The sequence below is a fragment of the Aristolochia californica genome, unplaced genomic scaffold, assembly GCF_029961685.1.
Source record: "Aristolochia californica isolate CCGP_79_NKW_82.1479 unplaced genomic scaffold, dmAriCali1.0.hap1 SCAF_2, whole genome shotgun sequence".
In the NCBI taxonomy this organism is placed as follows: domain Eukaryota; kingdom Viridiplantae; phylum Streptophyta; class Magnoliopsida; order Piperales; family Aristolochiaceae; genus Aristolochia; species Aristolochia californica.
The window spans coordinates 6,871,571-6,943,659 of NW_027181881.1; the positions used below are offsets into that span (position 1 = coordinate 6,871,571).

The 72,089-nt window shown below is 35.6% G+C and overlaps 1 protein-coding gene across 1 annotated transcript; it reads right to left on the reverse strand.

Moving 5' to 3' along the window:
- Nucleotides 1-10,784: 10,784 nt before the first annotated feature.
- On the reverse strand, nucleotides 10,785-13,836 carry LOC137955576 (phenylacetaldehyde reductase-like). Its single transcript, XM_068802583.1, has 6 exons — nucleotides 13,642-13,836; nucleotides 12,867-13,036; nucleotides 12,236-12,427; nucleotides 11,676-11,838; nucleotides 11,359-11,545; nucleotides 10,785-11,048 (listed from the first exon to the last, which is right to left on the reverse strand). The coding sequence occupies exons 1-6, from the start codon at nucleotides 13,757-13,759 to the stop codon at nucleotides 10,904-10,906; spliced, it is 975 nt and encodes a 324-aa protein (XP_068658684.1). The 5' UTR covers nucleotides 13,760-13,836; the 3' UTR covers nucleotides 10,785-10,903.
- Nucleotides 13,837-72,089: the final 58,253 nt, after the last annotated feature.

Sequence of the window (72,089 nt, forward strand, 5' to 3'; positions counted from 1 at the left end):
CAGGTTCGAGCCAACTTACAACAGGCTCAAGCGCTCATGAAGAATACTTATGACAAGGGCCACCGTGACCAATCTTATGCTCCAGGAGACTATGTGTAGTTGTGTCTTCATAAGTATCGCCAGTTGTCCCTTAATGAGTCCCAACGGAACAAACTCTCACCCAAGTACTATGGCCCATTCTAGGTCTTGGAGGGCATCAACAGCATGGCTTACCATTTCCAGCTACCCCCCCCCCCCCCCCCCCCTCCCACACACACACACACACACACCCCCTATGCCCAAATTCATGATGTCTTCCATTTATCACTGCTAAAGCCACTCAAGGGTGACTCGCCGATGTTGCACACTCCTCTGTTGGCCCTTCATGTTGGTCGCGTCTTGCCCACTCCAACTCACGTCTTCTAGGCTCGCCGTGTCAATGATCTTTGGGAAATCTTAGTTCAGTGGGCGGAGACGGATCCGTTGGAAGCCTCGTGGGAACCATTGGAAGAATTTCAGGCCCTCTACCCCAACTTTGAGCTTGAAGACAAACTCTTTCTCCAGGAGGGGAGTGATGTTATGGACTCCATAGCATCTAGAATCATTGCTAGATGTAGAACTTAACTGGTGTCATTTTCAAGTTACATTATGGGCTGGGTCAAATGTAATTTTCAGTTATGTGTGTGGGGCTTGTCATTGTTAGGGAAGTTAGAGTCAGGTTTTGGGAAGTATAAAAGTCATTGCTTGAGTAGTGTATGCTTTGGGGAAGAGTAAGCGTCATGGTGTGAAATGTATGGACGTCATGGGAAAGAGAATAGCTTGGGAAATGTATGGACGTCATGGGGAGTGAAGGGCTTGGAAAGTATATCGTCATGGCCCTTCTTGTTATAGGAAGGAAGGAAGTTAGAATGTAATTAAGCTTTGATCAATTAAATTATAGCAAGGTCGGATTCTCCCTTTCCCTAACGAGCTCCAGGGAGAGCTTCCCTTCACAAGCTCAGTTATTCCTCCTTTCGTTAATTCAGTATTCCAACTATTGGTCGATCAAAGAACTCCAAGTCTCCTTCAACGTCGCACGTCAATCTGGAAGGTAGGAGTGATTGTCAGGTGACTCGATCTATGGCGAGGGAACCTAACAAAATAACATAGATGTAGTAATAAGCCCTTAAACCAGGGATAAGTGAGATATTTTCCTGATATAGCAACTTAGATAGTGACACAAAACAAAGGGCATAAATTCGGATTTTTCAATACAACAGAATACCAGCATGACCTTTGATTCTTCCAATACGAATATATCTTTAAATATAGATCAGATTGACATAAAATTTTCTCCTTCTGAAACTATACTTAAATAAATTTCATCCAAGTAGAATCTCTCTTCATAAAATATAATTATCAGGAGATAAATATTCTGATGGATTTATGTCTCTGTCATCTGGCCGAACTAAGCACTATTTCTCTTTTTTTTCCAACATGACCATTGACTTTTCCAAAATCAATTTATACTTATTAAAAACTCAAATCGAGAATTAGTTGAATAACTCATAAAATAGACTTAAATATATTTATTTTTATATTTAATTCTCCATATAAAGTCTAGTTCTTGATAGCATAAAATACCTCAAAAGTTGAAGCTTTTTGCTGCTGCTCGAACCTTTTTTGCAATCTGACCTCCGCTCATTCAAATATCTATATCTCTTTGTAGATAACTCCGATTGGAAAAAATAGTTTTTCCTTGGAAAGTAGACTCAAATTTATTTCCTTCAACATATAATTTTCAATATTAAAATTTTATTATAGAGGTAAAAAATGCAAAGCAAACTAATGGGTCTAAGGACTGAAAAAAAGTAACTACGAACCTAGACTTAGGGTTTAGGGTTTAGAGTTTAGAGAAAAGGATCTCATTATCTCTTTGGGTTGACCAAGTCAACTCAAAGAACTAGCTCTGATACCATGTTGAATTTATGGCAAAGAGAAAATTTTTATTGACTTTATTAACATATTATAATCAAAGAACATGAATCTCTATTTATAATAGAGGAAGGTAGTTGGGTCCAATTACAATAAAACTACCTTAGTCCCAGTTACACCCAAACTCTAACACTTAACGATTAGACCTAGCATAATTAAATAACTCAATATAGATAAAAGACAAACATAACTCAAACTTGAACTCTTCTAGGACGAGACCATAAGATAAAGATGTCTTTGTGAGTCCTTCTTGATCTTCCAACTTATGTGATAAGGATGCCAACTTGTGGTAATTATGGTGGGTCCTACTTCTTATGTGCTTGGTCCCATCTTGTGGGCCTTCCTTAGTCGTGTGGCCCATCTTATAATACTCTTAGATATGTGGGCCTTCCTTGGTCGTGTGGGCTTGGGCCTATCTTCCAATAGTTCTTCACCTTTCTTGAATATTTTGGGCATATAAAAATTTTCACAACATGTGGAATAAAATACCTATTTCTTTTTTTTCTCTCCCTCAAGCTAGATAAAGAATCCTAGCTTGGACAAAGCACAATATGGGAGAAGAAAATCACTCCTAGCCATGTGACAAAGCTCCATAGACTAGTCAAAATGATCATAGTTTGAAACACAGTCCCCTCAATTTCTAGGGTGAAAAAAAGACCTAATTTTAGGCCACAACAAATGGACTGACTTTTTAAAGGTAGTTCAAATACGAATCACCTCTTGAGAGAAGAATAAAAGACTTAACTCGAGCTGGATATTGGGCAAACTACCAAACTTTTTAGATAGTGGGTCTAGGCATTGCATTGATGTGATAAAAACAAAAGAAGATAAATTCAAGAAGTACCACGAAAAATAATTTTAACCAAAGGAGGTGACTATACAACACTCATACTTCCAAAAAAATCCAGAATGTGACCTTGTTTTTTTTTTTTATAGAAAAAAATATTAATAATGCCCTAAAAATATTTATAGTTGTGGAGAGATACTTACAATGTCAATAATTCCCTTCAGACTATACCCCTTAAGAGAAAAAAGACATGAAATGACATGCACCTTCTTGTATAATTACAAAGTCATGCCACGTCTTATTGAATAGTTATTGTATTTATGACAATGTCTCCCTACACATGTGCATATCTTTTAACGCAAACAAGAGGAAGAATATTGAGGTAGAGAAGAGAAATAGGTTATGTCTAGGAAGAAGTCATTCCCTCCTCCACGTGAATCTCTTTTATTGATAATCGTCACTTGGGGTTACATTATAAAAGACAATAATACCATTAATAAATAAGAAATAAAAAAACAACCAAAAAATAACAACTAAATGTCAACTAAATACTTTACTTTCTTACACTTCCCTCATGCTAAAGAATAGATATCAAATAAGAATCTTCCAGTTGCGCAAACGATTTTATATGAAGATATGATTCCTCTCATTACTGTATCTGTAACAAAGTAACAATCAACTTCAATATGTTTGGTGTGGTCTTGAAATATTGGATTGTTGGCTATGTGGATGGCTGCTTGATTGTCACATGCCATGGGCATAAGATCTGTGCTATTGAATCCAAATTATGCAAGAATGGATTTAACCGACATCATTTCAAATGTTGTGTGAGTCATTGCTTAGTACTCAACTTCAACACTTGAATGAGCAATAATTGTCACAATTTTTGAAAGTTGTTGCTTTGTTTCTAGGTTTTTTGGAGAGTGCACTTTGTAGAATTAGGAGTTTCTTAGCCTAGTCATTTCCTATGTTATCTAGCCTAGTATTTACCTTCTTTATTTAGTCTAACAATATCCTTGTTTATATATGTTTCCTAGTTTCACGACAATTATATTATTTTGTCTATAAACCAAGAAGTGCATGGCTAATGGAGGATTCTTGAAATCTTGTCTTTTCTTCCCTTAGCTAGGTACTTCTTGGGGAAGAGAGACAGATGAATGAAATCTGAAAATTACATGAGAAGAGAGTCTTTTCAGATTTCGTCTACCTCTCTCTCTTCTCCAGGAGAAGTAGATGTCCAGGGGAAGAAAAGGCTTAGGGTTTTAATAATTCTTCCCCTAGCCATGCACTTCTCCTTTTATAGATAAAATAAAACTTCTATAATGAAACTAGGAAGCATAACCAAACAAGGATACTGCTAGACTAAATAAACTACGAAACAAAAGATTAAATAAACTACGAAACTACAAAGGTGGATAAAATAGGAAACAACTAGGCTAAGAAGGAACACTCTTTTAATGGAGAAGGGAGTGGTCTCCTTTGAAATTGGGTTTAAATAAATAAAGTTAGAGTAAATTAATATAATATGTATTACATATTGTAAGCCTCTGACAACTTATTGCTTGAGTTTTTTTCTCTTTTACTCATCCCTCTAGAAGATTAAAATAGAGTAAATTAATATAATGTGTTTTATATATTATAAGGCTTTGACTACTTAATGCTTGAGTTTTTTCTCTTTTATTCATCCCTCTGGAAGATTAAAATGGCTCCATGCTTTGACCACCTAAGTAGAAAATGTAAAATTGAAAAGCACTAAAGAAAATTGGCTACTACCATTAAGCCAAGCCACCATATGATTAGAAAATTATTATATAAGTCATATTGGTACTTTAAAGAATTAAATGAAATTGAAGACATTGGTAACATAGGGTGTTATGTAAGAACACCATCATTGCTTGGATTTTGAAGTAAGTAACACAATTCATGTTTTAGAAAGGCCTAGTTGGAGCAAATCGACGGACCCCTTTATCGCCTTGGCAATGAGGCAAGTGCCTCAATATTGAGGAGGGTTTTTTACATATGTCTTAAATTTATTAGTTAATTTGAACATTACAAGAATTTAAAATCTATCTAGTATATGTCTTAAAAATAATTAAATATTAAAAAAGGTCTAATAATCCCCTCAATAATATGAAGAGAAAGAGAAGATTTACAAGTGACATCACCAACTTAGATTATGTATATATAAAAGTGAAAAAGATCTTAAATAGGAGAGAGCAGTGAGGAAGAAGACTAATCACTCACTTGAGAGTGACAAGTGAAAAAGAAGTAAAACTATTTTAATGAAGATAACATAGGTCATGTCACGTGGACCTTGATGTTATCTTTGTCTATTCTTTCTTGCTTAAAAAAATTAAAATATTCTAATTGGAGATAAAAAGATGAAAACCATAAGACAATAGTGGTCACATCAGGTCATTCTATGTTTGCTTATCTCTAGAATAAGACTGGACAAATAACAAAAGAATTAAAGAGGGGGGAAAATTGCAAGATAGATGATTTAATAAAAGGATGTTAAAGATCTTTTAAGAGAAAGCTGGAAACATATGTAACACAACTAGCCAATCAATTGTTTAAACACTAACACAAATACTAACTCTCAATTGGATAAAATTTGATAAACCAAAATTAAGGCAGAGAAACCAAACATTCATGACTCAATTATATCTTGGTTACTAAATCAGTTGGGGGGGGGGGGGGGGGGGGGGGAATTTGTGTATTTCAAATTAAAAAACCATGTAAGGCTTGTAAATAAAGAGTCATGCAAAATCACATTTTCAATGAGGAATAAACATGCACACACCATAAGACAAAGAGAATTCTTGTTATCGATGTTCCCATATTGGTATTCACTGCCCAAGAACCCTTGCTTGGGAAATTCCACCATTTTTAAGCTCTCGTAACTAGAATTTACATAAAGATATTTCGGCTCTCTTTAAGTCACGTGTAGGTCAATACAAGTTTTTTACATTAACAATCTCCCCAAGAGATTGGGTAGATTCTAACTCCAATTGGCCCATTCTATCTAGATGAACCTTTCACTAATTGAAATCAAAGAAAGGAAAAACTTGCACTATTTCATTGGAGAGCTCCTTCTCCTTGAGAGATCCAAGATTCCACTTCTTTAGCAGCACAATGTGGAGTGAGGGAACTTGTCTAGTATGCAATGAAAGGAAATAAATGTAAAGAGTACTAAATTATTCAATGCTAAGGCTCACTCTTTCACTCTAAAGTACTTTTAAGAAGTTTTTCAAGTTTGAGGATAAAAGCTCAAAGGTTTTACTAATAAATGCTCATTAACTTCTCACTGCATGGTTTGATGGGGTATTTATAACTTCCCCAAGCCAAACTATCCGTTTTGTTCCCATTTGCAAAAATCAGACTATTGATTGGTCGATCACTGTAAGTGATTGATTGATCAATCTATCATAACGACTCTTTTTGTGTCAAGATGTGAATTAATGATCCACGAACTGATCGATCATTGTCAAGGGATGATAAATCAATCATAATTCCCTCTAGGTGCAATGCAAGTATGAACGATCAGTCAACTTCCTCTGATCGATCATGCTTTATATCCCTAACTGGCAGGATTGTGTTTGATTGATCAATCATGTGAGATGATCAAACATTCCATGTGAAATTCACTTGCCTGGACAGTAGTGATCGATCAATCTAGATGGGATGATCGATCAATCGACTAAGGTTGATCGATCATGCTTTAGAACCTTGTCCTTCACACTCCTAGATGATCAATCATTGGCAAAGGTCAATTGATCATTCCAGTGCCAATTCAACTAAGTTGACTTTAAAAGCATGAGAATAATTGTCTAAGTGCTCTAACATGTTCTAAGGGATGCATATAATGTTCCTAAACATGGTTATATGCAACGTGGTTATATAGAATCTATATCCTAAAGCTCCATAAACACCATTTTACTTAAATAAGGGAATTAGGAAAAATTGCTTACATTTGTTTTTAACATATAACTTTTACACTTAAACTTTAGTCTTCTTGTTGCCTTCTTCCTTGTGGATGCTTCTTCAAGAGACGTCCTTCAATGTTGTTTGAGGTCTTGAGTAGGCTTGGTCGTTCTGCTTTAGACCTAGAGATGCATTGACTCTTGAAGGTAAAGTATCTTAAATACTTAATTTTGAAAATTATTAGATCTATTAAGTTTTGTTATCATCAAAAGTAATAAGGAAGTCAACTTATGGTCAACAAAAAGTAGTGGAGAATATAATGGTAGAACTATAAAAATAACTTAATAAACCAATTTGACCAAATATGACCTCAAATAAATTTTCTTGTGGGTGAACATAATTTTTGGAGATGATACGCAAATATGACCTCAAAGGCAGAAGATACACAACCAAGTAACAAAAACACCAAAAAATTGAAAACAACTTCCAAGCTGCATACTTGAATGTGCACATCATTGAGTGATTAAGTCTAACTAAAACTCTTTGATTATAAGAGAAATTTTTCTAAAAACCTAAGACTCTAAGAGAAAATAAACTCAATTTACATTAATGCATGGAGAGGTAATAGGAGAGAAAATAGGAAACAAAGAGATTTTTGGTATAACTAACCTTTGATACTTCTTATATCAATATCTCCAAAAATATAGCTCATGATCACAAAAAGTTTATTGCTCAAAAACCTAGACTCAAATATCTTTAGTTTGATACCCAATTTGACATAAAAGCTTTGTTCTTGAACCTGTTATAATCGCTTGGTTTGCTTTATTCTATAGCATGATCCATGCAACTCCAATGAGAATATCTCCATAAACATATCAGATTGACATGACAGTTGCTCCTTCTAAAATTAGACTTTGATGCCTTCCAATCAAGTATATTATTTCTGAATTAAATATACTTCTTTTGAGAAAAATAATATGATAAATTTCAAACTCTACAATTTTGTCGAAATAAATACTTTTCCTTCTTTGGTCAGCTGACCATTGACTTTTCAGATATTGATATAATCCTCTAAAAAACTAAGATTTAGAATTGTTTTAAAGTGTATGAAAATATACTTAAAGATATTTTGTTTAACATATAATTCTCCATATAAATTATCATTCTTGATAGCATCAAATGCCTCGAAATATGAAGCTTTCTATTGTTGCGTCAAATATTGATTTCTCTTTGAAAAAAAATTCTGATTACCTAAATTCATTTTGAATTAGAAAGTAGAGTCAATATCTTTTCATAAATATATAATTTTTAATGTGAAATTATGTGTATGAAGGTGTGAATCACAAGGAAACAATGGGCACTAGGACAAGAAAAGAAGAGAAATATAGATTATGAACCTAAGTTACTAGAGATGACAAATAAATAAAGGATCACATATATCTTTGTGGGATGATCAAGTCAACTCATAGAACCCGCTCTCATCCATATTGAATATTTGAAAAATAAAAATACTTCACTGACTTATTGTAATTTGAGTACAATGAACCTCTATTTATAATAGAGAAAATAACTAAAATCAAATTAGGATTAAACTACTTTTGTCCTAGTTACACCCAAAATCTAATACTTGAAGATAAGTCCTAGCATAATTAATTAATTGAACAGAATAAAAGACTAGAATTACTAAAAGAACTTTAAGTAAGATTTTTCAGTGAAACCACCTTCTGTGAGATTTATCTTTGACTCCACATATTAATTTTAGCCCTATGAGACTTCTTGTTGGGAGAGTCATGTAAAACTCTTCCATACTTGCTCTTCAACAATAAGGAAGCACTTTTATAGTAATAAATAGATAAAAGGTGATCAATTTGACTCAAAAATGAGATAAAAAAAATCAATTCCTTTATGAACATGATGATTGAGGAAACTTGAAAAACTAAAATTTTTTTTTTTGAGATGGAACATAATAATGGACACTTTTTTAAAATAGACTTATCCTATAAGACAACTAGTTTTAAACGAACTTGACAAATTTAGAAAGAAAATATTCAAGAAAGAAATCATGGAATAAGGGAGATTTAGGATACTGATATTTGAAATTTAGAATGAGGAAAAAAGACTTTCTAATTCAAAAATAAATTAGACTTTATTAACAAGGAAACTGAACTCATATAAGGAAGAACTTCTTTTAAGAAAATTAAAGAACAGAAAAACTGAAGGAAGGAAAGGTACTCAAGTTGGTAAAATATTGGCTAGAGTTTGAAAACAAATAGGAAACTTAACCAAGATTAGTAACACAAAAATGAAGCAAAAAAATGGGCTTAAATTTGGTTTTTCGCATGTAACATATACTAGTATGACTTTTGATTCTTCCAATATAGATATCTCTTTCTAAAATAGTCGGATTGAGAAATTATTTATTCGGATAAAAAGTAGACTCACAAAGAGTTCTTCTAAGATAGAATTATCTATGTACTTTCACAGTCATGTTGGTATAAACTGTCCAAAAAGTTGAGGCTTTTTGTTGCTACTCAAACATTTTTGGTTCCTGACCTTTGCTACCTCATATGTTAATTATTATTTAAGAAAACTCTGATAGTAAAAATAAAAATTTGAGTTGGAAAGTAGACTCAAATATATTTCTGATAGTATATAATTCGCTATATGAAAATAATGGTAAGAGAGTGCAAAATACAATAAAAGAGAGTAATTGGGAAAGAAGAAAACTAAAGAGAAAAATGAGAAACTCCTCTTTTTTTTTTTCCTTTTTTTCTTCTTCTTTCTCCCTTGCTTCTCCATCTTCTTCTCCTTTTCAAGTCAGACTTTTGCCTGCTCTGATACCATATTTTTTTTAGGGCCTTCATATAACTACAAGACATCTCAAAGGAAGGAGAGAAGAGAAGAAGGAGAGGAGAAGAGAAGAAAACTAAGTCTTGGGAGATGAGAGATGGGGTGGGGGGAATGAGGTTCAAGAGGCTAGAGCTTGATGCTCTACCTTATTCACATTGGGTTATATTTATAGTTGTAGAGAGATATTTACAATGTCAATAATGCCTTTTAGACTATACCCCTTAAGAGAAAAAAAGACATGAAATGACATACACCATCTTATATAATTATAAATTTATACCACCTCTTATTGAATAGTTATCTTTTTACGATAATGCTGCTCTACACACGTGGATATCTTTTAACACGGACAAGAGGGAGAAGATTGAGGTAGAGAAGAGAAACAGGCTATGTCCAGGAAGGAGTCATTCCCTCCACGTGAATCTCTTTTATTGCCTTGGCAGCCTCAATATTGAGGTGGGTTTTTTACTTAAGACTTAAATTTATTAGTTAATTTGAACATTACAAAAATTTTAAATCTATCTAGTATATGTCTTAAAAAGAATTAAATATTAAAAAGGTCTAATAATCCTCTCAATAATCTGAAGAGAGAGAGAGAGAGAGAGGATTTACAAGTGACATCACCAACTTAGATTATGAATATATATAAAAGAGAAAAAAAAATCTTAAATAGGAGAGAGAAAATGAGGAAGAAGACTAATCACTCACTTGAGAGTGACAAGGGAAAACGAAGTAAAACTATTTTAATGAAAATAAGATAGGTCATGTCACGTGGACCTCGATGTTATCTTTGTCTATTCTTTCTTGATTAAAAAAATTAAAATATTCTAATAGGAGAGAAAAAATGAAAACCATAAGACAATAGTGGTCACATCAGGTCATTCTATGTTTGCTTTTCTCTAGAATAAGACTGGTCAAATAAAAAAAAGTGAACGTCGAAGTGTTGATCTAAAGACGAGTGAGAATATCGTGGTTGCCAAATCAGTGTTAATTTTTTTAATGCAAGTAAGAATGTCCAGGTCAAAACTGTGAAGAAGATAACACCTACTATGAAGTTTCCTAGCTACCACAAAAAGGTATTCGCAGTTTGGAAGATGTATGAAACCCGAGAATCAAGATAGTAAGCCACATGCTGTCTGCTGTCTGCTGCCCATATTTGATATCTTTGTGTTTATTTTTCTCGCTTTAAAGTTGTTTCTTTTGCTTTAGTCTCTGAAGAAAAGCAATGAAGACGTAACTAAAGAGTAAGAGCTACCTCCATAGAGTGGCACAACACAGAAACATACTAAACACACCATAGCAAGTTGCATGTTCTGTCTACATGTGACATATTCAAACGTAGTTCGTCTTCAGCCATTCATCTTGACAAGGAAACTGACCTAATCTGAATCAGAAATTGACAAAGTTTTTCTCCTTCAAGCTTTCAACCGTCTCCTTGAGGCCCACCTCCAGAGGGATGAACTCGATGCCCAAGGCTTTTGCTCTCTCCTTTGAAATCTGGTATGTCGGCTCATAAGGATTGTCATCAACAGATCTGCCAACAAATTATGTGGAAGGGGAATGAATATGTATGAATTTCGGAATCCAATCATCTGAAGCATATGGAAACTTTGCACAAAGCTTGGTCTCGTTGTCCTAAAACAAGACCTAGATGCAAGAGCTCATACTATAAAATAACATTTTAAACAATCTAAACACCTAGTCAAAATATAAGCGGCACCCCACTGTAAGCTATTATCATCTGTTGTATTTTCAATCTCTTAACTGTGTACAATAACTCAATGACTCCTTGTAGAAACTTCAACAATTGAAACCACGATAAACAAAATGAAGTAAAATCTTACTTTTCAGGGAGTGGCAGATTGGGGTAAAGCTTTTGTAAAATGTCTACAACATCCGAGTAATGAGCAACTCTTTCAGTTAAGCAATATCTTCCACTTGCTGAAGAAACCTCGTATGCCAGAATATGTGCCAATGCAACATCTCTCACATGAACCCAGCCCACTGTTTGATTAGGAAATGTAGTAGATCCTAAAGAAAGTACAGTGAGTAATTTACTTAGCAGAACAGACTTAAGTTTGTAGTAGATCCTAAAGGAAGCACAGTGAGTAATTTACTTAGCAGAAAAGGCTAAGTTAACCGTAAAAAGAGTAAAATATACCACTTATTAATTTCAAAATCTCCCCAGCACTTGTGTTGAGGGTTGGTGGCAGGAGAGGACCAATCGCCATTCCTGGATTCACTGTCACCATGTCAAGCCCCTTCTCCTTAGCAAACTTCCAAGCAGCCTCCTCTGCTAATGTCTTAGCGAGTAAATACCAGGCCTAGAGATAAAAATAACATTTTGGAAGAAAGAAAAGAAACATATTTAGGAGCTTATTGAACCAACTTCAAATTGATAAAATATGAGTCAAGCATCTAAAACCCAGGGCGAGGAGACTTGCCAGAGGCTACAATAACACTACATTTTTAAGCATCTGATTGGGCAATCATTGTATAGAAACTATTAGAGTGGAATAAGAAAATGGCATATTAGTGATAAATATTCAATCAATGGCATAACTGGAACCTCACCAGATGTTTTCACTATAACCCAAATTCCAAGTATTAACAGATCACAGCAGGGATGTGCTTGCAGAAGTTGAACAGTAGTTTGAACAATTCTGCAAGTAAATATGTTAATCTAGCAAACAAGATAGCAAAACAATCTTAAATTGTTACCTTCATTGATCTACATAACTCTGGATCACTGAACCAAGTCTCATCAACCACTACATCTGGAGTTAGTGGCCTCCCTGTGAATTGAACTGCTGCAAGGGAGGATGTCACTACCACCCTTTTAACTGAAGAAGCTTTTGCACAGGAAGCAAGAACATTGAGAGTTCCTTTAACTGCAGGTGCAATTAATTCAGCCTGACAAGGAAAAGAAAAAAAATCCAACAATTGGTCAATATGCGGATTGCCAGACACAAATTGAAAAGTTATTTTCAAAGCATATACACGAATAACAGAGGGAAATGTGATTTGCATATTTTAACCTATAAACAAGTATTCACAATCAAAACTTGATAGTTAATCAGAAGAAATCAGGTTTGGAAACAATGAAGGCTAGACCTCCTACTATAAGACCTTTGATTTCGCCTGTTTGATCTACTTCAAAACTACCACATGGGTAAACCCCATTCAGAATGTCTCTTAGTCCATTGGTAGAGTGTAGACTATAAATCCCTATCCATGACAATCTAAGCGCCGTCTTATTTGAGTAAAACAGACCCAAGAAAAGCCATTGCCAATGCTTCAGAAATTTGCAAGGTTCTGAAAAATCATATCGATTTTTGTCTGTAGTATCAACCTCAGGATCTGTGGCGGCAAAAAAGAAGGGAGATGCTGTGTGGAATACTCCCTCGCAGCCATCAACAGCTGCATCAAATGCTCCCTCCTCCAATAAGTCTGCCTTCAACAGATGTAGCCTTTCAGGAGCTCCTTCCAGAGTACGCAAGTGAAGCGTCTTCTTTGGATTGTCTGCAGTAACGAGAATACAGGTAACGAATAAAAAACGGAAAAAGTGACATCAAGCAAGTAAATCCAGATCTGAATCAAAATATCATTCTTTAACTTTCTCATGAAAAAAATATAAACAAATCCTAGCAAGTTGGATCTTTGCTTTTCCATATCTTTTGCCCTTTTATACCTCGTTTCTCTGTGCACTTTTTCTAAATTAATTTTCCAAATAAAGGCATAATTCGACATTTATCAACATGAACAGATCCTCTTTTCTCTGCGCCTGTCACACTTAAAGCCGATTCGCATAGAAAAGCCTTCATGCATCAGCTACATCGATCATAGTTCAGCGGCTTAAAGGTAAAGATATCACTGACAAGTGTACTAATGGTAGTCTTGCTCGCAAGTGACATTTCGCATAACGATCTTGAATATGATCTCTCCCTCCGGTGCTCTAAAGAAAAAGAGGATGTCATGTATATAGATGTCCAATATTGAACGTATAATCACGGTTCTATTGCAGTAGCACAAAAAATACTAACACCATTTGATATTTTCAGTTCACATGAAGTTGAGTTTAGCCGAAAAAAAGCGACAAACGGAAAAAGTCGGATAGAAGTTTTCACCGGGATTGCGGACGGTGGCCTTCACTGTGTAACCCCGCCCAAGAAGAAGCTTCACCAGCCAAGAAGCGATGAAACCAGATCCTCCAGTGACGCAGACGACTTTGCCGAGTCCACTCATCGCGGTTTCCTTCACTCTCTATTCTCAGGCTGATCAAAGGGAGGAATCGTGGACAGGGGACTGAAAAAGATCTTCCTTCACACTCTTTTATCGTAGTCGAGCGTTCCAACGACGAATGGTACAGAAATAGAAGAAAACTGATGCGACACTGCCGCGGCCCCGCCACGACTCATGATTAGGCTTCTTTTGTCGAGGCGTCGCAATAAATCCGCGTGTCACGAAACTATTTATCTAAGTCAAACGTTTTCCATTTTTATGGGGACAAGAGGCTGCTCTCTCTCTTAAAGTCTACTTCTGTTCGATCTTCTTTGATAACCAACCTTTCATTTTGATATTTTTAATTATTCTTTAATTATTTTCTTTATATATCATACATATTGTTTAAAGAAATTATTTATTTTTAACAACAATTCTTGGTGCAATCACGATGATATTATCGATAGAAGAAAAACAACATAAAAATATGATCAATACTTTAATCAACTCAGATTTTTAATTTTAGTAAATTTAAATTTGAAAATATATGAGTTACAAAGACTTATGATGTTGTTCTCTTATATTTCAAATTTATTTTAATAAATGTTAAGTTATTTGAGAGAAAAAATAGGTTGCATAAAAAAATATTTGTGATTTTGACATGTAACTGACAATTTTTTGAAAGATTTTTTATAGATAGGTTGAATTTTTAACAATAATATGACATATATATATATATTACTGTTATATGTTGAAATTTTTAAAGAATTGTTCACCAAATTTATTTATTGTTTATGGATAAATTTTGAAAAAGAGATTCAACCCTTAATATAACAAGATTAGAGAGAATACGATAATCTAAGCAAGACATCAAATCCATCAAAGAGAGCATGTGAGGTTGTCGATAAGGGTGGCATCGAGCTGAGCCGAGCCTAGCCTCGAACCTAAAATTGTTATCGAACTCGAGCCCAATAATTTTAACCGAGTTCGAGCCGAGCTCAAGCTTCAATATTCATTTAAAACTTTTCAAAAAATACATGTCTTGAGTTTGAGTTTCAACATACATTTAAAATTTTTCAAAAATCACATATCAAATAAATTATATATTAAATTATGTATACATTTTACATAAAATTGGGTATACATTTTACATAAATTGGGCATGACCTCTACATAAAATTGAGAATGGTCAATTAAATTGAAAGGGTATTCTAGATAAGTATTATTCACTTAAAAATCCATATTAATAACTGAATCTCAATTAATAGGATCAAGTTTATCTCCTTTACCTACTGCTCCCTACTTTCATCTGGTTTTGACCTTTCGGCCCTCACAAGTCTCAAAGACTTGAAATATACTAAGTTGTGAACACAAGAAACTTTCAAACTGAGAACAAGATTTAAGTACAATGATTTAAGAACATGGCTCAATTGTACAAGAAACTATTAACAAAATATTTCTCATGCATAAAAATATCTTTTTTATAAAATAGTTTATATTTATTTTCCTCATTTTTTACATTTATTATATTTTTAATTCATTTTAAAATTTTAAATATATATTTTAATTTTTTCCTTCATTCTTCTCCTCTTCTTGCTATTTTTTTCCTTTTCCTTTTGTCCTTCAACTCTTATTTATTTTTCTTTTCCTTTTTCCCTCTCCTCCTTTTTTTCATTTTCCTTTTTTTCCTTATTCTTCCATTTTTCCTTTTTTTCTTCCCTTTTTTTATTTATATTTTTATAAAATATTTTATATTTATTTTACTCATTTTCACTTTAATTATAATTTTAATTCATTTATATTTTTTAAATATATATTTTAATTTTTAATATTTGCCTTCTTGCTTCTCCTCTTACTGCTATTTGTTTCCTTTTTTCCTTTTGTCTTCCAACTCTTATTTATTTTTATTTTCCTTTTTCTTTCTCCAATTTTTTTGAATTTTCCTATTTTCCTTTTTTTACTTCCCTTATTTTTTATTTATATTTTTCTAAAAATAGATTATATTTATTTCCTCATTTTTCACACTAATTATAATTTTAATTAATTTTAAAATTTTAAATATATATTTTTTATTTTTTATTTTTTCCTTTAATCTTCTCCTCCATTTTTTTAATTTTCCATTTTTCATTTTTTTCTTCCCTTATTTTTTCTTCATATTTTTATAAAATAGTTTATATTTATTTCCTCTTTTCACATTAATTATAATTTTAATTCATATATTTTTATTTTTATTTTTTTCCTTCACTCTTCTCCTCCATTTATCATTTTTCTTTTTTCCTTTTTTCCCTGATTTTTTTATATTTTTATGAAAAAGCTTATATTTATTTCCTCATTTTTCACATTAATTATAATTTTAATTCATTTTAAATTTTAAATATATATTTTAATTTTTAATTTTTTCCTTCACTCTTCTCCTCCATTTTTCTCATTTTCCTTTTTCCTTTTTTCTTCCCTTATTTTTTTATATTTTTATAAAATAATTTATATTTATTTCCTCATTTTTCACATTAATTATAATTTTAATTCATTTAAAATTTTAAATATATATTTTTATTTTTAATTTTTTCCTTCACTCTTCTCCTCAATGTTTTTCATTTTACTTTTTTTCTACTCTTATTTTTTTATTTATATTTTTATAAAATAGTTTATATTTATTTCCTCATTTTCACATTAATTATATTTTTATTCATTTTATTTTTTAAATAAATAAATTTATATATATATTTATTTATTTATGTTATTTATTTTTTTCCTTCACTCTTCTCCATTTTTTTTTATTCTTCCATTTTTTCTTTTTTTTCTGCCCTCTTTTGTTCTTTGTTGCCTTTATTTTTCTTTACTTTATTCATTCTTTTATTCACTAAGGTTTATTAGTCCTACAGAGGTAAATAAAACGGGGAGAATGGCTTGAGAGGAAGCTTATAAAATCCTAGCTAGAGGGAACCCAAAACGTTTTCCATTGGATGGGGTGAGTCAGTGATGAGTTATTAATCTGTGAGTCGAAACTCGAAGACATCCTGTCTTGAGTCTTGTTAAGTAAACGAGTTGGTTCGCGAGCTTTTGAATCGAGCCATGGTTTGTTCGAGTTCGACTCGATAACTTAAACGAGCCTCGTCTGGATCTCGAACTCGGTTCAAGATCCAAAAAAATCGAATCGAATCGAATCGAATCGAGCTGGAACCGAGCCGAACTCGAGTGGCTCGCTAACCGGCTCGGTTTGAAGCCACCCCTAGTTGTCGATATTGTAAACTTTTTTCATAAATCTTGGGATATGAAAATGAACTATTGATTATCATCCAAATGATAGATGTGAAGTTGGGCCCAAGGCCCATCTCAAAATGACAAACCAAGTTAGGAAAACATTTTTTCAACTAATAAACCTAAGATTTTTGTACTCACTAATCCATGTGAGACTATTCTTTAACAATAGAAGTCTATTTGAGGAATGTAAAAGAAGTCATTTCAACCTAGGGACATTGAGTCCCCCCAAACCATGTCTATTGAGAATGAAGATTAGTTAGTGTAGCATAATAGAAGATGTTATTTTTTGTTGATATTATTTTAATTTTAGAATCGAAAACACATGAGTGAGGTGAAGATGCATTCATTGTTGATTGATTCAAATTTAGAAAAAAAAGAAGAGAAATTCTCCTGCTCTAAGGGCATGAGATTCTTGTCATAGTAAAGAGTGACAATGACAAGGATTGTCATTCAAAGGGCAAAATGAGTTTGATGATTAAATAAGTCACGGTATGTTTTTTGAACTATTACAATTTTAGCTAATCATAGTCAAGATATTGCTCATGTTATTTTACATAATACTCCAAAAATCTCAAATTAGTTACACAAAATGTTCAAAAGGTAATTCGTTGTAACAACTAATGTCTTTATTGATAATTTTGAAATGTATTATTTTAATATTAGTTTATGTGTATTGAGATATGTCAAATAAAGAATAGCTAATAGCTACTCTATGTTTATTGAGTTTTTCTTGGCACAGTACATTTTTTAACACCATTACTATGAAACTTTAAAAAAGGCATTAAGTAGTTGTTTCCTAAACATAGATTAATCATACCAAGACTATAAGGACAAGTATATGACAAGGCTTTTAATATGCATGGAGAGTTAAATGGGCCTAAAAAGATGTGTATATTATATTTATTAATGTTTTAAACATCAACTTTATTTAGCTATAGTTGTTGTTGTTGTTAAGACCAATATCAAATTGTTTTATTCTTTAACTTGCTTGCTATCATATTTAGCATTGTTGTCGCATCATATATAAGCAACGTGACATCTTTCTGAAAAGGAAGCTCTAAAAATAACACTAGTGTTGAATTTTGGATCCCTTTGCCAATATTCTGAGCAAGAGAAAGAAGAAAGAAAAGGAAGAAAAGGGAAGAAGAGCTCTCGAGTAGAGAGAAGACAAAAGAAAAGAGAAAAAGAGGTATGCACTAAGCAAAGAGAGAGGGAGAGATTAACTCAAGAAGGAGACGTGTAACTTGATTAGTTCCGAATTACAACACCTCTATTTATGGTAGATGAAGAGGTAGAGTCCTTGTACAATTAGCCTTTCAATCTCCTAATTACATTCCAACTCTAACTCTCTAAGATATGTCTATTCAAAACAATCTACTAGAGGAGTAATATGAGTTGAACTAGAACTCTTTCTTCAATCACGTGAATATAAGGGAGGAGGCCAACTTGTGGTCTTATCCTTGTGGGTCCCTCATGATCTTCCAACTCATCTTGATAAGGTTGCCAACTCGTGGGATATTTGTGGGTCCCACTTGATCTACAAGACTTCTAACTCATTTCAACTTGTGCTTCTTAACTTCTTAACTCGTGCTAGCTTGGGTGAGGATTCTTCTTGGTGTCCCATGTCCTTATGGTGGGTCCCACCACCTCAAGCACCATGGTGGGTCCCACATTGTAACACACCCCTTCAAGCTGGGGATGAGAAGACATCATAAATGTCCAGCTTGCTGCATATGATAGACATAATCTTGTGAGTGACAGACTTGGTGAGAATATCTGCAACTTGACTTTGTGATGATATATGCTTTAGAGATAAGAAACCTGCTTGGAACTTTTCTCATATAAAATGGCAATCAATTTCAATATGCTTTATTCTTTCATAGAAGACTGGATTCGATGTAATGTGCGTTATTGCTTGATTATCATAGTATGATCTATCAAAGCTTCTTTGTAGAATCCCAATTCAATGAGAAGAGATCTTATCCATAGGAGTCACTAACAGTGTGTACCATGGCTTTGTATTCTGCTTCTGCACTAGATCGTTCTGCTACATTTGGCTTCTTGCTTTTCCATGTAACCAAATTTCCTCCAACCATCGTACACAATCCTGAAGTAAATTTTCTGTCATCCGGGCATCCGGCCCAGTCTGCATTTGAGAATCCTTCGATGTTGAAGTGACCATGGTTTTTATAGAGAAACCCTCTTCTTGGAGCTCCTTTCAGATATCGTAGTATCCTTTCAAGTGCTTGCTAATGACTAAGTTGTGGCTTGTGCATGTATTGACTTACCACACTTACTACATATGAAATATCCGGCCTTATTACACAAAGGTAAATAAGTCTTCCCACTAGTCTTTGATATTTCCCAATATCTACATCTTCTCCAGTGCCTCCACATAATTTTGTATTTGAGTCCATAGGAGTGTCTACTGGTTTGCATCCCATCATTCCTATCTCCTCTAGTAGATCAAGGGCATACTTCCTTTGGAATAGCACAATCCCATGTCTGGATTGTAATACTTTAATACCCAAAAAATATTTGAGTAGTCCAAGATCCTTCATTTTGAATTCAGCACATATTTTTTCCTTTGTTTTCTGGATGCCCTCGGAATCACCACCAGTTAAAATGATATCATCAACATATACAGCCAGAATCACCTTATCTCTCGATGTATGTTCAATAAATACTGAGTGATCTTCAGAGCATATGTAAAAGCACGCCCGTATGAGAGCTTGACTAAATTCCTCAAACCATGCCCGAAGGGACTGCTTTAGACCATATAAAGATTTTTTTAGGCGGCATACTGACTCCCCCTCAATCATATACCTAAATGGTGGTTGCATCTAAATTTCTTCTTTAATATCACCATTAAGAAATGCATTTACTGAGTTCATTTTTGCCACTAGAGAGAAGGTTTCTTCATAATCAATTCCATAACACCGAGTATAACCTTTGGCAACCAGTCGAGCCTTCAATCGTGCAATTGATCCATCCAGATTATGTTTGACAGTATAAACCCATTTGCAACCAACATGTTTTTTATCTATTGGAAGAGGAACCAGTGACCATGTATGATTGTCATTAAGTGCCTTCATTTCTTCATCCATTGTTGCCTTCCACCCTGGATATTGTAGAGCCTCCTGATAGGATTATGAAACAGATATGGAGGAAATAGAAGAAAGAAACTAACAACATAAAGGTGAGAGGCGATGATGAGACATAAAATTTGAAATGGGATGAGAAGTAGAAGGTCTAGTGCATGATCTAGGTTCTTTCCTTATAGCAATAGGACGAGTATCATATTGAGGGCCAAAAATAACTGGTGATAAAGGACTTACCTCTGTTGGATCTATTAAATAGGTAGGTGTGGTGTCGGCCACTTGCTCTGGGGGTTGAATAATCTCTGTATCACGAGGCACAACCGGTCGAGGAGAACCTGGTACTGAGGACAACCCAGGAGGAGCACTATCAGAATAAAATGAGGAGTCTTCAAAAAATGTTTCATCCCTGGACACAAATAAGCGTTGAAGAGCGGGACTATAACAAACATAACCCTTTTGTGTGCGAGAGTATCCCAAAAAGATACACTTGATAGATTTAGGATCAAGTTTGCTGTGTCTAGGAAATGAATTATGAACAAACCATTGACATCCAAAGACTTTCAAAGGTAGTGAAAATGGATCATCATTTGGTAATAATCGAGAGTAAAGAGATTTAATACCAAGAATGGAAGATGGTAGACGATTTATAAAAAAAAAGCAGTAAGGATTGCATGAGGCTAATAAAAGTATGGAACTTTCATGGCATATAATAAACCCCAAGCTACCTCAAGAATATGACGATTTTTCCATTCAGCTACACCATTTTGTTGGGGAGTGTAGATGCATGATGTTTGATGGATAATGCCATTTTCTTGACAAAAAGAGTCAAGGTCTTTGGATACATATTCTTTTGCATTATCAAACAGGAGAATTTTTATTTTTTGACCAAATTGTGTGAGTACCATAGCATGAAATGACTTAAAAATAAATGGTATCTCATAACACTCCTTAAATATAAACAACCAAGTTGTGCGAGTGAAATAATCAATAAATGTAATAAAATATTTTGCTTGAGAAATGTTGGAGACACTCAAGGGCCCCCAAACATCAGTATGAATTAAAGAAAATGGAGTAACACTTTTGACTTCTGGACGAGGAGAGTATGTATTCCTTTGATGTTTAATCAATTGACAAACCTCACAATGAAATTTTGACCTTACTTTAAGAGAAGGAAATGTATAATGAAGAGACTATGCAAATGGATGTCCCAACCAATTGTGCCATAACTGTGTCTCATTTTCAGTAGTGGAAACCATATTCATTTTTGGCATGTCCAAGTAGTAAAGCCCCCCTTGTTCATGGCCTCCACTAATCACCTACTTCGTTATAAGACCCTGAAAGACACATGAAGTGGGTGAGAAGGTAATAGAGCAATTAAAATATTTTATCAGTTGACTAATAGATAGTAGATTCAAAGGGAAAGTAGGAACGAAAAGAATATCAGTGAGCGGAAGTGATGGTGTGATAGAAGTGGAACCTTTCCCTTGGACTTTGGTTTGAGAACCGTCACCTATGGTAACAAACTTGTGTGAAAGACTCGGAGATAGAGAATGTAATAAATTTTTGTTACCTGTAAGATGCTCGGAGACTCCTGAGTCAACTATCCAGGATAAAGATAAGGCAGAGAGCATACCTGAAGCGGTAGTGGCAGAAGTAGTTGCGGAGAAACTAGGAGAAGAACCCAACATTGTCTTCATTTTCTGAAATAACTCATACTCTTCATCAGTAAAAATTTTCTATGCTGCTGATTTTTTTTGCTGTTCTTCTTTTGTATCACTTACAAAGGCTTGATTAGCCCTTGTCAATTCTAACTGTCCATTGGCTTTATAACATATTTCTTTATAATGGCCATATTGTCAATAGTAAGTGCATGCCTTGGAATCCTTGTAATAACATTGATCTATAGTGTGGCCAATTTTTTTACAATGAGTACATTCTTTCCTATCTGCTCTGCCAGCACCAGTTCTTCCACCTCCTCTTCTGCCTGCTCTATAACCTCTGCCTCGGTCGCGGTCAGATGATGATCCTCTATGATCGGAATACATAGCGGATGATACTTCAGTAGTGAAGGAAGAAGTATCTGGAATACGGAGTAGTGTTGTACATATATCATCAAACTTGGGGACAACAGAAGCACTCAGAAGTTGACTCTTGCCAATCTCAAGATGGGGTTTAACATTTCAAGGCAAATAGCAGTAATTAAGGCTTCCTTCTGTTTGTCTTGGATAGAAATATCTGTGGTTGAAGGCTGAGCTAACTTCCACTCTTGAAGAAAGCCTCTAAAGCAGGCCAAGTACTCATGGATGTTTTCTCCTTGTTTAGTATTCAACATTCTTTAGAGAATGTAATATGGTCTATGTAGAGTATTCGGGCAAGAGTACAGCTTAGCACATGTCTCCCAAATTTGTTTAGCAGTGTCAAGATGAATGACATTATTGGAGACATGTTCTTCCATGCTATTGATTAGCCAACTAATCACCAAAGTATCAATTTTCATCCATTTTTTATAAAAAATATCATCTTCATCAATAGGTGGTACTTGGGTGGTGAGGTGACCAAGTAGGTCTTTTTTTATAAGGAACCTCCGAATTGATGTGGACCAACTCATAAAATTTGATACCCCATGTAAGGGTATGGTGGTAATTCTCAGTATATCACTTTTGATATTCATATTCTCTTCAGCCATGATAGGCCATTCTTAAAAAAATTCAAATAATAACACCAAATAGTACTCTTCAAGCAACTCGATGTATGGGAAATTTTAGCATTGATGCTAAATTATTATTCTGATTTTTTTCTCTAATACCACTCATAAGAGAATCAATAACAATCTTCTATATCAGGGGACTCTTGTTCCCATTAAAAAAATTCCAACAATCTGATCATGGACTGGTCTCGGTAAGCAAAATTTCCAAATCGACAAAACTGTTTTGATAGCTTCTTCTAGATAGAGAGGCATGCATATCCATAATATAATAAGATGAAAGCATTCAAATCATCCTTAAATCATCTTCTAAATTCGGAAACCAGTAACATGAAGAGAAAAAAAATTAAACACTTATCTGACGTATTGTGTTCTTCCTTCACAAAAAAACCTTCTTTGAGTGGTTTTATCATCACTTCTTTAGAGCATTCCTTTGACGAGGGATCCTAAATTTAATGCTCTGATACCATGTTGAATTTAGGATCCCTTTTCCAATATTCCAAGCAAGAGAAAGAAGAAAGAAAAGGAAGAAAAGGGTAGAAGAGCTCTCAGGTAGAGAGAAGAAAAAAGAAAAGAGAAAAAGAGGTATGCGCCAAGCAAAGAGAGGGAGAGATTAACTCAAGAAAGAGATGTGTAACTTGATTAATTCCGAATTATAACACCTCTATTTATAGTAGAGGAAGAGGTAGATTCCTTATACAATTAGCCTTTCAATCTCCTAATTACATTCCAACTCTAACTCTCTAAGATAAGTCTAATCAAAACAATCTACTAGAAGACTAATATGAGTTGAACTAGAACTTTTGCTTCAATCACGTGAATATAAGGGAGGAGGCCAGCTCGTGACCTTATCCTTGTTCGTCCCTCATGATCTTCCAGCTCATCTTGATAAGGTTGCCAGCTCGTGGGATATTTGTGGGTCCCACTTGATCTTCAAAACTTCTAACTCATTTCAGCTTGTGCTTCTTAACTCCTTAAACTTATGCTAGCTGGGTCAGGACTCTTCTTGGTGTTCCACGTCCTCATGGTGGGTCCCACCAGCTCGAGCACCATGGTGGGTCCCACATTGTAACAACTAGCACTATGTAGTGAAACTAACAGTGGGAGTGGTTTAACTTATAAAATAGGTTTGAAAAGACATAGTGAGATTCTTTGAGGATCCTATTATAGTGCACCGATTCATTTAATTTCTTTGTTTGAATATGTGGTTAATGTGACAAATATTGTTATAGAAGTTGCTGAAATTCAGATTAATGAGTTGAAACATTGACGTTAATAGAAACAATATAAACATATGATTTCGTCTTTAATTTTCATTTAATAAAAATAATCATAGGAATCACAATTGCAAAGAAAATATGAGATATTAACAATGTTATGAGATTAGTTAGTATTTTAAAGCAACAAGTACAACAACCAAAGTATGATGTACATATTCTCATAGGTTGGTGGTTTCTTCATTTTGTGCAACATGTTAATATAACCATTCTTAACATGGGTGTCATATTCAAACCTTGAGGTCATTCAAGATGAATTCCACAAGCTATAAATCTACATCATAATCGTCAAAAGTTAAATTATTTAGTTTTAGGTATGCAACTCCAAGAGCTTTTATGGATTTACAATGATCTATGTATTTTGTTTCATGTTTGAATGTAGAATGAACATCTGCAACTTACAACGAAGAAATTTTGATCAAACTTGATCAACATTATCCAAATGTATTTTCTTTTGTACAATTAATAGTACTTGACAAACACTTATATCATTAGAAACTTATATCATCAACGTACACTGTATTTTACTTAATTAAGTAGAATCACCCAACTTGCTAACAAGATAGTTGAGATGGAAAAAAAATATAGTCTATTTATTAATATTGATATTACCAGTTCCTACAACTACTACGGAGAGAACATTTTCTATAATGAAAATTATGAAAATTTAATGACATAATAGAATGAAAGATCAATGTATTAATGGCAATTTGGTGATACACATGAAAAAAGTTGTGTTTGATGAGGTAGTAATAAGGTAGTAGAGTAACAATTACAAATATGAAAAGTCATTGAGGTAAACTCATTTATGAAAAGTATTAAGTTTATGAACAATGTATCTTTTTTTTTAAATCCTTTTATTATATAATTAATCTGAAATTTTGGAACAAGAAGTATTTTTATTAATCATTTTTATTTCACGACTTCCTCCCTTTCCCTACCCAATTTTTTTGGCTCTACCACAATAAGTATAAGTGTGTAATTTTATAAATACACCACTTAAATACTTTCAGATGCAAGTATGGGAGTAAAAAAAATGTTGCAAAATTTGCAAAGATGTGATTTAGGTATGGGTTTGTGAGCAAGAATAGGGTTAAAAATCCTATCCTTTTATTGAGTATTCATGAGGTTCGGGTTCTCAAGGTGGGTTTGCTAACCCGACCTCCATTGTTGCCATTCCTACGTAACGTAGAAATTAATAAAATTGCGTGCCTCCAAGATTCAAGAAATTTTAGAAAAAATAATATAATTTATTAAACATTTAGTAAAGAGGACTTGTATATTTATCTCATTAGATAAGTGTTATGTCCATTGTTATGCACTATTTTTAAAAGGTAAAATTTTAAATAAGATATCCTTAGATAGCATATTCAGATAGGTCCTTTTCATGTCAATAGGTCATTATAACCTTTTGATTAAATAAATTTAATAGATATTATTTCTTGGTATAATAATTTTGATTTTAAAGTTTTATATTTCAAAAATAGTAATATAATCAATATCACATGTGTATTTGGTAGGTATCTTATTAAATAGTGATGGTTAACAAGAGGGGGGCCCTTCCCCTTGTCGCTCCTCGCTCTGATACATCTCACTAACAAAAAGAGAAAGATGGGTGAGTGGAAGACTCCTTCCACTTTGTCACGCCAAGAGGGTTAGTTTTTCCCCTTCATGCTATCATGAAAATAAAGGAAAGGCAATATTGCCCCTTTTTGTACCACCCCTTATGCCTTCATTTCCCTTTTGTTTGTGTTGATGAGTAGATATGGGAGAGTCTTACATGACTTTTGCAATAAAAAGTCTCATAGAGCCACAATTCATATAGTTGAATCTTACATGACTCTGATGGAAAGAATTCTCATAGAAGCGTCTAAGTTAAAAGGTGTTTTTTTCTATTTGAATCTTCTATTCATATTCTATTGTTTAATTACTCTAGAACTTATCTTTAAGTGTTGAACTTAGGTGTAATTGGGACATAGGTATATTAATTGTAATCTGATTCTACTTGTTTTCTCTATTATAAATAGAGCTTTATTGTACTTAGGTATAATCAAGTCAATGAATTATTCTCTTTTCTAGAAATTCAATACAATATCGGAGTAGGTACTTTGAGTTGACTCAGTCAATCCAAGACAATATAGCACTTACTCAAGTGTGATCCTTAAGTTTAGTTTCATTGTTTACTCGTTTAGTGTAGTCCTATATGTGTTTCAATTAGATTTTCAAATTCTTTTGTTCCCCTAAACTTCTACGTTGTTGTAAACTAGTTATTTTTCACTAGCTTCTTCTTGTTTCTCATAACCTATTGTTGCTTTATCCTTTACCTGCAGTCCTTCCTAGATGGTCACAAGATGTTGTGCTTTATCTGTCTATTCAATTCCGTCTACTTATCAAAGTTGTTCCATCAATGTTCACCAAATCTCCCTTTAAGGCCCAAAATCTCTTTAGCAAGCAACTTGATTTGCACACAAGGCACTCCTATTGTTTTAAAATATCCCAAGAAAGTAGTCGATTCAAGCTTGGCACATGCGAATCAGTAGCCAGTGAAAAAAATCCCTAAACACTTCTTTTATAACTGTATTTCCGGTTCATAGCCAAATGGAAATTCTTGTGCTATTGATGCTAGAGGAAGTTGCAGGTCTAGTTTATCATTGATTGTGGTCTCTCCATTTCCCCCCATCTTTGTTTACTTTATTTGTGGTGAAGTAGTAGTAGCTAGGATGGGACTAACTGGCTGGAGGCCAAGTTCTTGAAATAAAGAAGTGATAAAAGGCATAAGTGAAATTGAACAGAAACTTGAGTTCTATCAAAGGTTAAAGAGATCATTGCACCTTTAGCTATCAAACTGAATTCTTGATGAAGAAGGACTCTATCCAGCAACCTCTCTGATTTTTTGAATGAGTCCTAGTTGGAGGAGAATATTTGAGTTGTCTTTCTTGTAGGAGAAAAACTAATGAACATATGAAGAGAACCATCTGGTTCTTTGAAGCCTATATCTAAATTGACAATTTTGTCTGCATTCAGAAGAAGGATCTTGCCCTGCTTTGATGGATTTTCTATAGATGGCATTGTCGAACCAACAACAAGTCGAAAGGTTTAAGCTCATGATTTTTGGTGATGGAGGAACAAGGGAAATGACCTTTGCAGGCATCTCATTGGAGTGTTTGAGAAGAGGTATGAACCTACCATTGGCATTGAGGTTCATCCTTTGGACTTATTCACGGATTGTGTTAAGTTTAGTTTTCATTGTTGGGATACAACTAGACAAGATAAGTTTTCATGGGCAGTGTGCCAATATAATGTTTGATGTTTGTTAGATTTAGGATCCCATGATAGGTATTCAGCCAAGAGGGTGAGAGAGAAAAGAAAAATGAAGAAGAGAAGAAGAAAAGGAGAGGATGAAGGAAGAGAAGAGAGAGATGGCAAAGGAGAAGAAGAGAGAGAGAGAGAGAGAGAGAGAGGGAGGGTTTGAGAGAATTGTGTAAGGATGAATTTGAGAAAGAAGAGGATAGACTTAATGATCTACTCCTCGCCTTGAGTCTCTATTTATAGTATATGAAGGAAGGTTATAATGACTACATTGCCCTTAGGGCTACAAGCTCTCAAATGGAAAAGATATAAGTAGACATACATTATCTTCTCTATTTACACCCTTGTGCCATCCATATGATAAGGACACTAATTTACACCCTTTGCAATCTTTTTGATGTAAATAAGGTATTTACCTTAAAGCCCCTTAGAGATGTCTTCCAACACTCCCCCTCATGTTGGGGAGAGAAAACGTCGTAGATACCAAGCTTGTTGTATATAGTGGTCTGTATCTTGGATGTGGCCTGCTTCATGAGTATATCTTTTGCTTGTCCTCTAGATGAAACACATTCGGGAAAAACGAAGCCAGTATGAAGTGGAAATCTACCTCAATATGTTTTTTTTCTCTCGTGGAGGACTAGATATGAAGTAATATGGATGGCTTCCAAGTTTTCATGAGTTCCATAAGGGTCTTTTTTCTGGAACCCTAATTTAGTGAGGAGAGATTTGATCCATAGAAGATCACTGACTACATGGGCCATAGCCTTGTATTCTATTTCAGCACTAGATCTAGCAATTACACTATGTTTTTACTCCATCTAACTAAGTTCCCTCCAACTAAAGAGCAATACCCAGAGGTGGACTTCTTGTCATCAGGTGATACAACCCAATCAGTATCTGCAAATCCTTCAATGTTGAGGTGACCTTGACATTTATATAGAAGTCCCTTACTGGGAGCTCCTTTTATGTATTAGAGGATTCTCTCTAGAGTTGTCCAGTGAATAAGTTGTGGTTTATGCATGTACTAACTAAGCACACTTATGGCAAATGCTAAATCTGGATTGTTTACTGTATGATAGATGAGTTTGCAAGAAGTCTCTGATATTTTCCTACATCCACATATTTGTCGGAGCTTGAACACAACAAGGTGTTAGAATCCATAGGAGTATCTGCTGGTCGACATCCCATCATCCATGTATCTTCTAGCAGATCAAAAACATATTTCCTCTGAGATAAGATAATTCCATATTTTGATTGGAAGATCTCAATACTCAAAAAATATATTAGAAGTTCAAGGTCTTTTGTTTTAATTTCCTTGCATATATTCGCTTTGACTTCTTGTATTCCTTTTACATCGTTGCCAGTTAAGACAATATCATCTACATAAATTGCCAATAATACACTTCCCTTTGAGGTGTTCTTGAAAAATACAAAATGATCAACTGAGTATCTATGGAATCCAAACAAAAACATAGCTTTGCTAAATTTGTCAAACGAAGCCCGAGGAGATTGTTTTAAGCCATATAGTCATTTCTTCACTCTCTATACCAACTCCCCCTCAACCACAAAACCAGGTAGTTGATGTATATAGGTCTTCTCCTTGATATCACCATTTAAAAAGGCATATTTTGCATGCGAAGAAAAATTTACAAGAAGTGATAATAGGATTCATACAGAACGTAACTTGGCCACCAGGGAGAGGGAGAACGTTTCCTCATAAACATGTGAATCCAAAATTTTTTAAGGGAAGAGCGACAGGGTCTTCATTAGGAAATAAAAATGAATAAGGGAATTTATGTTTAAGCACTGAGGAAGGCAACCAATTAATAAGGAAGCATGCAGTAAGTATGGCGTGAGGCAAGTAAAAATATGGCACATTCATAGAATATAGTAGGTTACATGCTACCTCTAGGAGATGTCTATTTTTTCTTTTGGCTACACCATTTTGTTGAGGGGGTGTAAGAACATGATCCAAAATGGTCAATGATCCAAAATGAAGAGGAGTAAGTGGCTGAGAGCATACATGAAGTGGTAGTCGCAACAATAGTGGAAGAAGATGCAAGAATTTATAATCTTCATCAGCTATAGTTGTCTTGCTTTTGTGTGACTCAGGTTTGTTTGCATTTTTATCAGTAAGAATCAAGGTCTTGTTGGCAGTGGCTCAGTCTGGTTTTTCATGCAGCTTCCAATAGGTTTTCCTAAATGATTTTATCCTCCACAATGAGTGTGGACACAATTATCAGACCTCGAAGAACCAAAGGTAGTCCTACCACCTCTTGCTCGACCTCCTATGTAATTTCTACCACACCCTCTAGTCTTAGAAGGTGTACCCATGTTACCTGAGTACATAGTGGAGGATACACTAGTGTGAGTCATGGAAGAATGGTCTCGTATTCGAAGTAAGGTGGCTCTTATGTCATCAAAAGATGGAAGATCCAAGGAGCTAAGAAGTTAAGTCTTAGCCACCTCACGGTATGGTTTGATATTTTCTAAAAAGATAGTAGTTGCTAAGGCTTCCCACTACTTTTCTTGAACTGATATATCAGTGAACTAGGGCTAAGCAATTTTCCATTCTTCAATCAGTGCCCGAAACCCTGCCAAGAACTCATGTAGGTTGTCCCCTTATTTGGTTTTAAACATGTTCTGAATAACATCATGCAATTTATGGATGTTCTCTGTGTTGGAGTACAACTTCACACAAGTATCCGATATCTGTTTGGTTGTCTCAAGGTAGAACACATTATTAGCCACATGCATCTCCATGCTATTTATCTACCAGTTGATTACCAATGTATCATTCTTTAACCACTTAATAGAGGAGTTGTCCTCCTCATCAATAGGTAGAGTTGGTTTGGTGAGATGTCGTAAGAGGTCCCGTGTCAGCAGAAACCTTTTAACCAACTGTGACCAGCTCAAGTAAGTAGATATCCCTTTCAAAGGTATAGTGGTACTCTTGAGAAGGTTACTCTTACTCCCCATGTAATCTTCAGCCATTAGAGATGAACCAAAAAAACTTTACTTAGATGAGAGTTGTAAACCAAGAGGGAAGCACCAAAGAAGACTTTTAAAAAGAACTTATAAGTCTGATATGTGTAATGGAAGCACCTTGAATCAAGCCAATAAGGCAACCACAAAGAATATGAACCAACCCAAGAGGAGGGAGACAAAGGCCAACTCGGGTTGGCACCAACTCAAAAAGAAAGAGCTAACCAGTTCGGGTTGGAAACAATTGGCGAAAGGAGGAAGATATATCCTAAAAAATTAAGGAAATCTTTGCAAAAATTAATCATGCACTAAAAAAGGAAAGTGCATGCTTTTCGAGGTCAACAAATAGATAGGACAAGTGCTGCCTTTTCACTTAGGAAATAATATTCACCAAGAAATCAAATCAAAGATGATCTTCCTTCAATCAACCACTTCCAAAAAAAAAAAAAGGAAACCTTCCTTTAGTGTCTTATGTGTGACTTCAGCAAATCAATCTCAATCCTTGACTTGCCTTAATTATTTTAGACAAGGGGATAATCAGGGAGGTAAGCAGTAATCATATCAAGAAAAAAAATTCGGATATCTTGGAGATCCTTTAAAGAAGGAACCTTTCCTTCTAGTTGTTTGGTGCCAACCTCTAAGAAATCCAGCCTTTGTTGCCTTTTTTCTTAAAAAAGTTTTGTGTAAGGATTTCTAATCTTATCTCACATGAGATACACTCCAATGCAAAGATCAAGGTATGTAAAATAATACCAAAAAACAAGAGATCTCAATCAATCATGTGGATCTTCTAAAGAGGGAATTTTCATGTGCCGACTAATCATGTAACTCCAGCCTTTTCTTTCCCTTTTTTATTTTTAAAATTTTAGGGAAGAGGATCAAGAGAAATACTTAATGATAGAATCCCCTCCAACATGAGAGAACAACATGTATTTTTGTTTAAAATAATCCTTGCACCAATGCATGCACCTTCATGAGTTAAAAAAATCAAATGAACTATAATATCAACCTTCAATCTTCACAATATATAAATATAGCCTTTCAATCATAAAACACCATGGAACCATCAATGGAATATCAAGACTTCTTTCAAAAAAATAACAAAAAATGAACAAGCTATATCAGTCTAAAAATTGATCTCTGTAACTGAAGATAGCATGGATTCACACCGATATTAACCAAGTAGAAGCTAATATATAAGTTATAGTAACCCAATATTTTTTGATAAAAATTCTTAATAAACCTTTATCTTTTCGAGATATACAACAAAATTCATCTCAAGGAAAAGAAGAGAAGAAATTTTTTATCTTTGTGAGCCAAAAAAGGTTCAAGACCGAACCTTGATCAATACCTCAACTTCCACCGACAGAGTTGATAAAAGCTTGATTAACCAGCATCATAATTTTGGGATCCCACACCTAGTGCTCTTATACCATGTTACATTTAGGATCCCATGATAGGTACACAACAAAGAGGGTGATAGAGGAGATAAAGAAGAAGAATAAAAGGAGAATTAGAAGTAAGAGAAGAGAGGGAAGGCTAAGGAAATTGAGAGAGAGAGAGAGAGAGAGAGAGAGAGAGGGTTTGAGAGAAAAGTGCAAGGACTAGTTTGAGAGGGAAGAGGGGGAACTTAATGATCTGCTCCTTTTCTTGAGTATCTATTTATAGTTTACGAAGTAAGGTTACAATGACTACATTTTCCTTAGGGCTACAAGCTCTCAAAAGAAAAAGACATAAGTAGACATACATCATCTTCACTATTTACACCCTTGTGCAATCCATATGGGAATGATACTAATTTACACCATTCGCCATCTCTTTGATATGGGAAATTTATGTACTTCCATGTTTAATTTTGGCTGAAAGTCTTTTTGTTGACTTTCATTGTCTAAATATTGTCAACCTTGAATGTCAAGTCAACGCAGTCAATGCCTCTTTGATTATCCATCGTTTTATATGCATGGTATTTTGTAGTGGTTATGGTTTTATTGTTGATGAATCTTATCTTTATACCTTTTGACTCATCATGTTTATGCCCACAAGAAATTTTCCTTTGAGGTCATACTTGGTCAAACTTGTTTGTTATTTTTACAGGACTACTGTTACAATCTCCTTCTAATTTTGTTACCATGGTGTTTATTTTACTTACCTTTTATCCCCATAACCCTTTTACTCGGTCATACTATCTCTTTTTCTAGACTCTTTTTTACCCTTTTAGACCAACCCCTTGTTTAGTTGCATAGGACGGTTTCCTTTTTTTTATTATTAATATGTATGGGTGTTTAAGTCCATTGAAACTTGTTAGAAGGCACACATGTGAAGGGGTGGTGTTAATAAATAGTCTCGTATGGATTAGTGGGTACAAAGATCTCAAGTTTATTAGTTGGAAAAAACGTTTCCTAAGTGGCTAGTCATTTTGGGATAAGGCCTTCGACCTAATTTAACATGGTATGAGAGAAAACCACTCAGTATGTGGGCCTCCACATAAATTATCCACTTGTAGAGCCACAAAAGTGAGTGGGCCTACATGTGAGGGGGAGTGTTAAGAAATAGTCCCACATGGATTAATGGATACAAAGATATTGAGTTTATTAGCTGAAAAAAAAATTTCCTAAGTGGCTAGTAATTTTGGGTAGGGCCTTCGACCCAATTTAACAAGTGGCATGATTGGTAAAAAGGAGGAAACTCTCACCCACATGTAGGGGTGGCAAAGGAGGTAAACAAGATGAATTTCATAAAAATGGCATAAAGGTGTTATTATGTAAAAAGATGTATGTCTACTTATATCTTTTATTTCATAAAGATTGTAATCCTGAGGGCATTGTAGGCATTGTAAAAATCCTCCCACAACTATAAATAAGAGCCTTAAGGCATGGGGTAGAGCAGAAAACCTCTCCTCTGTTCACTCTTGTCCCTAGCCTAGACTCTCTTCTCCCATGAGCTCTCTCTCCTCCTTTCTCAACCAGTCGTCCCTCTCTTACTCCTCTCTTCTTCTCTCTTCTTCCTTTCTTCTCGTCTTCTTCCTCTCTTTTTTCCAACCACCTTGATCGTGGCCTTCCACCATGGAATCCAAAACTCCAAATGGTATCAAAAATGGTTTTAGGATTCCATGTTCCTCTGTTAAGGTGTTAATTATGCAATTTTATTAAGCTTGTCAATTTCATTTGAGCAAAGATTGAGCAACTCGTGCTCATTCAAGTTAAGTGTTCTTCTTTATTTTTTGTTGAGATGATCATTGATGATTAAACTCATGAAGAATGTTTTAGAATGCACATTATCTTCTTATTTGCATGAATATTAAGTGTTGCTACTTTGTTTAAATCAATATAAGTTTTTTTTACTCATCTTTCACTCATTTATGCTAGTTTCGATTAAGGAGCAGTTTTATATACCTTAATGCTTTTTTATCTTTGGAAAATTATTTTAATCAAGCCTAGTTGATTATATAATGAAATCATAGTTTATTTTTCTTAGTACCATGGTTAAAATTCATTGAACAGCCTCCAGATGACTGTTGCTCTTGACTGTTTGTTGATTGGTTTTCCTCACCATTGAATTATTGGTTGACGTAAGGCAAGGGGGATTTTTTTTGAAAGAAGGTTGCTGAATTAAAAAATGTTTAGGTTCTTCTAATTTGAACTATATTCTGAGATTTCATTATCTAAATACCCAAGAGCAAAAGGAAAGTAAAAAGGTTGATATTTCTTTACATATGGTTTATGCACTTAAGAAGGAAAGTTTCCTTCTTCTTTTTTGAATTTAGGATCCCATTAGAAGGTCTTAGAGCAAGGTAGTGAACTAGGAGAAGAAGAAAAGAAGGAAAATAAAGGAGAAGAGAGGAAGAAGAGAGAACTCGGCTACAGAGATGGAGAGCTTGGGAGAGGAGACAATTCTCAGGACGAATTTGAGAGAGAAGAGGGAAGACTTAATGATCTACCCCATGCCTTGAGCCTCTATTTATAGTTGTGGAAGGATGTTTATAATGAATATAATGCCCTTAGAGCTACAATATTTGTTAAAAAAAAGACATAAGTAGAAATCATTATCTTCTTTAAGTACACCCATGTGCCATCCTTATGAGACGACCTTTAAATTACCTCTTTTACCACCTCCTTGACGTGAGGGAGGTATTTATTTTGATGTCAGTTGAAGATATCTTCCAACACTCCCTTTCAAGCTGGGGGAGTGAAAACATCGTAGATACCTTGCTTGTTGTATATAGTGGCTAAAATCTTGAATGTGACTGGTTTCGTAAGAATGTCTTCCATCTGTCCTTGTGATGAAACATGTCTAAGAGATAAGATACTAGCCTAAAATTTCTCTCGTATAAAGTGGCAATCTACCTCAATGTGTTTTTTCCTCTTGTGGATGAAAATATTTGAAGTAATATGAATAGCTTACTGGTTGTCGCAATATAAATCTACAAAATTTTCTTCATAGAATCCCAATTTAGTAAGAAGAGATCTGATCCATTGAAGTTCATTGACTGTGTGGGCCATAACTCTGTACTCTTCTTCTACACTAACTAGGTTACCTCCAACTAAGGTACAATACCCTAAAGGGGATTTCCTGTCATCAGGTAATCTAGTCCAATTTGCGTCCAAAAAACTTTCTATGTTGAAGTGGCCATGATTCTTATAGAGAAACCCTTTTCCCAGAGCTCCTTTTAAATATCTCAGTATCCTCTCCAAGGCTTGCCAAAGGGTATGTTATGGTTTGTACATATACTGACACACCACACTTACTGCATATGATATGTATGGTCTGGTCATTGTGAGGTAAATAAGTTTTCCCACAAGCTTCTAATATTTACTTATATCAACATCTTCTTCAAAACTTGCACATAACTTTGTATTGGCGTCCAAAGGAGTGTCTATTGGTCGACACCCGATCAATCCATGTGTCCTATAGTAGATCCAAAACATACTTCCTCTGAGATAATACAATCCCATGTTTTGACTGGAATATCTCAATGCCTAGAAATTATTTTAGAAGTCCAAGATCCTTCATTTTAAATTCTTTGCATATATCTTCTTAGACTTATTTTTGGTTGTCTGCATCACTGTCATTTAAGACAATATCATCCACATAAACTACTAGTAATACTTTTCCCTTTAAGGTATCCTTGACAAAGACAAAATGATCTACTAAGCTCTGGCTGAATCCAAACCGTAACATTGCTTAGCTAAATTTGTCAAACCAAGCCCGAGGAGACTATTTAAGCCCATATAAAGACTTCCTCAATTTACATACCGAGTCCCCCTCAACCCAAAAACTAGATGGTTGATGTAAATATATCTCTTTTTTAATGTCCCCATTCAAAAAACCATTTTGTTACATCCAATTGATATACCGACCAAGTGGAATTAGCAGCTAGTGATAATAATAGAACCATAATATTGAGTGTAGCCCATTAAACTGAGTTGGGCTTTGAGGTGAGAAACATAACCATTCGGATTGTGCTTGATAGTGAAAACCCATTTATTGCCCTCAAGTGTCTTGTTGGGAAGAAGGGGAACTAGAGCCTTAGTCTGATTCTCATATAATACATGCATTTCTTCTTCCATGGCGGCCTTCCATCTAGATGCCTCAGAGCCTCCTAATATGATTATGCAACATAGAAGGACGAAATAGATTCAAGAAGTTGACAACATGAAGAAGACAATCGATGGGGAGAAACAAAATTCGATATAGGATGAGAAGTAGAGGGCCTACTACAAGTCTGAGGTTCCTTCCGTAGAACTATGGGTTTAGTATCAAATTGTGGCCCCAATACAACTGGGGAATACGGGCTCACCTCAGAGGGATCGATAAACGCCACGGGTGTGGTATCAGCCGATGTTTCATGGGGCTGAAGTAGATCTGCATCAAGAGGCACATTGGGCTTCAAAGTTGCCTAGACTAATGAAAGACCCTAAGGAACATCTTTTGAGCAATAATAAGATGTGTACTAAAAAATGTGACATCCCTAGAAACAATTGACCTCCAAAGAGAAGGATTATAATAAACATAACTTTTTTGGGTACGAGAGTAACCCAAAAAAATACACTCAAGAGATTGAGGGGATGCAACATGAACAAGGCATGTGCAATGAATATGGGGATTTAGGGCTACATGCTGAATATGGTAGCTTATTAATAAGGAAACAGGCTATAAGAATGGCATGAGGATTGTATAATTAGGGCACATAGTGTAGGCCATGAGCTACCTCAAGGTGATGTCAGTTTTTTTCTTATGGCTACACCATTTTGTTGAGGAGTGTAGGCACATGATGTTTGAAGGATAGTAAATCTTGACAAAATTATTGAAATTCACTAGATAGGTACTCTTTGGCATTATATGACTGAATCACTTGTATTTTTTTTTCCAAATTGAGTGAACACCATGGCATGAAAGGACTTAAATATGGAAAAAAGTTTAGACCATTCTTTGAATAGAAATAGCCATGTGACTCAAGTGGAGTCATCAACTAAAGTGACAAAATACTTAACTTGAGATATGTTTGAGATACTTAAGGGTCCCCATACATCTGAATGAATTAATTAAAAGCACCTTTAAGTTCAGTTCGAGGAGAATATGGTGTCCTCTGGTGTTTACTCAACTGACAGAGTTCACAATTTAAACTTGATAAAGTTTTTAAAGATGGAAACAAGTGCTGAAGTATTTTTTTGATGGATGGCCAAACCGGTTGTGCCATAATTTGACCTCTATCTGAGAAGTGGAAACCACAATTAATAGAGACAAGTTTAAGTAATAAAGGTCCCCCTGTTCATGGCCTCCACCAATCACTTACTTCGTTGTTTGGTACTGGAAAACACAAGAAGAAGGTGAGAAGGTGATGGAGCAATTAAACCGTTTTGTTAATTGGCTAACAAATAACAAATTTAAAGGAAATCGATGGACAAATAAGCACCAATAAGTAGAAGTTATGGTGTAATAGAGGAGGATCCCTTCCAAAGAACTTTGGTTTGGGATCTGTCAGCTATGGTAAAAAATTTGACTAGTAAACATGGACACATGGAATGTAAGAAAATCTTATTACTTGTAAGATGCTTCGAGGCCCCTGAGTCGATGATCCAGGATGAAGTAGTAGAAATTGTACCTAGAGCAGTGGTGGCAGCACTAGTAGTTGAAGATGCAAGAGAAGATGGAGAGGATACCATTAGTTTTCACCCTCTGTAAGAATTCATAATCATCATCACTGATAGTATTCTTGCCTCTTTGTGACTCAGACTTGTCTATATTTTTCTCTTTAGTAACTAATGCTAGATTGGCAGTGATTGAGTCTGGTTTGCCATGAAGCTTCCAACAAGTATCCACCAGATGGTTTATTCCACCACAGTGAGTGCAAACTATTACAAGGTGGGACCCACCATGATAACGAGAGGTGGCATGATGGGTCATCACATGAGCTGGCATCTTTATCACATTAGTTGGAAGATTTGGCAATCAAGTGGAAGATTTCACAGAAGAGTTTTAGTTTAAAGGAGTTTTAGTTATGTAAGCCTTCTATGTATGTTGAGTTATTTAATTATGTTAGGACTTATCTTTAAGTATTTGAGTTTGGGTGTAAGTGGGACATGGGTAGTTTAATTATATTTGGATTCTACTACTTTTCTCTATTATAAATAGAGGTTCATGTACTCTGATTACATCAAGTCAAGAAACTCTCCATTTCTCAACTCATGAAGAATCTCTCTCTAGCCTAAACTCTTTTTCCTTCTTTTATCTTCTCTCCTCTCTACCCGAGCTCTCTCTCTCTCTCTGTTTTCTCTTTTTCTTCTTCCTCTCTCACCTTGCTCAAGATTTCAATCATGGGGTCCTAAATTCAAAGCAAACCCAATGATTTGACCTTGAAGAACTAGAGCCAATTCTACTACCTCATGCTCGACCTCCTCTATAATTTATACCATGCCCTCAGGTGGTAGAAGATGTACCCTTTTTTCCTTTGTACATAGAAGAAGATACTTCATTATGGGTAGTGGAGGAAGGATCTGGTATCCTAAGTAACATTGCACTTATGTCATCGAATGATAGAAGTATGGAGGAGTTGTGAAGATGGGTCATAGCCACTTCAAGACATGGCTTGATGTTTGACATACAAATAGCAACTACTAAGGCCTCCCGCTGCTTTTCTTGAACTGAGATGTTAGTGGAGTAGGGCTGAGCAATCTTCCACCGTTGAATCAGTCCTCTAAATTGAGCCTAGTATTCATGTAGATTGTCCCCTTGCTTTGTATTGAACATGTTTTGGAACACATTATACAACTTCTGTAAGTTTTCAATACTAAAGTACAACCTAACACAAGTGTCCCAAATTTAGTTTGCATTTTCATGGTGAACAACATTGCTGGCTACATGCTCCTCCATGCTATTAATTAACCAACTAGTGGCAAATGTGTCATTCTTGAGCCATTTCACATAAGAACTATCTTCTTCATCAATTAGTTGAGTTGGTTTGGTTAGATGGCCTAAGAGGTCTCGAGTAATGAGATACCTCCCAATTGATTGTTATTAAGTTGTGGAGCTTAATCAATGCCTTATGCTGAGTTGGTACGTGGATCGAATAATATGTCAAGCCAACAAGCAACTTGAGAAGAAAATCGTGCAAATATACAAATCAATTTGAGAAGAAAGAAGCAACTTGAACTCAAATAGTATGCATCTTCAATCTTCTATCAAAGTGAAGTCCACGTTCTGTCTCATAGAAGGTCAATCTCATATCTTTATCACACATGAAATCAAATTCGGATTGGAGAGGATCTTCAATCAAGAGAGAATAAAGGTAAGTTTTTATCCTGTTTGAGACACTCTTTAAATAGGAATGGAATGCTAATCATGTGTTGCTCATGACAATTAGAGAGGATTACAATCTTCCTCAATTAGGAAATAATCTCAAATAAAATCAAATATGTATTTGAACTTGAATCAAATCAGAATCCAGCTTGGGTATCTTTCAAAGAGGGAAACCTTCTTTCTTTGTCAAATGTGTCAACTATAAAGTGGAAAATATCACAATCTCTACTTATTCTTCCTTAAACCAATTAAGAAATAAATGCAACTGAATCTTTTAATAAGTGTTGAATTTAGGATCTCTTTTCCAATATTCTAAGCAAGGGAAGAGAAAAAGAAAAAGGAGAAAAGGGGAAGAAGGCTCTCGGGTAGAGAGAAGAAGAGAAGAGGAACAAGGTGTGCGCCAAGCAAAGAGAGAGAGAGAGATTTACTCAAGAGAAAATTGTAGAAATTTATTAATTCTGAATTAAAACAACTCTATTTATAGTAGAGGAAGTGATAGAGTCCTTATACAATTAACTTTTAAATCTCCTAATTACATTCCAACTCTAACTCTATAAGATAAGTCAATCTTGAAAGGATAACACAATCTAATAGAATTCTAATATAAGTTGAACTATAAATCTTCTTCAATAATGTGGAAATAAGGGAGGAGGTGATCTTGTCGCCTTATCCTTGTGGGTCCCACGTGATCTTCCAGCTCATATTGATAAGATTCCAGCTCATGGTATCTTTGTAGGTCCCACTTGACCTTCAAGTCTTCAAAATCATTTCAGTTTGTGCTTCTTATCTTCTTAACTCATGCTAGCTTGGGTGGGGACTCTTCTTGGCATCCTACGTCCTCATGGTGGGTCCTACCAGCTCGTGTACCATGGTGGGTCCCACATTATAACACTCCTCTCAAGCTGGGGGTGTGAAAACATAGTAGATGCCCAACTTGCTGCAGATGGTAGACATAATCTTGTGAGTGACCGGCTTGGTGAGAATATCTGCAACTTGACTTTGTGATGATATATGCTTTAGAGATAAAAGACATGCTTGGAACTTTTCTCATATAAAATGTTAGTCCATTGCAATATGCTTTGTTCTTTCATGGAAGACTGGATTCGATGTAATATAGATCCATCGGAGCTTCTTTGTAGAATCCCAATTAAATGAGAAGAAATCTTATCCATAGGATTTCATTAATAGTGTGTGCCATGGCTCTGTATTATGCTTTTGCACTAGACCGTGCTACTATATTTTGCTTCTTGCTTCTCCATGTAACCAAATTCTCTCCAACCATCGTACAAAATCCCAAAGTAGATTTCCTATCATCTGGGGATCCGACGTAGTCTGCATCTGAGAATCCTTTGATGTTGAAGTGACCATGATTTTTATAGAGAAACCCTCTTCTTGGAGCTCTTTTCAGATATCGTAATATCCTTTCAAGTGTTTTCCAATGACTAAGTTGTGGTTTGTGCATGTATTGACTCACCACACTTACTACATATGATATATCTAGCCTTGTTACACACATGTAAATAAGTCTTCCCACTAGTCTATGACATTTTCGGATATCTACATCTTCTTCAGTACCTACACATAATTTTGTATTTGAGTCCATAGGAGTGTTTGCTAGTTTGCATCCCAGCATTCCTGTCTCCTCCAGTAGATCAAGGGCATACTTCCTTTGGGATAGCACAATCCCATGTCTGTATTGTAATACTTCAATACCCAGAAAATATTTGAGTAGTCCATGATCCTTTGTCTTGAATTCAGCTCATATTTTTTTCTTTTGTTTCCTCGATGCCTTCAGAATCACTACCAGTTAAAATGATATCATCAACATATACTTCCAGAATTACCTTGCCTCTAGGTGTGTTTTTAATAAGAACTGAGTGATCTCCAGAGCAACTGTAAAATCCTGCCCGTATGAGGGCTTGACTAAATTTCTCAAACCATGCACAAGGGGACTCTTTTATAGAGTTTTTTTAGTCAACATACTGACTCCCCCTCAACCACATACCCAGGTGGTTATTTCTTATAAATTTCTTCTTTGATGTCCCCATTCAGAAAGGCATTTTTCACATCATGTTGATATACCTGCCAGGAAGAGTTAGCTGCTAGAGATAATAACACACGTACCGAGTTCATTTTTTCCATTGGAGAGAAGGTTTCCTCATAATCAATTCTATAACATTGTGTATAGCCCTTAGCCACCAGGCGAGCCTTCAGCCAAGCCACAGACCAATCCGGATTGTGTTTCACAGTAAACACCCATTTTCAATCTACCGGTTTCTTATCTGATGGAAGTGGGACTAAAGCCAATGTCTGATTTTCATAAAGTGTTTGCATTTCTTCATCCATTGCTGCCTTCCACCTTGGATGTTTGAGAGCCTCCTGATAGGATTGTGGTACAGATATGGAAGAAATAGTAGAGAGAAATTGACAACATGTGGGGGATAGACGATGATGAGACACAAAATTTGATATTAGATGAGACTAAGAGGGTATGATACATGATCTGGGTTCTTTTCTTTGTGTGATAGGACGAGTATCATATTGTGGGCCAAAAATAATTAGAGAAGATGGACTTACCTTGGTGGGATTCGTAAACTCGGCAAGTGTGGTGTCATTCTGTGTTTTTGGGGGGGAGAAGTTTCTGTAGCATGGGGCACAACTGGTCGAGGAGAACCTGGTATTGAAGACAAACCTGGAGGTGCATTGTCAGGATAGTATGGAGAGTCTTCAAAAAATGTGACATCCCTGGACACAAGTAAATGTTGAAGAGTGGGATTATAACAAACATAACCCTCTTGTGTACGAGAGTATCCTAGAAAGATTCACTTGATAGATTTTGGATCAAGTTTACTATGTTTTTGGGAGGAAATATGGACAAAACATTGACACCCAAAGAATTTCAAGAGCAGTGAAAATGGATCATCATTTGGTAACAATATAGAGTAAGGAGATTTATTACCAAGAATGGAAAATGGACGAAAATTTATAAGAAAGCATGCGGTAAGGATTGCATGAGGCCAATAAAAGTATGAAACTTTCATGACATATAATAAACCTCAAGCTACCTCAAGAATATAACGACTTTTCCATTCAACTACACCATCTTGTTGAGGAGTGTAGGCGCATGATGTTTGATGGATAATATCATTTTTCTTGACAAAAAAAGTCAAGTTCTTTGGAAATGTATTCTTTGGCATTATCAGACCGAAGTAATTTTATGTTCTGACCAAATTAAGTGACTACCATAGCATGAAAAGACTTAAAAATCAATGGTCTCAAAATGCTCCTTAAATAGAAACAACCAAGTGGTACGAGTGAAGTCATCAATAAATGTAATAAAATACCTGACTTGAGAAATATTTGAGACAGTCAAGGGTCCCCATACATCAGTATGAATTAATGAAAACAGAGTAATACTTTCGACTTTTGGACGAGTGAGTATGTACTCCTTTGATGTCTACTCAGTTGACCAACTTCACAATTAAACTCAAACCTGACTTTAAGAGTAGGAAACATATAATGTAGATATTGTGAAGATGGATGTCCCAACCGGTTGTGCTATAGCCTTGTTTCATTTTTACTGGTGGAAACAATATTTAATTCTTGGCACATCCAGGTAGTATAGGCCCCCTTGTTCACCGCCTCCACCAATCACCTGGTTCGTTATAGGATCCTAAAATACACACAAAGTGGGTGAGAAGGTGATAGAGCAATTAAAATACTTTGTCAAGTGACTAACAAATAACATATTCAAAGGGAAGGTAGGAACAAATAGAATATCAATGAATGGAAGTGATGATGTAACGGAAGTGGATCCTTTCCCTTGAACCTTGGTTTGAGAACCGTCAGCTATGGTAACAAACTTATGTGAAAGACACGGAGATACAAAATGTAATAAATGTTTGTTACTTGTAATATGCTTGGAAGCTCCTGAGTCAATTATCCAGGATGAATTTGAGGCAGATAGCATACCTGAAGCAGTGATGGTAGCGGTATTTAATGAGGAACTTAGAGAAGAACCCATCATTTTCTAAAACAACTCATATTCTTCATTAGTAAATTTTTTCTTTTCAGTTGATTTTGTAGGCTGATCCTCCTTTGTATCACCTACTAAGGCTTGATTAGCCTTTGTCAATTATGAGTTGTTGTTGGCATTATAACATATTTCTCCATTGTGACCATTTTTTCCACAGTAACTCCTTTCCTTGTAATAGCATGTATCGATAGTGTGGCCATATCTCCCACAATGAGTGCATTCTTTCCACAATTTCCCATGCTTTTTATTAGCCAACTAATCACAATGGTATCATTTTTTAACCATTTTTTGTAAAAAATGTCTTCTTGATCAATAGGTGGTCCACGGTTGGTGAGATGACCAAGTGGGTCCTTTGTTATAAGAAACCTCCAAACCGATGTGGACCAACTCATAAAATTTGATACCCTTCATAAGGGTATTATGGTAATTCTGAGTATACCACCTTTGCTACTCACATTTTCTTTAGCCATAATAGGTACTTCAACGAAAATAATTCTCCAAAAAATTCTAATAAAAAAATCCTAGTTTTCTTCAAACAACTTGGTGCATGGAGAAATTTAGCATTAATGCTAAACAATCATTATTCTGATTTTGTTCTGAGTAAATAACCACTCATAATAGACTCAATATCAATCTTCTATATAAGGGTAATCATGTTCCCATGAATTTTTTTTTCAAAAATTTGATCATGGAATGGTCTCGGTTAACTGAAATTCCAAACCGACCAAACTACTTTGATAGCTTCCTCTAGATCGAGAGGCATTCATATCTACAATCTCATAAGATGAAAAACATTGACATAATCATCTTTAAATCATCATCTAAATCTGGAAACCAGTAACATGAATTAATAAAAAAAATAATGAAGGAACTTATTCACACATTTTTTATCTTCCATCGCAAGGAGTCTTCTATGAGTGGTGTTGATCATATCATCGTAGAGCATTCCTTTTGATGTAGGGATTCTAAATTTAATGCTCTGATACCATGTTAAATTTAGGATCCCTTTTCCAATATTCTGAGCAAGGAATAGATAAAGAAAAATGAGAAAAGGGGAAGAAGGCTCTCAGGTAGAGAGAAGAAGAGAAGAGGAACAAGGTGTGAGCCAAGCAAAGAGAGAGAGAGAGATTTACTCAAAAGAAAATTGTAGAAATTTATTAATTCCGAATTGCAACACCACTATTTATAGTAGAGGAAGTGATAGAGTCCTTATAAAATAAACCTTTAAATCTCCTAATTACATTCCAACTCTAACTCTCTAAGATAAGTCAACCTTAAAAGGATAACACAATCTAATAGAGTTCTAATATAAGTTGAACTATAACTCTTCTTCAATAACGTGGAAATAAGGGAGGAGGTGATCTTGTGGCCATATCCTTGTGGGTTCCATGTGATCTTCCAGCTCATATTGATAAGATTCCAGCTCATGGTATCTTTGTGGGTCCCACTTGATCTTCAAGTCTTCTAACTCATTTCAGTTTGTGCTTCTTATCTTCTTAACTCATGCTAGCTTGGGTGATGACTCTTCTTGGTATCCCACGTTCTCTTGGTGGGTCCCACCAACTCGTGCTGACAATAAGAGAAAGCTTCAAATCAACCTAACAAACAATGGTACTTTCTCTTAAAACAGCACCTCTCGGTTGTCATCGAGAAGGAAACTATCCTTCTCTAATTATGCGCCAACTTTGGATGATTGAATCACAACCCTTTTATGCTCTTTTTTTCTGTAATGTTTTTGGTAAGTTTCTAGAGAGGATAAGACAACCAATGAAAGAATAAAAATCATTGCAAAGAAGAAACATCCTTATCAAAAAGAAAAAAATTCTCCTCGATACCCTTTCAAATAGTCATTTTTCTGAAGTCTTTGGGAAGAAACAAGAGGAGAAGCAAATAACTAATATTATAACTCAAAATTTTTAGAACAAGTTTCAATCATAGTGAACTCAGATGCCAATAATAAATATAGTGAACCTTGATTCAGAAAATTCTAGTCACAAACATCAACATAATATGCAAGAAAGAAATAACACAGTCTTGCAGGGGGAATAAAAATTGAGCATAATCACTATGGGCGAGCCATTTCCAAATCCAAGAATATAATCACCAGCTTCTTGTTGAATTTAGGAGCCCATGATTGAATCCTCGAGCAAGATGAGAGAGGGAGAAGAAAAAAAAGCAAAGAGAAAGAGAGAGCTACGGTAGAGAGGAGAGAAGAGAGAAGAGAGAAATAGACTTTAGGCTAGAGAGAGATTATTCCACGAGTTGAGAAGTGGAGAACTTGATTGAACCCTTCAACCAATTTATACTATTTCCATTAAATATTTAGGGAAACTTCAGAGATAAGTTAGGATCCCTAATATCCCTAATTACATCAATCATGATTATCCAAATCTACATAAATCAAGGGAAGATAAATCGATTATATTAATCAAGGAAGATTGTCAAATCTTCCAACTCGTGTGATAAGGATTCCAGCTCGTGTGATGACTCATCATGCCAGCTCGTATGGTCATGGTGGGTTCCACCTTGTAACGCTCCCCCTCAAGCTGGGGGTGTGAAAACATCTTAAATGCCCAACTTGCTACAGATTGTGGACAAGATCTTATGAGTGACTGGTTTGGTGAGAATGTCTGCATTTTGACCTTGTGAGGAGATATGTTTGAAAGATAATATGCTGACTTGGAATTTTTCTCGTATGAAATCATAGTCTACCTCAATGTACTTTGTTCTCTTATGGAAGACCGGATTTGAGGTGATATGTATTGTCACCTGATTATCACAATGTAGATCCATAGGGGCTTCTTTATAGGATCCCAACTTATTGAGAAAGGATTTGATCCATAGAAGCTCACTAACTCTGAGTGCCATGGCCATATATTCTACTTCTGCACTGGACCTTGTAACTACATTCTACTTCTTGCTTCTCCATGTAACCAAGTTTCCTCCAAGCATTGTACAATATCCTGAAGTAAATTTTCTATCATCCGAGGATCCGGCCCAATCTACAGCGGAGAACCCTTCTATGTTGAAGTGACCATGGTTCTTATAGAGAAGCCCTCTTCTTGGAGCTCCTTTCAAATATCACAATATTCTTTCTAGTGCTTGCCAGTAAGTAAGTTGTGGTTTGTGCATGTATTGACTCATAACGCTTATTGTATATGATATATCTTACCTAGTTACATAGAGATAAATGAGTTTTCCCACAAGTCTATGATAGTTTCCGATATCCACATCTTCTCTAGTGTCTGCAGATAATTTTTTATTGGAATCCATAGGGGTTTATGCTGGTCTACACCCCATCATTCTTATCTCCTCCAGTAGATCAAAGACGTACTTCCTTTGAGATAGTATAATCCCATGTTTGGACTGTAGTACTTGAATACCTAGAAAGTATTTAAATAGTCCAAGATCTTTTGTCTTGAATTCTTCACATATCTTTTCCTTGGTTTCCTGAATGCCCTCGAGATCACTACCAGTTAAGACAATATCATCAACATATATGGCCAACATCACTTTCCCTTTAGGTGTGTTTTTAAGAAACACAGAGTGATTTATGGAACATTTGTGAAATCAAACCCGTATGAGTGCTTGGCTAAATTTAACAAACCATGCACAAGGAGACTGTTGAATACCATAAAGGGATTTTGTCAATCGACGTACTGACTCCCCTTGAACTAAAAATTCAGGTGGTTGTTGCATATAAATTTCTTCCTTTATATCCCCATTGAGAAAAGCATTTTTCACATCAAGTTGATAGATCGGCCATGAAGAATTAGGAGCAAGAGATAATAAAATACATACTGAGTTCATTTTGGCCACCAGAGAGAATGTTTCCTCATAATCGATCCCATAACACTGCGTGTAGCCTTTGGTAATGAGGTGGGCCTTAAGGCGAGCAATTGACCCATCCAGATTGTGTTTAACTGTAAAGACCCACTTACAACCGACAAGTTTTTTTTTTTTCTGATGGAAGAGGAACTAGAGCCCATGTCTGATTCTCATAGAGTGCCTACATTAGTTTGTCCATTGCCGCCTTCCACCTTGGATATTTTAGAGCTTCCTGATAGGACTATGGGACTGAGATGGAGGAGATAGACACAAGAAATTGACAACATAAAGAGGATAAATGATGGTGAGACACAAAATTGGATATGGGGTGAGAAGTAGAGGGCCTAGTGCAAGTTTTGGGTTCTTTTCTTAAGGCAATGGGTCGAGTATCATATTGTGGTCCAAAAGGAATAGGAGAAGATGGACTTACCTTCATGGGAATGGCAAACTCGGTACGTGTGGTGTCAGCCAACGCTTTAGGGGGTTGAACAGTTTCTGTAGCACGGGGCACAACCGGTCGAGGAGAGGATGGTACAGAAGAGAGATATGAAGGAGCATTGTCAGAGTATTATGAAGAGTCTTTAAAAAAAATTACATCCTTGGACAAAAGTAACTTTTGGAGAGTGAGATTGTAGCAAATATAACCTTTCTGCATGCGAGAGTATCCTAAGAAGATACACTTGATAGATTTGGATCAAGTTTACTATGTTGTAGGGAGGTAATATGAACAAAGCATGTACAATCGAAGACTTTGAAGGGAAACAAAAAAGGATCACCATGTGGAAACAATAAGGAATGTGTGGATTTATGACTGAGAATAGAAGATGGTAGCCTATTTATAAGAAAACATGCAGTAAGGATGGCATGTGACCAATAAAAGTATGGGACTTGCATGGTATACAATCAGTTGCAAGCTACTTCAAGAAGGTGACGGTTCTTCTATTCTCTTATACCATTTTGTTGGGGGGAATAGGCACAAGATGTTTGATGGATAATGTCATTCTCTTGACCAAAATAGTCAAGATCTCTGGAAGTATATTCTTTGGCCTTATCAGACCTAAATACTTTGATTTTCATACCAAATTGAGTGACAACCATAGCATGAAAGGATTTAAATATGGATGGTATTTCAGATCGCTCTTTAAAAAGAAATAGCCATGTGGTACGAGTAAAATCATCAATAAAAGTAATAAAGTACTTGACTCGAGAAATGTTTGAGATGCTCAAGGGTCCCCATACATCTGTGTGGATCAATAAAAAGGAAGCAACACTTTTAGGTTCTGGACAAGGTGAGCATGTGATTCTCTAGTGTTTGCTCAGTTGACAAACTTCACAATTTAAATTTGACCTATCCTTAAAGGTAGCAAAAAGAAGACGAAGAGATTGTGGGGATGGATGTCCCAACCGATTGTGCCATAGACTTGTCACAATTTCCTTGGTTGAGAAGACATTTATTTGAGGCACATCCAGGTAGTAGAGCCGGTTTCGTTATAAGATCTTGAAACACACAAGAAGCGGGTGAGAAGGTAATTGAGCAATTGAAATGTTGTTTCCGCTGACTAATAGATAAAGATTCAAGGGAAAGGTAGGAACAAAAAGAATATCTATGAGCGGAAGTAACGGAGTAACAGAGGTGGATCCTTTCCCAAGAACTTTAGTTTGGGAGCTATCGGCTACAGTAACAAATTTATTTGAGAGACAAGGAGAAATAGAATGGAGTAGATTTTTGTCACCTGTGAGATGCTTGGAGGCCCCTGAGTCAATTATCCAGGATGAAGAGGAGGAAGTGGCAGAGAGCATACTTGAAGTGGTGGTGGCAGTAGCAGTTGAAGAGGAACTTGGTGGACAGGCCATCAGAGTTTTCATTTGCTGGAACAAGTCATACTCATCATCGGTATGGGTTTTCTTTTCTGTTGGTGGGGTAGACTGGTCCTCCTTTGTATATCTTACTGAGACTTGATTAGCCTTAACCCAATCAGGTATGCCATGGATTTTAAAATGCTGATCTATAGTGTGATCATATTTCTCACAATGGATGCATTCCCTGACATCTGTTCTGACAAAAACATTCCTTCCACCTCTTCCTCGCCCTCCTCAATAATTTCTTCCATGGCCTCAGCCTCAGTCAGTTGTGTTCCCCTATGCCCACATTACATAGTGGAAGAGTCTAGAATGCGGAGTAATGTTATGGTCCTGGGTTAAGTATTTGGCTTTACGTTACCTACCAGGCTGGTCTTTTGGGTAGTATGGGCTAGGTACCTAACATTAGGTATCAGAGCAGGCGCCCACGTCACGAGTTCGAATCCCGGTATGAGAAAACTTAGCGAAGGGGGCGACCTAGAGGCTGGATTAAAATTACTGGTAGAGTCACAAAAAGGTGGGTCAAGCTAGTGTCGCTAGAGTGGGTCGTCGCTTAATAGTGGAGGGGGCAACCTAGAGGCTGGATTAAAATTACTGGTAGGGTCACAAAAAAAAGTGGGTCAGGCCAGTGTCGCTAGAGTGGGCCGTCTTGGACGTCGGCTTGTGAAGGTGGGATGTGATGTTATGGTCCTGGGTTACGTACTTGACTTTCCTCTACCTACCAGGCTGGTCTTTTGGGTAGAATTGGCTAGGTACCTAACAAGTAATATGGCACATACATCATCAAAGGTGAGAATAACAAAGGCACTAAGGAGTTGACTTTTAGCAACTTTGAGATATGGCTTAATGTTTGCTAGGAAAATGGTAGTGGCTAAGGATTCCTTATGCTTGTCTTAGACAGAGACATCGGTAGAGGTAGGCTGAGCTAGCTTCCATTCTTGAAGAAGGCCTCTAAAATGAGCCAAATATTCATAGATATTTGCTCCTTGTTTAGTTTTGAACATTCTTTGGAGAATATCATATGGCCTATGTAAGTTGTCAGAGCGTTTGATTCATTTTATGTAAAACATAATATTCTATTCTTGATTTTCCAAAAACAGTCAGCCAATTCGTGGCTCTCAAAAAATTCTCCAAAAAATCATAAAATCGAGTAGAGTTCTTCAAACAACTCGGTTAATGGAGAAGCTTAGCATAGAAGCTATGTAAATTAGATATTTAAAATCCAATGGATAAAAATCCACTCATAATAGGCTCAAGAACATTTTTCTTCATTAAGAAAATCTTGTTTCCACAAAATTATAATATTTTATATAGAAAATCTCAACATAAATCAATTTTCACCCAAAAAGTTGCAAACTGACAAAAATGCCTTGGAAAACTTCTTCTAATCCGATATGCATAAATCTCAATAATTTTATAGGGTGAAGACAACAATAAAATCATCTCTGAACCAACTTCTAAAGATCCAAAAACCAAGAGCATGAAGTACTAATAACAAGAATGAAAAACTTATATCACAAGCATCAATCTTGTTTCACAAAGAGCCTTCTATGAGTAGCTTTGATAATAACTTCTTGGACCATTCTTTTGACGTGGGATCCTAAATTTGATGCTCTGATACCATGTTGAATTTAGGACCGCATGATTGAATCCTTGAGCAAGATGAGAAAGGGAGAAGAAAAGGAGCAAAGAGAAAGAAAGAGCTCGGGTAGAGAGGAGATAAGAGATAAGAGAGAAAAAGAATTTAGGCTAGAGAGAGATTCTTCAACGAGTTGAGAAGTGGAGAGCTTGATTGAACCCTTCAACCAAGATCCCTACTTATACTATTTCCATTACATATTTAGGAAAACTTCAGAGATAAGTTAGGATCCCTGATTACATAAATCATGATTATCCAAATCTACATAAATCAAATAAATCGATTACATTTAATCAAGAAAGATTGTCAAATCTTCCAACTCAAGTGATTAGGATTCCAGCTCGTGTGATGATTCATCATGCCAGCTCATGTGGTCATGGTGGGTCCCACCTTGTAACACTTCTCATTCAGATTAGACGAAAAAGTCATTCATAAACCATCTTTTAGAGATAAAGAACTATTAGCAATAATCTTATACGAGAAAAAAACTTATCTTGGTGCAACACAAAAAAAAACAGCTTCACAACAAGAAGAACTCCACGTGAAGTTAGATCAATGAAATGTTTCAAATTTTCATCATGACGAGGGGATCCTAAATCCACTACTTTGATACTATGTTGAATTTAGGATCCCATGACAAGTTCCTTGATCAAGGTAGTGATAAAGGAGAGGAAGAAAAGGTGGAGAAGAAAGCAGAAGAGAAAAGGAAGAGAGGAAAAAAGAGAGAAGTTGCCTACAGAGATGGAGAGAGAAGAGGGGAGACTTAGTGATCTACCCCATGCCTTGATCTTCTATTTATAGTTGTGGAAGGAGGTTTATAATGACTACAATACCCTCAGAGCTACAAACTTTGTAAAATAAAAGACATGAGTAGACATACATCATCTTCTTTAATTACACCCTTGTGTCACCCTTATGAGAGGACATTTAAATTACCTCCTTTGCCACCTCCTTGACGTGGGGGAGGTATTTACTTTGATGCCACTTCGAGATGTCTTTCAACGCTTTAAAATTGACTTGATTTTCAGCAACATTTTCTAATTTGATTGGATTCTCTTTTGGATTAGGTGATTCTTTGTTGATTAAGAATGATACAAAATCCTTCTAGATTGCATGGGACAGTATGTGAAAGGTTTACTCTTGTTTAAATGCATGCATGAATTGAGGTTGGGATTTAAGAAAAATTGCACTCGATATGTACTCTCTTTGATTCATTTGTTGTTCTCTTGGCTTAATTATGGGTTGTAACACCTTATACATGAATCTAGTTTGATTTTCTCTTGGTTTTTACTACATATTTGGCTTTAAAATCAAGAGGACATATGTTTGTTTTTCTAATGTCTTAAGTTAATTATAAAATAAATTCCTTATAATTAATTTAGGATGGTAGAAATCTCAACTCCTCTTCTTCCTCATCATATGGTGATTTTTAGCAAACATGATCCTCTCAAGGGTTTGAGTAAGTAATTTTCTTGGTATCAATTTGTCAAACATATTTTTTATTAGTAGAGACCTTGTTGGACATATAAACCAGACACCTATGCACGTTGATGAACCTTCCTATCACAAGTAGTTGAAGGAAGATACCTTAGTTATCAATTAGCTAATAAATAGTATGAAAGAGCAAGTCGTAAATGATATTGTTAACTTGGAAACACCTAAAAAAACCTGGGACCATGTCTTGAATTATATTCTACTCCTGATAGCCTTCAAAATATTAAATATTTTAACATAATTCAGAAGATGTGCATGACAAAGCATAAAGACAATCTTCATGAATATTTTGCCAGGTTCAGATGTCTACTACAGGAATGGAAAGTTGCCCAACCTTATTCAATTGATCTAGAAACTCAAGTAAAGAAAAGAGAGGATCTGGTCTCAACTATATGCCTTGCAAATATACAACCTCATTTGGATATTTCAAAGTCGTAAGTACATATTTATTTAGTCAGACTTCTGAAAGTTGCCCAACCTTATTCAATTGATCTAGAAACTCAAGTAAAGCAAAGAGAGGATCTGGTCTCAACTATATGCCTTGCAAATATACAACCTCATTTGGATATTTCAAAGTCGTAAGTACATATTTATTTAGTCAGACTTCTACATGATTAACAGAGCCTCACAAGGAAAGTGAGGGCAGAAGTATCCATGATCTTATTCAAGACTTAGAATTTGAGGTTGTATAAGTCGTTGATATAGAGGATGTAGAAGGGTGGTTGAATCGGTGTATCAATGGTTGAGGATGAAGACAGCGAAGAGAATGTAGAAGAAGAAGATGAAGTTGAGGTAGAAGATATGTCCTATGACGAATAAGATGAAGCAAGAGAAGAAGAAGTTGAGGTTGATGGAGAGGCGGAAGAAAGCAATGAAGATATATGATGTTTTTTACAATGTGGGACCCACCATGGTGCACGAGCTGGTGGGACCCACCATGAGGACGTGGGATGCCAAGAAGAGTCCTCACCCAAGCTAACATGAGTTAAGAAGATAAGAAACACAAGCTGAAATGAATTAGAAGACTTGAAGATCAAGTGGAACCCACAAAGATACCATGAGCTGGAATCTTATCAATATGAGCTGGAAGATCACATGGGACCCACAAGGATAAGACCACGAGCTGGCTTCTTCCCTCATGTCCACGTTCTTGAAGAAGAGTTATAGTTCAACTTATATTAGAACTCTATTAGATTGTGTTATCCTTTCATGATAGACTTATCTTAGAGAGTTAGACTTGGAATGTAATTAGGTGATTTAAAGGTTAATTGTATAAGGACCCTATCACTTCCTCTACTATAAATAGAGGTGTTATAATTCGGAATTAATCAAGTTCTATAATTCTCTCTTGAGTAAATCTCAATCTCTTTGCTTGGCACACACCTTGTACCTCTTCTCTTCTTCTCTCTACCCGAAAGCCTTCATCCCCTTTCTCCTTTTTCTTTCTCTCTTCCCTTGCTCGAAATATTAGAAAAGGGATCCTAAATTCAACATGGTATCAGAGCATTAAATTTAGGATTCCTACATCAAAAGGAATACTCTAAGAAGATATGATCAACAACACTCATTGAAGGCTCCTTGTGAAGGCAGATAAAAAAGTGTGAGATAAGTTCCTTCATTATTTTTTTATTACTTCAAGTTACTGGTTTCCAGATTTAGAAGATGATTTAAAGATGAGTATGTGAATAATTTTTATCTGATGAGATTGTGGATCTGAATGTCTCTCAATCTAGAAGAAGCTATCAAAGCAGTTTTGTTGGTTTGGAATTTCTGTTAACCGAGACAAATTCATGATCAGATAGTTGGAAAAAAAAATTGTGGGAACAAGATTCCCATGATATAGAAGATTGTTATTGAGTCTATTATGAGTGGCTATTTACTCAGAAAAAATCAGAATAATGATTGTTTAGTGCCAATGCTAAATTTCTCCATGCACCAAGTTGTTTGAAGAATACTACTTGGATATTTTGATTAGAATTTTTTGGAGAATTATTTTTGTTGAAGAGCCTATTATGGCAAAAGAAAATGTGAGTAACAAATGTGGTATACTTAGAATTACCACAATACCCGTACAAAAGGTATCAAATTTTATGAGTTGGTCCACATTGGTTCGGAGGTTTCTTATAACAAATGACCTATTTGGTCATCTCACCAACCGTGGACCACCTATTGATCAAGAAGACATTTTTTATAAGAAATGGTTAAAATTTGTGTGATTAGTTGGCTAATCAAAAGCATGAAAAAATTGTGGAAAGAATGCACTCATTGTGGAGATATGGCCACACTATCGATATATGCTATTGCGAGGAAAGGAGTTATTGTGGAAAAAATGGTAACTACGGAGAAATATGTTATACTGCCAACGACAACTCAGACTTGACAAAGGCTAATCAAGCCTTGGTAGCTGATACAAAGGAGGATCAGCCCGCAAAATCAACTTAAAAGAAAAAAATTACTGATGGAGAATATGTGCTATTTCAGAAAATGATGGGTTCTTCTCCAAGTTCTTCATTACATACTACTGTCATCACTGCTTTAGGTATGCTATTTGCCTCATCTTCATCCTAGATAATTGACTTAGGAGCCTCTGAGCATCTTATAGGTAACAGACATTTATTACATTTTGTATCTCCGTGTTTTTCGCATAAGTTTGTTACCATAGTTGACAATTCTCAAACCAAGGTTCAAGGGAAAGGATCCACTTCTATTACATCATCACTTCCGCTCACTGATATTTTATTTGTTCCTACCTTCCCTTTGAATCTATTATCTGTTAGTCAGCTAACAAAGTATTTTAATTGCTCTATCACCTTCTCACCCACTTCATGTGTATTTCAGGATATTATAACGAAGCAGGTGATTGGTGGAGGCCGTGAACAAGGGGGGTTATACTACCTGGATGTGCCAAAAATAAATATTGTTTCTACCAATGAAAATGAGACAAGGCTATGGCACAACCGGTTGGGACATCATTCTTCACAATCTCTTCATTATATGTTTCCTACTCTTAAAGTCAGGTCCGAGTTTAATTGTGAAGTTTGTCAACTATGTAAACATCAAAGGAGTACATACTCACCTTGTCAAGAAGTCAAAAGTATTACTCAGTTTTCATTCATTCATACCGATGTATGGGGACCCTTTAGTGTCTCAAATATTTCTCAAGTTATGTATTTATTACATTTATTTATGACTTCACTCATACCACTTGGTTGTTTCTATTTAAGAAGTGTTTTGAGATACCATTGATTTTTAAGTCTTTTCATGCTATCGTACTCACTTAGTTTGGTCAGAACATAAAAATACTTCGATCTGATAATGCCAAAGAATACATTTCCAAAAAACTTGATTATTTTTGTCAAGAAAATGGCATTATCCATCAAACATCATGTGCCTACACTCCTAAGAAAAATGGTGTAACCGAACGGAAAAATCATCATATTCTTGAGGTAGCTCGAGGTTTATTATATGCCATGAAAGTTCGATACTTTTATTGGCCTCATAAAGTCCTTACCGTATGCTTTCTTATAAAACGTCTACCATCTTCCGTTCTTGGTAATAAATCTCCTTACTCTATATTGTTACCAAATGATGATCCATTTTCACTGCACTTGAAAAGATTCAGGTGTCAATGTTTTGTCCATATTTCCTCCCCAAAACACAGTAAACTTGATCCTAAATCTATCAAATGTACCTTTCTAGGATACTCTTGTACACAAAAGGGTTATGTTTGTTATAATCCCACTCTTCAACATTTACTTGTGTCTAGGGATATCACATTTTTGAAGACTCTCCATACTATTCTGACAATACTCCTCCAGGTTTATCTTCAGTACCAGGTTCTCCTCGACCGGTTGTGCCCCATGCTACAGAAACTTCTTAGCCCCCAGAAACACTAACTGACACTACACCTGCTGAGTTTACGGATCCCATTGAGGTAAGTCCATCTTCTCTGGTTGTTTTTGGCCCACAATATGATACTCGTCCTATCGCACAAAAAAAACAACCCAGATCATGCACCATACCCTCTATGTCTCATCCCATACCAAATTTCGTGTCTCATCATCATTTATCCCCTGCATGTTGTCCATTTCTCTCTGCTATTTCTTCCATATCTATACCACATTCCTATCAGGAGGATCTCAAACATCCAGTGTGGAAGGTAGCAATGGATGAAGAAATGCAAACATTTTATGAAAATCAGACATGGGCTCTAGTCACACTTCCAACAGATAAGAAACTAATCGATTGCAAATGGGCACTTCCATCTGATAAGAAACTTGTCGATTTCAAATGGGCACTTCATCAGATAAGAAACTTGTCGATTGAAAATGGGCACTTCCATTAGATAAGAAACTCGTCGATTGAAAATGGGTGTTTACTATCAAACATGTAGAATTTAGGATCTCATGCAAGGAACTTTAGATCAACAAAAAAGAAGAAGAAGAAGAAGAACGTGGAAGGAGAGGGTTTGGATTAAGGGAGAAGAGGGTTGCGTCAAAAAAAAAAATGAGGGTTGGACGAATTTGTGGAAAGAGAGGAGAGTGCTTCAATGCCCTACCTCTTAGCCAATGCCTTTATTTATAGTTTTACAATGCCCTTAGGGCTACAACTTGATAAAACAAAAGACATAAAAGGAACACATATTTACACTTCTATGCCATCTTTATGGAAAGTACCATATTTTACACATATGCCACTCCTTTGACATGTGGGCTTCTTGTCTTGAGCTCGTGGGCTTGAGCCCATCTTCTAACACTCCCCCTCAAGTTGGAGGAGAAAAGACATCATAAATACCCAACTTGCCACATATAAACAATAGGATTTTAGATGTAACGGGTTTAGTGAGAATATCAACTACTTGCTCTTGAGATTACACATGTTTGAGAGAGATTATTCCTGCTTGAAACTTTACTCTTATAAAATGACAATCCACCTCAATATGTTTAGTTCTTTCATGAAAAACTGGATTTGAAGTGATATGAATGGCTGCTTGATTATCACAATGCAGATTCATGAACCCCTTTTAATAAAAACCTAGTTCGGTAAGAAGGGTCCTGACCCATAAAAGTTCACTAACGGTATGGGCCATAGCTCTGTATTCTACTTCGGTGCTAGATCTTGCAACCACATTTTACTTCTTATTTTTCCATATAACAAAGTTTCCCCAACCTGAGTACAATATCCTGATGTAGATTTTCTATCATCAGAAGATCCAACCCAATCTGCATCTGAGAAGTCTTCTATGTTGAAGTGCCTATGTTTTTTATACAGCAATCCTCTTCCTGGAGTGCCTTTTAGATAATGTAATATTCTCTCTAAAGCCTGCCAGTGGGTAATTTGTGGTTTGTGCATGAATTGACTCACCACACTTACAACATATGATATGTCTGGCCTAGTTACCGTGAGATAAATCAGTTTTCCCATGAGTCTTTGATATTTGCCAGTATCAATATATTCTTCATTTGTGGCACATAATTTTACATTTGTAGCCATAGGTGTGTCAACTGGTCTACAACCCTTCATTCATGTTTCTTCAAGGAGATCCAAGACATATTTCCTTTGAGATAATATTATCCCATGTTTGGATTAAGAAACTTCTATACCCAAAAAATATTTAAGCATACCAAGGTCTTTAGTCTTGAATTCCTGACATATCATCTGCTTCACCTCTTGTATGCTCAAAGCATCATCACCGGTTAAGATAATATAATCCACGTATACGGCCAATAATATTTTCCCTTTGACCGTATCTTTATAATATATGGAATGATCAACTAAGCACCAATGAAAACCAAACCGTAGGAGTGTTTGACTAAATTTATCAAACCAAGCCTGAGGCGACTGCTTAAGCCCATTATAAAGAATTTTCTAACCGGCATACTGACTCCCCCTCAACCACATAACCAGGTGGTTGAACCATATAAATTTCCTCACTGATATCACCATTTAAAATAGCATTTTTAACATCCAACTGATAGACGGGTCATGAGGAGTTAGCAGCAATAGATAAGATGATGCGTATTGAATTCAATTTTGCAATAGGAGAGAAGGTCTCCTCATAATCTATTCCATAGCACTGCGTATAACCCTTAGCAACCAGTTGAGCTTTAAGACGAGCAACCGATCTATCCGGATTATTTTTCACTAAAAAAACCCATCGACAACCAACCGATCTTTTACCTTTCGGGAGTGATGTTAAGTACCAGGTTTGGTTTTCGTATAAGGCGTGCATTTCTTCATCCATAGCTGCCTTCCATCCTGGATGTCTTAGGGCCTCCTGATACGACTGTGGAATGGAAGTAGAGGAAAGGGACGTAAGAAACTGAAAACACTCGGAAGACAAGCGATGGTGAGACATAAAATTTGAGATAGGATGGGAAGTAGTACAGGAGCGACGTTCTTTTCTTAAAACAATAGGCTGAGTATCAAATTCAAGCCCATACATAGGAGGAGAAGGACTTACCTCGGGTGGATCTGACAACTCCATAGGTGAAGGTATGACCGATGCATCAGGGGATGGTTCCACTTCAAGATTGAATGGCACAAGCGAACAAGGAGTAGTAGAAGGACAAGTCTATCCTGGAGGAGCATCATGGGAGGAGTAGAAGGGGGTGTCCTCAAAGAAAGTCACGTCCCTAGAGATAAACATCCTTCGAAGGGTAGGATTGTAACAGACATAACCTTTCTGGGTGCGAGAGTACCCCACAAAAATGCACCTCATAGACCGAGGATCAAGTTTATTTTTATGTTGGAATGTAGCATGAACAAAACACGTACATCCAAACACTTTCAAAGGAAGAGAAAAATGATCTTCACCATTAAATAACACAGAGCAAAGAGTTTAGGATCTCTCTTCATGGAGTTATTATAAAATATGTTCAAGAAGTTGTAAAGGAGTTCAGTCATGAAGAGATAAGTTCGTGCTCTTCTTATTTATGTTTTTTTTGTTTCCTTTTCTTATTTACATACTCCTTTTTACTTTTTTTGTTTACTTCTTGAATTTTGAGTCACATCAAGTCAAGATAAATCTTTATATGTTGTAAAGATTTATTTCTGTGACTAAATTGATGTTATAATCTCGACTCCTTGTAAATCAATTACAAGAGTGATTAAGATAATTTGTTGTTTGCATCTTATTAAGATTGATGGGTGAAATTCAATTACCTTTATGTAATTTGGATCCATCTCATTTGAGGTAGAATTCCAACACATGTTGTTGTATCTTCTCCTACTTAAGGTTGATCATGGGTTTGTGTTATGTTATTGGATGCCCATTATATGTTGCTCTGATACCATGTTAAATTGGGTCAAAGGCCCTATTCCAAAATGACTAGCCAACTTAGGAAACCTATTTACCAACTAATAAAATCAAGATCTTTGTACTCACTAATCTATGTGGGACTATTACCTAACACTCCCACTCACGTGTAGACCATCTTTTGTGACTCTACGAGTCGATAATTTAGGAGTAGGCAGTTTAGGTGTAGGCCCTCTTTTTGTGGCTCTACAAGTGGATTGTTTTTAGGTGTAGGCCCTTTTTTGTGGCTCTACAAGTAGATAGTTTTTAGGTGTAGGCCCACATATGAGTACCTGCTCTGATACCATGTAGAATTTAGGATCTCATGAAAGGAACTTTAGATCAACAGGAAAGAAAAAAGAAGAAGAAGAACGTGGAAGGAGAAAGTTTGGATTAAGGGAGAAGAGGGTTGCGTAAAAAAAAAATGAGGGGTGGACGAATTTGTGGAAAGAGAGGAGAGTGCTTCAATGCCCTACCTCTTAGCCAATGCCTTCATTTATAGTTTTAAAATGCCCTTAGAGCTACAACTTGATAAAACAAAAGACATAAAAGGAACACATATTTACACTTCTATGCCATCTTTATGGAAAGTACCATATATTACACATATGCCACTCCTTTGACGTGTGGGCTTCTTGTCTTGAGCTTGTGGGCTTGAGCCAATCTTCCAACAAAACACAATCCAAATGGGTCTGTGGCTTGGTTGAAGGCTCGCCTCATGGCTAAGGGCTATGCACAATGTTATGGAAACCTTCTCTCCATTGGCAAAAATGAACTCGGTACGTATGTTATTATCTCTAGTAGCTAACTCTTCCTGGCAGGTATATCAACTTGATATGAAAAAAGCCTTTCTGAAAGGGGACAACAAAGAAGAAATTTAAATGCAACAACCACATGGGTATGTAGTTGAGGGGGAGTCAGTATGTCGACTAAAAAAATATTTGTATGTTCTAAAATAGTCCCCTTGTGCGTTTTTTGAGAACTTTAGTCAAACCCTCATACGGGCAAGATTTTATAGATGCTCTGGAGATCACTCAGTTTTTATTAAAAACACACCTTGAGGCAAGAAAATTCTGGCAGTATATGTTGATGATATTATTTTAATTGGTAGTGATTCTGAAGGCATCCAGAAAACAAAATAAAAAATATGTGTTGAATTCAAGACAAAGGATCTTGGACTACTCAAATATTTTCTGGGTATTGAAGTATTACAATTCTTACATGGGATTGTGCTATCCCAAAGGAAGTATGCCATCGATCTACTAGAGGAGACAGGAATGATGAGATGCAAACCAGCAGACACTCCTATGGACTCAAATACAAGATTATGTGCAGGTACTGGAAAAGATGTAGATAGCGGGAAATATCAGAGGCTAGTAGAAGACTTATTTACCTGTGTGTAACAAGGCCAGATATATCATATGCAATAAGTGTGGTGAGTGAATACATGAACAAACCATAACATAGTCATTGGCATGCACTTGAAAGGATATTACGATATCTGAAAGGAGCTCCAGGAAGAGGGCTTCTCTATAAAAATCAAGGTCACTTCAACATCAAAGCATTCTCAGATGCAGACTGGGTTGGATCCCCGGATGACAGGAAATCTACTTTGGGATTTTGTACGATGGTTAGAGGGAATTTGGTTACATGGAGAAGCAAGAAGCAAAATATAGTAGCACGGTCCAATGTAGAAGCAGAATACAGAGCCATGACACATTCTTAGTGAACTCCTATGGATAAGATATCTTCTCAATGAATTGGGATTCTACAAAGAAGCTCCGATGGATATATATTGTGAAATCAAGCAGTATTACACATTACTTCGAATCCAGTCGTCCACGAAAGAACAAAGCATATTGAAGTGGACTGTCATTTTATACGAAAAAAGTTCTAAGCAGGTCTTTTATCTCTAAGGCATATATCATCACAAAGTCAAGTTGCAGATATTCTCACTAAGCCAGTAACTCACAAGATTATGTCTACCATTTGCAACAAGCTGGGCATCTACGATGTTTTCTCACCCCCCTAGCTTGAGGGGGAGTGTTACAATGTGGGATCCACCATGAGGATGTGGGATACCACCATGAGGATGTGGGATACAAAGAAGAGTCATCACCCAAGTTAGCACAAGTTAAGAAGATAAAAAGCACAAGCCAAAATGAGTTAGAAGACTTGAAGATCTAGTGGAACCCACAAAGATACCACGAGCTGGAATCTTATCAATATGAGCTAGAAGATCACGTGGGACCCACAAGGATAAGGCCACGAGCTAGTCCCCTCCCTTATATCCACGTTCTTGAAGAAGAGTTGTAGTTCAACTTATATTAGAACTCTATTAGATTGTATTATCCTTTCATGATAGACTTATCTTAGAGAGTTAGAGTTGGAATGTAATTAGGAGATTTAAAGGTTAATTGTATAAGGACTCTATTACTTCCTCTACTATAAATAGAGGTGTTGTAATTCATAATTAATCAAGTTCTACAATTCTCTCGTGAGTAAATTTCTCTCTTTGCTTGGCGCACACCTTGTTCCTCTTCTCTTCTTCTCTCTACCCAAGAGCCTTCTTCCCCTTTTCTCCTTTTTCTTTCTATTTTCCCTTGATCGGAATATTGGAAAAGGGATCCTAAATTCAACAATATTCTTAGACAATAATAAATCAACAAATTATTTCATGGGTCTACAACATTGGTTGTGTGTAAAATTATTAATTTAAACATCGTTAGTGTTATTCTTTTTTAAATAATAATGTTATTGATGCTATAAAAATACTCTATTTGCAGGTTAATCTAATATGATGCTTCCTTGCCTACCTAGGGTACGATAGGCCACACTCCCTACATCATTCGAGATGGTGTCAGCACCACCACCATTTGATAGCGAGTTATGTGGGAGGGATGATCGTGTCACAAAGACACAAAGTAAGAAAGGTAACTAAACCCCTCTATTTTATGTTAAATTATATTTTTTTAATGGTAATTTATGTTATGTGTATATAGATACATCCACATCATCTCCATCCATATTGGTGCGTCCATTGACATCAACTCCATATGCATCCCCGTATATGAGGCAATCATGAGGCCTAAGTTGGGGATTTATAGTTGATGAGCTAGTGGTAGACCTCGATGGAAGGAAGATCCGAGTAGAGTTTTGAGATGGGCATAGGATGGAATTGGAACTCCATACTACCATTTTCATTGCCACCAACTGAGGACTTTTATGGAGGTGAAGGTGGAAAAGTTCAAATCCTACACCGAGGATCAGATTGATTGCGTTTATCCTTATATTAAAGGAAATATTGCAAATTATTTAATTAAATTTTATTTTTAGTTTTTCTAGTTTACAATGTTAAGGTTGATAATGTTTTGTATTATAGGAAACATTTAATGTCGATTTCACTAGTAAGGCAGCAACATGAGCAGTTGTGCATGCTATATTGGGTGTTGCATTTTAACAGTATGTTGTTAATCACCTAACCAATACTACCCAAAAGACCGGACTGTTAGGAGCGGAAGGTATAGGTACTTAACCTCATGACCATAACAGTACACCCACCCTTACGAGCCAACGACCACGGTGGCCGGGATTAACACACACAGCCAGCAGCCAGGATTAACACACACAACTATCGGGATGTCCGGGATTAACACACACAGACGCCTCGCGCGGGAGTCAAACTCAGGATGTAGTACCCGCTTTGATACCAAATGTTAAGCAGCTAGCCAATACTACCCAAAAGACCGGCCTGTTAGGAACGGAAGGCATAGGTACTTAACCCTAGGACCATAACATATGCATGGGAAAAATAAGGAGCGTGGAGGCCACCCCATGGCACTGTCTTCTTCTTATAGAGGGGTTTCCCATGAGGACTGACAAAGACTGTGCTTGAATGTGTTTGAGGGAGAGAAGTTCAAGGTGATTAGATTTGTATATATTTTGTTTTAAAACATAATTTATTTCTTATTTTACTCGTGTCTAATTTTCATTTACAAAGACATTCCCAAGTAAATGTCGAAAATGTTAGACAACAAAATGTACGACAAACCATGGGATGAAATTTTTTTTATACATATTAGAGAGGAGATGGTACATATGTTTAATTTGGAGTATATTTTATTTCAAATGTACTATTGTTTATATTTACATGTTTATGTCCTTATAAATGTGTAGGGTACAAATTGCTCTAATATCCAGCAACTTCGGCTTACTCATCGGTCCAATGAAGGTGAGTGGACTGACGGATCTAAAGAACAATATGTACGTAGAACTTACTTATAAATATTAAAATTTTAATCTTGAATTATTATAAATTTTCTCCTTTTATTTTTCATAGGAGAAAATGCAACAACTAGTCCAAGAGGCACATGAGGCTGGTGAGCTAGTTAATGAGAGTGCCATTATGTGTCGAGTTTGTTGGAAGATGCGCCCAAGCCCACACGACCAAGGAAGGCCAACATATCCAAGTCTATTGGAAGATGGACTCAAGCCCATAAGATATGGACCCACGATGATCACACGAGCTGGTGGGACCCATCATAATCACGTGAGGTGGCATTATGAGTCTTATAGAGCCACAATTATTATAGAATGAGGTCTCACATAAGAGTTTCAGTTTAAAGTTGTTTTAGTCATGTTAGTCTTCTATTTATATTGAGTTATTTAATTATTCTAGGACTTATCTTTTAAGTGTTAAAGTTTGGGTGTTATTAGGACAAAGGTAGTTTAATTGTAGTTGGACTCTACTAATTTCCTCTATTATAAATAGAGGTTCATGTACTTTGATTATAATAAGTCAATGAAGTATTTCTCTTTTTCATAAATTCAACATGGTATTAGAACAGATTCTGTGAGTTGACTCGGTCAACTCACAGAGGTAATGTGACATTTTCTGATTTATTATCTCTAGCAGTTTAGGTTCGTATTTATCTTTTTTTAAGTCCCTATATCCGTTATTTGCTTTAGGTTTTCACCACTATACAAAGCTTATCCTATTGTAAATTATATGTTGACGGAAAGATATTCCAGTCTACTTTCCAAAGAAACATAATTTTTTTTCAAATCGAAGTTATCTACAGAGAGAAATTGATATTTGAAGTAGCGAAGGTCAGATTGCAAAAGAGGTTCGAGCAGCAGTAGAAAACATCAACTATCGAGCTAGTTTATGCTATCAAGAATGAGACTTTATGTGGAGAATTATATATCACAAGAAATATTTGTAAGTCTATTTTCTTACCTATTCAACCAATTCTCTATCTAAGTTTTTTATATGGAGATATTGATGTTGGAAGAGTCAATTGTCATGCTAACAAAAGGAGAATGAGTACTTATTCGGTTAGATTACAGAGATTGAAATCTATCAGATTATATATCTCAATAGAAGTATATTTTATGAATAGAAGTTATACTTGGATTAAATTTATTTAAGTCTCTTTTCATAATAGAAAAACTTCATATCAATCTGATCTATATTTAAGGATATATTTGCATTGGAAGAATCAAAGGTCATGTTGGTATCCTGTTGCATTGAAAAATCCGAATTTAAGCTGAATTATTTCATGTGTTCTTATTACTCTTAAGGACTTTCATTATTTACCGGTTATCTACTATTATACTATTACAAATTTGGTACATGTTATTTGGGCATTGGCCCATTTCCACTGCTGCTATTGTGTCTCTTTGACTGAGATATTATTATGAAAGGACTCATCGGTTGCTATCTATTGTCAGCATGGGTTATCCTGATGAAGATTTGAATAAAGAACATTGTGGCCCAATCATCTTATCATCCTTTGATTCCCACTATCATTTTATTGTTATTTTATTACTACATCAATGTTATTTGGTTCAAGCTAGGATCACTACCATTACCTCCCAGCTTGAGGGGGAGAAGTACAAGAAGTACAAGAAAGAGATATTTTATTCCATATATTGTGGTAAGTTTTATGTGACCAAAATATTCAAGAAAGGGGGAACACAAAAGAAGAAGCTTTTGCATCTAAGAAGAAATTTTTGCAGCAAAGAAAATTGAAGATCAAGAATCTTAACTCGCAATAATAATTGTGGAAATTAATGGTGATACCTGACTTTGCTCGACTCAATTATATTTATCCAACTGGATTATTATTTTGAGGTATTTGCAACATATTCATTGGTCAGCATATTATTTGGTGCAACTCACATCGGATTATTTCATGGGTCGTTTTACAAAGATTTTTATTATTTTGGTTCGTGTTATATGGGCCCAGGCCCATTTCAGCTACAGCTATTGTGTCTCTTTGGATGAGACATTATTATTGAAGAATGTGAAATTTAGGATCTCATGAAAGGAACTTTAGATCAACAAGGAAGAAGAAGAAGAAGAGAGAAGGAAAGGAGAAGAAGAAGGACGTGGAAGGAGAGAGTTTGGATTAAGGGAAAAGAGGTTTGCGTCAAAGTGAAAATGAGGGCTGGACAAATTTTTGGAAAGAGAGGAGAGTGCTTCAATGCTCTACCTCTTCGTCAATGCCTTTATTTATAGTCTTTACAATGCCCTTAGGGCTACAACTTGTTAAAATAAAAGACATTAAAATAACACATATTTACACCTCTATGTCATCTTTAAGTGAAGTATCATAATTCACACATGTGCAACTCCTTTGACGTGTGAGTTTCTTGCCTTGAGCTTGTGGGCTTGACCCCATCTTCCAACAAAGAAGTGGTGGCCTCTTCATCCTATCTTCCTCTTTACCCATTACCCATTGGTTATTTGGCAACCTTTCTCCTACCATCCTTTATTTGACTTTAACATACCTCTTTGGGCCAACCTCTTGTGTGTTTCTTCGGTTGGGAGTTTAAGTCCATCATGGTTGGGTGTTTTAAGTCCATTGAGACTTTTTATGTACATGTGGGTCTTTTATCGCCATCTTGTGAAAGGCAGGCATTACTCGCTTATCACGTCTTTTATCATCGTCTTGTGAATGACATGTATTACCCACTTATAACGTCTTTTATCATTGTCTTGTGAATGGCAGGCATTTATCATATATCATGTCGTCGTCTTGTAAATGACAGACATTTATCACCCATTTCTACTTGTGAGAGTCGGTGCCTGGGTTGGGACACCGTGATGGAGGAGCTTATTGCTACATACATGTATACACCCCCCCCCCCCCCCCCCCCCTTTTAATTGGCATTTATTACTCCTACCACTTGAGATTCGTGTCCTATTGAGAGACACGATGATGGAGAAATTTTACTACACTTCTTAGCACTGTGTATAGACCCACTACTTGCGAAAGATAGGAGTGTGCCTTACATCCAACATGGGTTATGGCTGGAGTATAGAGCAATGTCATATAGCTTGGAGTGATTTTACTCTCACTTATCTTATGCCAACTGGGCCTCATGGAAGAGAGCACCAGCATGAGGGGGAGTGTTGGAAGATATGAACTATCATTTTATACGAGAAGATTCTATACATCATATGCAGCAAGTTGGGAGTTCATGATGTTCTCTCACCCCCAGTTTGAGGGAAAGTGTTGGAAGATGGGTCCAAGCCCACACGACCAAGGAAGGCCCACATATCCAAGTGTGTTGGAAGATGGGCCTAAGCCCATAAGATATGGACCCACAATGATCACACGAGCAGGTGGTACTCACCATGATCATGTGAGGTGGCATTATGAGTCTTACACAATAAGAAGTCTTATACAAGAAGAAGTCTTACAGAGCCATAATTATTATGGAAGAAGGTCTCACAGAAGAGTTTCAGTTTAAAGGTGTTTTAGTCAGGTTAGTCTTCTATTTATATTGGGTTATTTAATTATTCTAGGACTTATCTTTAAATGTTAAAGTATGGGTGTAATTGGGACAAAAGTAGTTCAATTGTAGTTAGACTTTACTACTTTCCTCTATTATAAATAGAGGTTCATGTAATCTAATTATAATAAGTCAATGAAGTATTTTTCTTTTCCATAAATTCAATAGAGTTCTTGGATCTCAGTTTGGCAACATTAAGGAGTTGGGATTGTCTCAACAATCTCTACCTAAGATGGATCAACCATCTTTGTCCTAGCTGCCAGCACATATAGAGGATGAGTTACAGGTAACTACAAAGGGGTTATGGACAACTAAAAAGCAACTATCAAAAATTCAGGAAGATCAGAGAAACGTAAAACGTCTTGTTGAGGAGTAAGAAACTAAGATAAAAAGCTTAAAGATGTAGATGTAAGTGGTTCTTTCAGCAAAGGTAGACTTATAGCCAGCAGCCACCGCATCCTCTTCCCACAGATTGATTGTAGTTTATGTATTATTTGTGTAAAATTTGTAATTTTTAGTTTTGTACACAGTTTTTATAGTTCATAAAAATCTATTTAATAAAATAATTTTCTGGTTATTCATTTTTCTTGTATTTTTCATTTTTATTATTTTTATGAATCATTAAATAGGGAATAAATAAAATTATAATTTTTCTATTTACCATAATGCCACCCTATTCATGTGTGTGTCGTTTAACACCCCCCCTCAAGCTGGTGCTCGTAACTTGACTTTGGAAACAATCTTTGTCAAGAAACTTGTGTACTTGAAAAGAAATTCTGATCTTGTGTAGCTTGAAAAAAATTATAATTTCTTTGTTTTCATCTTGTTTTATTCACTTGTTTCTTGTGTACTTCATCTTGTTCACATCTTGTTTTGCCTCTTACTTAGATATTCTAGTCACATAAAATTTGATAACCATAACATGTGGAATTCTTCATTGTTGGTTACCTATTTCTTGTACTTCTTCTTCTACTCCTCCCCCTCAAACTGGGGATCTCTTTGTTATTTACCAAGAGACCCAACTTGCACAAAATAATGGTGAGAGAAGAAAAATCACCCCTAGCTTAATAACAAATCTCCAACTCTAGTGTTAAATGGTTGCTCAAATTTAAGGTGGTCTGACCCATTTTTGGGTATTGAAAAAAGTCTACTCACTTTTTAAGTGTGACTCAAAATACCACTTGAATAAAAAAAAAATTGATTTAAGTTGGATGTTGTGTACACACCTGGTCTTTGCAAGTAGTGGATCTACATGCATTGCTCTAAAGTGATTTTAAAAAACATGAATTGAAGAAAGTACTCTAAGGAATTAAGTACATGAATATAAAGATATCAACTCTCGTACTTTAAATGAAAGGAGGCATACAATGCAGCTTTTCATACTTCCAAGTAAGAAATGTTGAATTTCTGGAAAGAAAAATATTTAACTGAGTTGTTGTAATTTGAGTAAAATGCGTCTCTCTTTATAAAAGAGGAAACTATTAGAATCTAATTACAATTAAACTACTCTTGTCCCATTTACACCCAAAGTCTAATACTTAAAGATAAGTCCTACCACAATTAACATAAATACAAGACCAAATTAACTAAAACACCTTTAACTGAGAATTTTTAGTGAGACCTTCTTCCATGGGACCCCGCTTAGACTCCTCATCTGAATTCTAGCTTTGTTAGACTTCTTGTTGTAAGAGTCATTTAAGACTCTTCTAAACCTACTCATCAACACCCATCCCCCCCCCCCCCCCCCCCTCAAGATGGAATTTATAACTTCAGCTTGCAAGAAAAAAATATTTTTGGTCTTCAATCTTCTTTTGTTTGAAATTTTTTTCATAGATACAAAATTTTCATCTTTTGTTCTTGTTGAATTTATGGCAAAGAGAAAAAATTTATTGACTTTATTAACTTATTATAATCAAAGTACATGAACCTCTATTTATAATAGAGGAAGGTAGTAGAGTCCAATTATAATAAAGTTAACTTTGTCCCAATTATATCCAAACTCTAACACTTAAAGATAAGTCCAAACATACAAACATAACTTAAACTAGAACCCTTCTAGGACGTAACCATAAGATAAAGATGTTTTGTGAGTCCTTGATCTTCCAACTCATGTGATAAGAATGCCAACTTGTGGTAATCATGGTGAGTCATACTTCTTATGTACTTTGGCCCATCTTGTGGGCCTTCTTTGGTCGTGTGGCCCATCTTATAATACTCTTAGATATGTGGGTCTTCTTTGGTCGTGTTGGTTTGGGCCTATCTTCCAAAACTCCCCCTCAAGCTGGGGGTGAGAGAACAACATGAACTTCCAACTTGCTGCAAATGATGTATATAATCTTTTTTTTATAAACTGGCACATCTTCCAATATGTTTTCACCTTCCAACACTCCCCCTCACGTAGTTGCATCCTTCCATGAGGCCCAACTGGTATAATATACGTAAGAGTAAAAATTACTCCTAGCCGATAAGACATTGCTCCATACTCCAGTCCTAATGCTGGATGTAGGGCACACTCCGTCTTTTTTAGGTAATGTGTATCAGCATTGCTCTTAAGTATCCACCACCGTGTCCCTCCACAGGACAATGACTCTCAAGTGGTAGAAGTAACAAAAGCCATTACAGGGGGTAGTGGGTTTATTTATAAAGGTGTCCCAATCCGGACATCGACTCTCATGGTATCCCAACCGCGATATTTTTTAGAGTTAAATTTATCATGGTTTCCCAATCCGGGCATCGACTCTCATGGTATCCCAATCGTGATATTTTTGAGAGTCAAATAAATTATGGTATGAGAAAAGGTTTTGAGGGCACCTCTTCTTCAATAATAATGTCTCATCCAAAGAGACATAATAGTAGCAGTTGTAAAGTAACATGACCATCTTCCAACACATATAACACGAACCAAAATAATAAACCTTGTAGAAGGACCCATGAAATAAACATAATCTGATATAAATATTTTTTCTTAGATGCATAAGCTTTATCTTTTGTGCTCCCCTTTTCTTGACTATTTTGGTCACATAAACTTATCCACAACATATGGAATAAAATACCTCTTTCTTGTACTTCTTCTATTTCACCCCCTCAAGCTGGGACGTAATGGCAGTGATCCCATGTTGAACCAAATATCATGGGTGCAGCAAGAAGCCCAAATAACATAGATGTAGTAATAAGCCCTTAAACTAGGGATAAGTGACATATTTTCTTGATATAGCAACTTAGATAGTGACGCAAAACAGAAGGCATAAATTCGGATTTTTCAATACAACAGAATACCAACATGACCTTTGATTCTTCCAATACTAATATATCTTTAAATATAGATCAGATTGACATAAATTTTTTTCCTTATGAAACTATACTTAAATAACTTTCATCCAACTAGAATCTCTTTTCATAAAATATAATTATCAGAAGATAAATAATCTAATAGATTTCGGTCTCTGTCATTTGGCAGAACTAAGCATTGTTTCTCCTTTTTTTCCAACATGACCATTGACTTTTCCAAGATCAATATCTCCTTATAAAAAACTCAGATCCAGAATTAGTTGAATATATCATAAAATAAGCTTAAATATCTTTCTTTTTTATATATAATTATCCATATAAAGTCTAGTTGTTTATAGCATAAAATACCTCTGAAGTTGAAATTTTTTGTTGTTGCTCGAACCTCTTTTGCAATCTGACTTTCACTCATTCAAATATCTATATCTTTTTGTAGATACCTCCGATTGGAAAAAATAGTTTTTTCTTGGAAAGTAGACTCAAATATATTTCCGTCAACATATAATTTTCAATATTAAAATTTTATTATAGATATAAAAATGCAAAGAAAACTATGGGTGTTGGGACTAAAAAAAAGTAACTACGAACCTAGACTTAGGGTTTAGGGTTTAGAGAAAAGGATCTCATTATCTTTGTGGGTTGACCAAGTCAACTCGTAGAACCTGGCTCTTATACCATGTTGAATTTATGGCAAAGGGAAAAACTTTATTCACTTTAGTAACATATTATAATCAAAGAACATGAACCTCTATTTATAATAGAGGAAGGTAGTTGAGTCCAATTACAACCAAACTCCAACACTTAACAATTAGTCCTAGCATAATAAATAACTCAATATAGATAAAAGACAAACATAACTCAAACTTGAACTCTTCTAGGACCAGACCATAAGATAAAGATATCTTTGTGAGTCCTTCTTGATCTTTCAACTTATGTGATAAGGATGCCAGCTTGTGGTAATCATTGTGGGTCCTACTTCTGATGTGCTTGGTCCCATATTGTGGGTCTTCCTTAGTCGTGTGGCCCATCTTATAATACTCTTAAATATGCGGGTCTTCTTTAGTCGTGTGACCCATCTTATAATACTCTTAGATATGTGGGTCTTCCTTGGTTGTGTGGGCTTGGGCCTATCTTCCAATAGTTCTTCACCTTTCTTGAATATTTTGGGCACATAAAAATTTTCACAACATGTGGAATAAAATACCTATTTCTTCTTTTTCTCCCCCTCAAGGCAGGGATAGAATCCTATCTTGGACAAAACACAATATGGGAGAAGAAAATCACTCCTAGCCATATGACAAAGCTCCATAGACTAGTCAAAATTATCATAGTCTGAAACACAGTCCCCTCAATTTCTAGGGAGAAAAAAAAGACCTAATTTTAGGGCACAAAAAATAGACTACTCACTTTTTAAAGGTAGTTCAAATACAAATCACCTCTTGGGTGAAAAATAAAAGACTTAACTCAAGTTGGATGTTGGGCAGACTACCAAACTTTTTAGATAGAGGGTCTAGGCATTGCATTGATGTGATGAAAACATAGAAGATAAATTTAAGAAGTACCACGGAAAAATAATTTTAAGCGAAGGAGGTGACTATGCAACACTCATACTTCCAAAAAAATCTAGAATGTGACCTTGTTTTTTTTTCAGAAAAAAATATTAATAATGCCCTAAAAAT

Bases quoted from the DNA above. Each gene is read 5' to 3' on its own strand.
- LOC137955576 (XM_068802583.1), bottom strand. From the start codon at position 13,759: ATGAGTGGACTCGGCAAAGTCGTCTGCGTCACTGGAGGATCTGGTTTC. The intron at 13,037-13,641 runs GTGAAAACTTCT...TCGTTACTGCAG, and splicing joins GGCCACCGTCCGCAATCCCG to ACAATCCAAAGAAGACGCTT. The intron at 11,049-11,358 runs GTAAGATTTTAC...ATTTGTTGGCAG, and splicing joins AATCTGCCACTCCCTGAAAA to ATCTGTTGATGACAATCCTT.